This window comes from Miniopterus natalensis, chromosome 4 (genome assembly GCF_054644295.1).
Source record: "Miniopterus natalensis isolate mMinNat1 chromosome 4, mMinNat1.hap1, whole genome shotgun sequence".
NCBI lineage: Eukaryota > Metazoa > Chordata > Mammalia > Chiroptera > Miniopteridae > Miniopterus > Miniopterus natalensis.
In genome coordinates, this window is record NC_142084.1 from 62,402,403 (window position 1) to 62,460,046 (window position 57,644).

Here is a 57,644-nt window from a genome sequence, read left to right on the forward strand (position 1 = left end):
AAAGGATATCTCCCATGAAGCCTTGATCCCTTCAGTTGCTCAGCCACCTGACAATGCTGAGGGAACCGTTTGCCTCCAGAGCACCCTCAGCCCATGACCTTGAGCAACCACCACCAGCTAGGTGCTGAATTGGGGGCAACATGCCTGCAGGTACAGCATTACCTCACCCCCCTCTGCCCGTCTCTCACCTGGCAGGTGGCTATAGTGCCCCAGCCTGAGCCTAGTTGTTTTGGTCCATCCATCTCTGTGCCCTGGGTCCCTGCAGTGTTACAAGATGTGTAAATACATACAGCCCTGTTTCCCCTACTCCCACCCCAATCAACCTAAAGCCATTGGTCTGGTGGAAGGAAGGCAGAGAACCAGGCGTCTTATGTGCACCTTTAATAAATGGAGCTGTTGAATCTTGTTCTACACGGCTGTTTCCAAATGGGAGAGTACAGGATGGGGCTGGAGTACTTTGTGGGTTTTCCATCCAGACTGCCTGCCGTGGGCCCATGTGCTAGAGGCAGATTGGGCTGTGGGATTTGTACACAGAGAGCACTCAGGACAGGCGGATGTGCAGGGGGATGTAGCTGGAGTGTTTTACACTGATCTTGGGGTGGAGGGGCTCTGGAACCCCTAGACTCAGGTGGCCCCACCTGGAGGCCAGGGATGTGCAGGGAGGGGTGACCTCCCAGTCCAGGGCAGCAGGGCACCTTTGAGACATTAGCAGGTAGGCCAGGGGGCTCTGGACAGTGTAGCCTCAGTGTCCACTGCCCTAACTGGAACCAAGCGGGCATTTTCTAAATGCCTGTGACCCCATAGGTTTCAGGGGCCTCTCAGGTTTAAGCAGGCACCCCTTCTTCAGAGGAAAGAGAAACACCTTCTGGGATGCTGGGTCACCGGTGTCAAGGACTTGCTTTGTGTGTCCAGGTGCTTCCCAAAGCTCCTAGGGAAACCTGGAAAAGAGCAGCTCACAGAGGCACCATCCAGATGGCTGGTGGCAGTGGGGATTTCATCTGAGGGACTTGGTGGGGACACCCATGACGGCCTGGCCTGCCAGGACAGAGGTGGCTGGATAAGGGCTCCAAGCAAGTAACTGATCAGCTTGTCCTATCTTGGGATCCCGAGCCAGCACTCCCATCTGATGGATCTCACAGCCAATAGGTCAGTCCTGCACCCTGATAGTAAAGCAGACGGACAAGGCCCTGAAGGAGAGCCCACGCCTTAGATCAAGGTGCTCAGGGCCACTGGAGGCCCCATTTGAGATCTGGGCTCTGCTGGGCAATCACTCCTCACATGGCCACAGCCATCAGGGTGGAGAAGACAGAACCCCCATCCTCTTCTGGAACCTCTGGGGCCCCCACAGTTCACACAGAGATGGGCTCAGATTAATGGGTGATCAGTGAAACAGGGTCACCAAAGGAAGGGAGGGGAGGATGGGTTCTGAGACCCCACACCAAGTCCAAACTGACGGCAATCAGGCCCCAGAAGAGAAGCCTGGGGGTGAAAGGCATGCACAAAACCTGTCCTGACCCTCAGTAAGGGGTCTGTGCCTGGCTGAGGCAGGTGTGCCCCCTCACTCTGCACTGTCCCTGCTGCAACCATACACAGGGCAGGCTCTGTCCCCTGATGTCTACAGGTACCAAGGCGGGGCTTAGCCATGAAACACAAAGCCCAGAATCTGCTTCTGGGACCCAAGGGCCCATGCCTAAGGTGTGCCAGGCCAGGACCAAAAGTTCCAGGAGCCCATGGGGTGCACTGTCCGGGGACTGCATGCTTAAGCGAGCCCAAGGGTCAAGTCAGGCTGAGAAGGCGGTTGAGGCCCCTGACAGCGCCACCTGCTTCACCTGGATGACGTCCTGTTCCAGCTCCTGGCCAGCTTGCCAAAGGTCCTCACACTTTTGTCTTAGCTCATTGCCCACTCGCCTCAGCTGCTGGTTGGTGGCCACATAGGCCCGGCTCTGCTGGTACAGCTGCTCCCATTGGGCCTCAGGGTTCTCAGCCCTCCAGGAGGGGCCTGGGGAGTCTGGGGATAGAACACAGACCGCTGGTCAGGAAGGGGACTGAGAGAAGGCTCAATTTACACCCACAGCAAAGCATGTGACCAGAGGGGATGGGTCACGGAAGAGGCCCTGCCTGGGGGTGGGCACCACTGCTGTAAAAGGCACTGACCCCACAATGGAACCAGAGAGCAGGCTGGCCCTCATTCCTGTTCTTAAAGCCTAAGATGCAACCTCCCACTCCCTGAAAAACTATCCCATGGCCCTGTAACCTTGCAAAATCTGGGGGCCCCACAGTTCACAGAGATGAGCTCAGTCTAATGGGCTCATAGTCAGGAGGCACTAACGCAGGAGAGTGTGAGCACATGTCTCCAGGTGACCCTACTTCCTAACAACAGTGTGCCCAGCCAAGGTTGATGGGGTGGAATTGGGTAGGAGGAGCAGGGCAGAAAAAGCACAGCTTCAGAGTCACCCAGACATATCCAGGTCTTCTCTGCTCTGCCTGGTCCCCTGTGAATGGGAACAATGCTGTCACACACTTGCAGGCTAAATGTCTGACATAGGCCCTGGAAACTTTGGTATTTATTAATCAGTTTTCCCCCACCTGCTTTAGTAATAAGGTGGGAAACACCAGACAGCACACATGAAGACTAAGTGTGGTCCTAGACAAAAACATAGCCCAACAGGAGAAGCATCTCTCCCTTGAGTGGCCCCAGCTCTGCCTGTGCCTCAGTTTCCCCACCCTCCAAATGCTGCCCATGATTCTTAAACTGGGGCTCAAGAAACCTCAGATGACCCAGGCTGGAAATAAATATGGTTTATGTTCCTAGGGCTGCCCATTCAACAGAATATTTCTGGTGATGGAAAAGTCCACCATCTGAGCTGTCCAATATAGCAGCAGCCACAAGTGTCTTTTGGGCACTTGAAATGTGGCTACATGGAGCAAAGAACTACATTTGTCTACTATTACTTAATTTTTAAAAATATATATATCTTTATTGATTTCAGAGAGAGGGAAGGAGAGGGAGAGAGAGAAATAGAAACATCAATGATGAGAGAGTCATTGATCGGCTGCCTCCTGCATGTCCCCAACTGGGGACCGAGCCCACAACCCGGCCATGTGCCCCGACCGGGAATCAAACCCCTATCGCCTGGATCCTAGGTCTCCTAGGTCGACGCTCAACCGCTGAGCCACGCCCAGCCGGGCTACTATTACTTAATTTTAAAAAATGTTTCCCATAGCATTTCTCACCTCATATTGCCCACAAGACTTGTTTACTATCTCGGTCCCAATGACCCCAGTGCTTAGAACAGAACCCAGCACATAAGAGGTTCTTAATGAAGGTTTGTTGAATGAATAAGCAAACATCACCAACCAGAACACAAAATTCACCCAACAACTGTAGGCCAAAACCATTAGTCACTGACCAGCTACCATCTTCTCCACCAAACTTTTTCCACAAAAGGCCAGACAATACATAGTTTTGGCTTTGCAGAGCCAGTCTGTCTGTCCCAACTACTCAACTTTGCCATTATATCCTGAAAGCAGCCACGTCCACAAACAGGCATGGCTGTGCACCAACACAACTTTACCGACACAAATCTGAATTTCATACCATTCTTAGCTTCCTGGCTTTACAAGAACAGGCAGTGGGCAGATCCTGGTTCCAGACGCCCCTCTGAAGATGTGCCCCACTTTACGTGAGAAGAGGGGGCTCAAAGAGGGTAAGGATCGTGCTCTAAATTCAACAGACCTGCTACTGCGGGTTGGAGCTGGGGTGAGCTTCCCGGTACCACCAGTCCCCGGCGCACCTCGCTGTTGGGGTCTTTGCGCGACTTCTCCCCTGTCAGCCTGACAGTCCTGGGCTCCCCCTACCTTCCGGGGCCAGGGCGGTGAACACTGGGTCCTCAGTGGGCGCCCCCCGCACGTCCTCCAGGATATGCTTCATCGTGGGGGGCGCCGGACGAGTGGGCAGCACCACGCGCTTCTTGGCCTTCGAGCCCATCCCTGGAGGCTAGAGAGCTGCGTCACAAGGGCGTCCACCTCTCGGCCTTTGCCTAGGTGGTTCCTACACACTCGCCTGCCCCGCTCCTCCTGGATCGCCCCCGCCCCTTTAGCGTTCTCTCCACCCCTGCCTCAGTTTCCCAACTGAAACGCAGCTACCTCGCCTCACCTAGGCGCGCACCCCGAGCTGCGGATGCCTCAGAGCAGCTATTTCTGCTTTTGGTCTGAGCGCCACCCGCGCACCAGACCTTGAGGCGAACTTCCGGCCTCCTAGTTCTCCAGCTCGCAGCACTTCCTGAGGTCACGCCCCCTTTTAAAGAGGCCGCGCCGGCGCTGAACCCGGCGTTATCCGAAGTGAGCTGTGGCTGGACAAGCATCCGGGAGGAGGGGACCTCAAATGCTTCGGCCTGGAAACTCAAGGGGTGGGCTTGGAGTCCAATCCCTGCTTCCCTCCTTGCATAACAAAGCATCCGAGGACTTTTTTTGTTTGTTTGTTTTTTGCAAAAGGGGAACACAACCCCCAACCCACGTGGCTGTCCAGGGAACAAAGTTCCTGTTCACGCTAGGTGGCCTGGCGCACAGTGAATGCTAGCTTTACCAATTACCAGTGAGGTGGCCAGGGACCTAGGATACACACCACCATCTCGCCTGCTGGATCTGGGTTAAGGTCTCCCCTCTGATCTCTAAATCCCCTTCCTCACCCCGTGGGTGGTACTGGACTGTCATCTTGGCTAGAATAGACAGGCTCAAAGCTTAGGGCCATTTCTGTGTGTGTTTTTAAACAGCTTTATTGAATGTAAATTGTATACCATAAAGTCCACCTGTTTATACAATTCTGTGGTTTGGGGGGAAAAAAAAATATATATATATATATATATATATATATATATATATATATATATATATATACGTATGTATATATATATTTGTGCAACCACAAATGTAATCACAGTCTAATTCTAGAACATTTACATCACCCCAAAAAGAAGCCTATTAGCATTAATCCCCCCCAACCCAATTCCTTTCTCTGTAGATTTGCATATTCCGGACGTTTCACATAAATGGAATCACACACTATGTGGTCTTGGGTGTCTGGCTTCTCTTACTGAGCATCATGGTTTCAAAGTCCATCCATGTTGTAGTGAGCTTCAGTGCTTTGCTCCTTTTTGTGACTGAGTAATATTCCAGTGTGTGAAGGGACGTGGTTTTTTGTTCATCTGCTGATGGACACTTGTGTTGTTTCTGTCTTTTGGCCGTTGTGAATCCTGCTGCTGTGAACACGCTTGTACAGGTTTTTACGTGGACTTCTGTTCTCAGTTTTTCTGGCTACATACCTGTAAGCGGAATTGCTGGGTCACTTGGTAACTATGTTTAATGCCTGTGGAACTGCCAGTTTTTCCCAGGGGGCTGCTCCAAATTGGTGCATTTTGGGTGCTTACTGTGTGCCAGGCAGGAAAACTGCCTCTTGTGATCCTTACAAGCATTTGATGAAACAGGTGCTATTGGTGTTGTGGCACAGGTGAAGCCACAGAGGCTCCAAGAGGGAGGCCGGGTGCCCCAGGACACACAGCTTAATCCTGCCAGGACTGGGTTCACCTTCAGGCCTAAATCCAGAGCTAGGGACTGAGTGGGTGAGACTCTGGGTGTGTGGGGGCAGGACTGGGAGGGCAGCTGGGGAGGACTAGAGAGGGAGATGAGGCTCTCCTTCCCTTGCTGGCCACCCACTTCTGGTGGGCCCATCTGGGCACCCATGTCTTTTCCTCCCGACAAATCTAGGTCAGGGGTCTATGACAGTGTCTGGTTCTAAGTGCTGAGGCATCAGTCTGTCGCTGTTCAGCTGCAAAGCCCTCAACAGAGCCTTCCTTCTTTCAAGGCTTGAAGTTGGGCAACCTGAGCCCAGTGGCAGAGCAAATTCCCAGGTTCCCAGGGCCACAAAAGTGGGTGGTTTCTGGGGCCCCTGGGCTCCTACAACAGGCAAGGCCTATCCCTTCGAGCCTGAGTGAAGCCCCATAGTCAAGGGCACAGGCCAGCCTTCACTTCTTCGTGGAAGTTCCCTCCCTGCTCTGAAAATTGGAACAAACGTGTCCCCACCCCATTGGTGTGTGTGAGGACAGAGGGAAATTTAATAGCTCACTCTGTACCCCCTTACCCACCCCCACACCTCGGGATCCTCTTTCTGTTCCAGAGAGGTGGGAGACCCACTTTACAAATGGGGAAGTCTAGGCCATGGGGGGATGAGAACAACATACCTCCAGCCCATAATTCCCTCAGCTTCCCGATGACCTTCAGGAAATGGAGTATAATTATCGGAAGCTTGTAGACCCTCTTCTGCTAGTTATCGGTGTCAATGGGATGGAAAAGGGAATGTGAGCTGGGTCCAAGAAACTCAGCACTCAAAGCATATGGGTATCACTAGGAACCTCCACCCATTCCCACCCCCACAGCTGGGATCTCTGGGCTCCAGAATGACCCCCTTTCCTTTATGTGTTGCTGAGTCCCCCAGGGGCTGATGCCCAGGGAAGGCAAATTTCAAGCAGGGCATAGGGGAAACCCAACCATGGTTGGGGGTGGGGGGCCTGCCTGTGCCCCAAAGGAGACCACAGACTTGGCACCTCCTATTCAAACTTTATTGCAAACTCTGAGGTCAGACATGGTGTCTGAGACTCTGGATAGTATCACTGGCTCTCCCTCCACCTCCTCCCAGATTCTGGGGCAGAAAAGGGGTGGTGGACATGGTTGCGGCCTAGCCTCTGCCCCATCCCACCCCACCCGCATCCCAACCATGTAACTAGATGTGTGTATGTGTCTCTCTCTTTCACCTGGACCTGCCAAGTCTGGGTTGCAGGATTCCACAAGGGCCACCCCATGCCTGCAGGTCTGGTGGCCAGCCAGGGCCTTCTAGGGGAAGGTTCTCACCCTGGGTGTTGATCTAGAATGAGGGAACAGGGCATCAATGCCCACAAGAGGCCTAAGCCAAGGCATACGTTGGCTCTCCTAGCTGATGTCTCTGGGGTCCAGTCAGCAGTTGGGACTGGGTGCTGATGGAAGTGGCCTACAGTGCTGGTGGGGGGGCCTACATAGGGGAGCAGGCAGCTCATAGAAAAGATGCTACAGAGGAGGGGGCTCCCAAAGGCCACAGACAACAGGGCCAGCACCATGGCCTGGACTGGGCTGCAGCCTTGGTGGCAGGGATGGGTAATCCCAGTGGGCTGGGGATAGCCTTTGTAGGGGGCAAGGCCCTGAGCAGGAGCCCCCCATGCTCATCCAGTATGTATGGTGGGCAGCAGGTGGTGCAGTTGAGCAAGGAGCTGCCACAGCAGGTGTAGCAGAGTGGCAGCTGGAGCACACATGCAGGGTGGGTGTGACTGGGCACTCAGATCAAATGGTCACTGCCTGCTGGGTGTGACTGAAGTACTTCGATGAACAGTGGGAGAGGCAGAGGTGGCCCAGGATGTAGGCAGGGCTGTAGCATTCTGCAAAGGGCACAAGGACACCGAGGTGAGGCTGAGGCCTATAGCCCCGGCCCACCTACCAGCCCTGGGCCGCACACGCACACTGCCAGCAAGTGGGCCATGCCACACTGGGCACTCACCCGGGCACAGCCCCTGTGTCCCGCTGCACACACGCGCTGCTGGTCACCTGGGGGCCTAGGGGCCGCGTTGTCATATCCTCGGCTGTCCCATAAAGCAGCAGCGTGTAGCGGTACAGCATCCCTGGGCAGGGGTCACGGTGAGCACGGGGATGAGGGGGAGAGGTGTTAGCAGCCTGATCCTGCCAATTCTGGACCCCAGTTCCCTGCCATCCCCACACAAGCCTGAAGCTCCAGACTCAGTACCCTGGACCCTCAGCAGCCATTGTGGGATGATAACTGGACGCCTATTTCTCCTGGTTACAGGACACCTACTATGCAAGGAAATCACTGGGAGCCCCTCTGCAGTGGGTAACTGAGGCTGCCCTCAGAGTCCCCAGCTCGTGCCCCGCCTCTCACCCGTGTTGAAATAGTAGCCCTTGTTTTCCAGGCCCAGGGTCCACAAGCCCTGTGGGTCCTCATCCCAGAAGTGGGTAGACATAAAGATCCAGTTGTTGTAGCCTTGGCCACTGATGTCGAAGGGTCTGGGACAGATAGGTGGGGGTGGGGCAAAAGGGTGGATTCAGAACCACAGTCATGAAGGGGCTGCTGAGCCACAGCAAGTATCTGACTGCAATGACAAATGCTGGCTGCAGGACTGGCCGCCATGGGACTGGTCCCCCCTGCGTAGGCCACACCCGACCCCAGAGTGCACTTGCCCCTCCGTGTGAACCCATAGGGCCAGGTCCCCCGACTCTGTACCTGATGGCCACGAGTGTGGAGCGGGTGCCCATGGGGCTGGTGAGTGAGATCTCCAGGTCTCCCCGTCGGCTGTAGGACAGTGACAGCTGCACCTGCACATGCTCCAGTGAGCGGATGTAGTTGGCATGGCCAGCACAGGCCGACACTTTCTTTCTCATGTGCATCAGCGGCAGGATGGGGCTAAGGGTGGCACAGGGCATCAGGGCCCCTCCTGCTGGCCTGCTGGCCTGCTGGCCTGCTGGGGGTGGGGATGGGTGGCCAGCAGGCAACGTCTGGGCTCAGATTATGGGGCCCACATCCAGGATTTACTGAGGCCTCAGGGCCTGCCTCCCAAGTGTCTGCCCCCTGGGTATTAATGACAGGTGTGGGAAAGGGCTGGAGAGGTGACAGGTGTGAGGGGAGAAATGAGGAGGTGGCAGGTGTGCACAGTAGCTGGGACCAAAGAGCGTGCTCACGTGGGGTTGTGAAGGACTCGAATGGCGCATTTCTTCTGGGGCTGTGTGGGCAGCCACATGCGAGCCAAGTCTACCAGCAGCCCAGCATCCAGCAACCCATAGCCATAGTGGTGGCTCACTGTGTGGAGGGGGGCTGTCACTCACTGTGGGAATGGTGCCCCCACCCCAATCTGGCTATGCAGTACCTTGGCGCCCCACACCATTGGTCTTCCAGTCCTCGGCCTGAAGATGTGCCTGCCTGGATGCACGAACCACCAAGTGCTGCATGTCCCTCCATGTCAAGAACGGGCTGGGGGCAGGTGAGGGGGTAAGCTGGGTCCACAACTGGGGGGCCAGGGTGGAAAGTAGAGTCCCCACTGTCACCTACTTGGCTTCCAGAGCCAGAGCGATTATGCCTGCAGCCAGTGGGGCAGAGGCCGAGGTACCCGTGTGCTTGTCAGTGCATTGGTGGTGCAGGTCCGTGGTGACCTGGGGGCACAGACGGAGGACTCAGGGGCCGAGTGCACATGAAAACCCAGACCTTGTTCTCATGGAACCAGGGACACAAGAAGGCACCACAGAGCATTACACAAGACAAGGGGCCTGAGTGCTGCCCAGATACACACCCCAGAAACACAGTCCGAGGTGTGTGAAGGAGCAGCAGTGGGATGGGGCCTGGAACCCATATCTGTGTTCCAGCACTGCAGGAGCAACCCCTGAGGGAAGATATGGGAACAGAGGGAAAGCAGGGACACAGGAGGGAAGTGAGGACACAGGAAGGAAGGTTGGGGCACAGGAGAGAAGGTGGGGGGAATGGAGGGAAGGCAGGGAGATAGGAGAGATGGGGGGAGGAGGTGGGGGAACTGGAAGGAAGTTGGGGAGACAGGAAGGAAGGTGGGGAGACAAGAGGGAAGGTGGGGGGCCAGGTGGGGCCAAGCAGAGTAACCATGGTGGTGGGGTTCACTCACAATTTGGGGGTCGGTGAAAACACCACTGCTGTAAGTGGTGGTGAGGGTGGAGGCGCAGGCCTCACTGTACCAAGGCACATGACCCTGCTGGGTGGTACTGCCCACAGAGAGTGTATGGATGCTATTGGTGTAGCCGTCACAGTTGCAGTTGTCATAGTGCAGGCCACCATTGCCAGATGCCCAGATGAAGAGCGTGCCTAGCCCACCTCGGCCCTGCAGATGGGGACAGGACAGGGGATGGGGGTGTCAGCCTTTCATGCAGGCACAGGCCCTCTGAAACCCTAGGCCCTGCTTACCATGGTTACGCCACGCCTGAAAGCCTCTTGGGTGAGGATGCCTGGACCGTCCACTGTTCGGCCATTGTCCTCAGGGCCCCAGCTGGCACTGTAGATGTGGATGTGCTGCGGCTGCAGGCTCAGTGACTGGGCCTCAATGACATCAGTGATGGTGCCATCCAACATGCGCACGCCTGTATAGGCAGCTGTCAGTCCTCTGCAGATAGTCCTGCTGGCACCCCCACCCATCCAGACCAGCTCCAAACACCCTAGCCAGCCTCCCTCTCTGCTCCTGGGGAGTAAAGGCATCTGTGCAGGGCTCAGCTCTCCACACCCTGAGTCTTCGCATTGCTGAGCAACAGGGTGTGGACGCCAAGAAGCTTCCTCCCCTGGTTTATCAGCCAACTCTCCCTGGTGTTACCAGACACCCAGTGCCACCTCATCCAGACTCTGTTCCTGGCGCAGCAGAGTACCTCCTATTCTGGCGTTGTAGGCGACGCCTGTACCACAGAAGCTGTTGTTAGCTATGGCTGCCACTTCCCCAGCACAGCGGGTCCCGTGCCTGGTGTCAGGGCAGAGAGGAGTGCCTGTCACAGCTCAGCTGGCCCCCACAGGGCACAAGGGCTACCCCCAGGCCCCATGGCTTGCCAGGCTCACCGGTTCTCGTCACTGGGAGTGTATCGTGGTTGGGGATCTGGGTCATAGTCATTGAAGTCATAGCTGGCCAGGGGATCCTGGGGGTGAGGTGGGGATGTGAGGTGGTTGGAATAGGTCATGGAACCGGGGGAGGGGGCAGCCCCTGCCCCAGTCCAACATAGGCTCACATAGTTGGCCCAGAGGTCTGGGTGGTCCTTCTCAATGCCATCATCCAGGACAGAGACCACGATACCCTGGCCTGACAGCCCCTGGTTCCAGACTTGCAGGATGTTTAGGTCTGGCTGCACCTCATTGTTCTGTGCCAGGGGTGGGTGGGTAGGCTAGAGTCAGTGGGACTCTGGCGTGGCCTGGCCCGACCACCTGGCCCAGCCCGCTCACCATGTACCACTGCTTGGAGAACCAGGGGTCCGTGGGCACCACTAAGGAGCGCTTCACACGCCACTGCAGAGTCTGCTGCTCAAACCACTGCACCTGAGGGGAACATGCGCCAAGGGAGGGGGCTGGACCAATGGGGCTAGCACTCCCTCCTCTGAGCTATCCTGCACTTTAGAGGGCCCTGTTCCACGGATCAAGAAGACTTCCTCCTCTGAGCCCTTCCCACCAACTCTTGGTCAAAGGGCCCAAGCCTGTGTCTAGGGTCTGTCCAGGCCTCTTCCCAGGGTCCACCAAGGGACAACTGTCAATGAGGCTGTGTTTGGAATGGAATGTGTGTCTGGGTTGTCTACTGTTTGTCCCGGGGCCCTTGTGGTGTGGGATGAGGCCCAGGGCCCTGTGTTTTCTGGAGATGCTCTTCAGGATCCCCATGTGTCTGGGGTTCTGCATTCAGAGGGGGCCGAGGCACTTGGAGCGCCAATCCCCAGGGCCCACAGATAATGGGCCACTGCCTGAGGTGGATGGGGGTCCTAACTTTGCCTCTTCCCCCATCCCTGTTCTAGATCCCTCTGCCCAAGACCTGCCCATCTCCCCCCTGCAGTGACCATTGCTCTCTACCACCCCCTGGTCCTCTGATTGACCCCCCAATCCGCTCCCTACAACCCATTCTCAGCACAGAGCAGCAATACTCTTTTTTGAAACCCTCCCATGGCTCCACACTGCCCTCTCCAGGGCCCACAAGGCCCTGCCTGTCTGGCCCTCATAAGCCTTCCTCTGCAGTTGCCACATGCTGCCTCACTCAGGGCCTTTGCACATGTTGTTCTGCCTGTCCAGGCTGCTCTTTCGCAGACCTTTGCTCTTCCTCCTTCCTTGCTGATCTCCCCACCCCACTACCCCCAAACTAGCTCATGTCCCTCTACCCCCATCTCAGCAATCAGGGCCATCACCTTCCCACTTGCTCTGCTGCAGTTTTGGAAACCAGCTCTGATTTCTCTCCCTCTGTCCCATGCATCTGATCCACCAGCAAGCCTGTCTTCTCTCTTGCAAACCACATCTCTAACAGGCCAGTTCTCTCTATTGCTAATACTCCAGGCAGGTTTCGGTCAGGCTTCTTGCCTCCTTGTCGATCAGCCCCCCAGCCCAGTTCAAACCCCTTTGTGGCTCTCAAGGGCTTGCCAGACAGCCTCAGATCCTCAGTTTGGCATTTAAGGCCTTTTCCCTGTCATCTCTCTGAGCACTGGGAGATGGGATTCTGGTCCCAATTCAACCAGTCTCATTGGGTGACTTCACGTAGTATTCCTTCATCACAAAATGGGCCAATTCCCCTCCCTCCATCCCATGAGCTAGAATGTTAACTGACTCTCTTTATGGGGTAGATTTTTCAGGTTGAGACAGAGGAGGGAAGGGGGGGTTGACAAGAAATGCTGATAGTGTGCCAGGGACTGGAACGTGCACTGTGCACACGCGTGATATGTTGCTCTCCACAGATCTTCCCTATCTCAGTCCCCACTCTATAGACTGGAGGGCCAGGTGGAAACCAAGACTCAGAGAGCGCAGGTAAGTTGCCAAAGGTGACAGCCATTCATAACAATCACAAGAATAACAGGGTGGCTAAGACCCTGAGGGGGTAGCCTCAAGGCCAGGCTCACCTTGGGGTCTTTCTTTAGACGCAGGCGGTGGCCCCAGTGCGGGGTCAGGGACTGCTGGACCATGCCCCTGTGCCGCAGGTGGAAGTACTGCCCATCAGGGAAGATCTGGGAATATGGGGGTGCAGCAGCCTGGCTGGGACCCGGCTTCCCTGATGGAGCCCCCGCAGGACGGGGGCCAGCCCCTTTGCTTGCATCCTCCCCCAACCAAGTGCCCTGGTGTGAGCTTCAGATGCCCTCTGGGAGTCCCAGAATCTGAAGTTGGTCGAGGCAGGGGTTGGTTGGGAGTTCTTGATACCTAGGGGACCTGAGAGACACCCTCCGGTCTGTCGGGGCCTAGGGTCTTGGGTTATCCAGTCCCCGCCCCCTCCCGTCCATCGGGTCCCACCCACCTGCCCCAGGTTGACGAAGCCGAATTTGCGCGCCAGGCGCTCGGCCTCCCGGTAACCCTCTGACACCCGCACGGCCCAGCTGCTAACATAGATGGGGGCCCGGGCCGAAGCCAACCCCACAGACATGGGGCAAACGAGGGCCAGGCCCAGGGGCAAAGTCAGGCGCAGCCAGAGCACAGTCTGGGTGGGCCGCATGGCGGCGGGGGCGGGGCCGGGGCCGGGCCTCCCAAAGCCCCTCCCCCTCGCCAAACCGCCGAGTCGGCCCAAGCGCCCGCCCCGCCCCCGGCTCCATAGCAACCCCTGAGACGCTTCAACTCCCATGGGTCCTTGCGGCTCCCCCTTTGAGTGCACGAAGTCTCGACGGAAGTGGGAGGGTGTACACACGCAAACCCAAACCCTCTGGAACCTCAGCCTCCCTATTTGTACAATGGCCCAATTCTTGTGACAGAGAGGAGTGAGTTCACTGTTATGACTGACCCTTCCCTTTTATTAGCCCCACCCCTTCCTACACCCTCCTCCCTAGAATCAGCCCTGCCTCCTATCCCGTCCAACCAGAATTGTTCTTTAGAGTGAGCTCCACCTCCTCAATTTAGCTCCGCCCCATACCCGTCCTTTAGATTCCGTCCAGCATTCTTTACAATATGCCCCGCCCCTCCTCCGTTCTTGCCAATAAATCCCTTCCTGTTTCTCCAATCAACTCTGGCCTTTCTCCGGCTTCTCCCCTCTCCCAGCTCCACTTACACAACTGCTCAGCCAATAATCCCCTACCAAGACCCCGCCCCTCCAATCAGCTACGTCTAGCTCCTGCTCGGCCAATCGGCGCCCTCGGCCACCTGGCCCCGCCCCCTTTCTTCCAGTCGCGGCTGCGGCGGCCACCGCCCGCCAGAGGGCAATGCGGCGGGGGAGAAGGGGCAGGCCCCACCTCCTTTGCCCGCCCTGCCCTCCCATTGGCCGGTGCGGGGGGCAGGGGGCGGGGACCAGCCTGAAGGCAGATACTAGCCCGGGAGCCAAGCAGTGCGACTCGCTCCAGGGGAAGGCGGTGAGCGTGCAGCCGGGCCGGTGCGCGGCGCCGAGGTCGAGCTCGGGCTGCCAGCCCCGGGCCCGCCGTAGCCATGGACGGCCTGCGCCAGCGCTTCGAGCGCCTTCTGGAACAGAGAAACTTGGCCACCGAAGTACTAGGGGCACTCGAAGCCAAGACCGGTGTCGACAAGCGGTACTTGGCTGCGGGTGAGCCGTCTGGGGGCGTTCGCCCCATTTCACCGACCTGCACACTGAGGCCCTGGGGTACCTGGGCCTCGGTCCTGCCCTCTTCCGGCCTACCCCAGCTGCGAGGTCCGAATCTTATGGAGGGGCGCGCCCCACTGCCCAGTGGGGAGGCCAAGATCCTGACTGGGGAGGGGTTGTGGACTGCGACCTCGGATGAGCCCTCAGCTCCTCCCCTGCCCTCGCCGCGCCACCTCGGGCGAGGCCACCCTCTTTCTCGGCCCCTGCAGCACGCCCACTCTGGCCCGCGCGTCTGGAGGCCGTCCTCTGCCCTCTCTCCCTTGGGGCGCTGGGTGCCCGCCAGGCCAAAGTCCGGTTCTTCCAGTTGCCCTGCCGGCCCCAGGGGTAGGATAGGGCAGGAGGGGGCAGATAGGCGCCAGTGCTCCGAGTGCCTCTTCACCCCTTTCCCAGATGAACCTCAGCCTGAAAGCAAGTGTAGAGATTTTGCTTTTTCAGGGGGGATACTCCCTGCCAGGAAGGAGGATCATTCCCCACCTCATCTCTTATTGTTTTCCTGCGAGTACCCCCTCTTCGCCAGCCCTCTCCTCTCACCGGTCAATGGCTTGGGCCAACTGTGCGTGAATAGTTGAGTTGGAGTTGGGTTGTTTGATAGCTGTAGTGGGGTTGGAGAAAGGTTGGATAGGAGTCAGAGAGAAGGGCCTCCAGCCACTCCTGACTGTAACTTCCATTCTAGTCTTTTCACTTTCTTTCCTCAATGACCTGGGGTGGCCCCTGTCACTTTCAGAAACTGTCTAGTAAGTAGTTAAATGCCTTCCTTCCCTCTTTTGCAGTGTTTCAGGCCCAACCACTCTGCCACCTCTTCTAGGAAGACCCCCTGGAATGAATCACAAGGACACTGGTGGGGGGGTGTGAATTCTGGGTGAGGACAGTGCCAGGTGTTTTGAGCACCTTCTACGTGCAGATGCTGGGAGTCCACTTTCCTCCCATTTCCCTACCAGTTGGAGGTCCCCATGCCAGGCAGTCCAAGGAGGATCTGAAATCTTCCCCCCAAGTTTCCAGTGCCCAACTCATGTCTGGCTCAGCCAGGGACCTGCCCTGGGAGCAAGCCATTGACCTCCTGCCTGGCTTTCCACATCCTAGTACCAGTGGTTGGGGAATTTAGGTCATAGAGTACGGGGGAGGGGCCCACCAAGAAGAGCCTGCTAGGAGGCTGGTAGTTACAGGAAGGAAACTAAGGCCCAGAGAGGCAGGGACTGTGTGGGAGGATGCCCCTGCCACCTGTCCTGTCTGGAGTAATTACCCCTCCCCACCCTCAGGCCCCGCCTGTTGTTAATCTTAGGCCATTTCCCCCCCCCCCCCCCCTTGTCTAAGGTCATCCTCCTATTGCTGAGGCTGCAGGAATAGGGATTGAGGGGAGGGGTGCCCTGTGAGAGCCACTGCTCCCTGACTAGTGATTTCTGGGGAAGAGGTGACATTCCCCCACCCCCTTTGCCCAGATGTAGGAACCCTTGGGCTCCACTTGCCCCAGATGGCCAAATCCCTTACCCCAGGTAACAGGAGGAAACCCAGAGGAGCCAGCTGGAGAGGCCCTCCTCCACTCCTGATCTCAAACTCTGGGATAAAAACTAATACAGGTAGAGGGAAGGGTGTGGGTGACTCCGCCCTTTGGTCCACGAGTGACCTCTATCTTTCTCTGCAGATAATAGCCTTGGGGAAGGGGTGGGAGGCTGTAAATGCTCTTTTTTTTTTTTTTTTAAATATATCTTTATTGATTTCAGAGAGAGGAAAGGAGAGAAGGAGAGAGAGAGGTAGAAACATCAATGATGAGAGAGTCATTGATCGAGCCCACAACCCGGGCATGTGCCCCAACCGGGAATTGAACCCCGGTCGCCTGGGTCCCAGGTCAACGCTCAACTGCTGAGCCACACCTGGCTGGGCTGTAAATGCTCTTGAATGACCTTGGGCAAACCCCTCTCCCCTACAGCTTTCGTTTAGTTCTTGTCGTTGCTTGAGACAGAACAGAGAAGCACACAAGAAGCACTTAAATGTGACAGTTACCATAATTGTTTTCAGAGTAGCTAACCCTCTTGGCTCCCCACATCCCCACATTATTCTCCTCAGAGCCTCTTTGCTGGGAGTGTGTTTGTGTACAAAAGTCCCTCAGTAATGTATGGAAAGGATGAGTCCTCTCTGTTGAGTGTATTTAGCTAACTCCACAATAACCCTAGGAGGCAGGGCCACTATCACCCCATTGACAGATGGTGAAACTGAGTTTCCAAGCAGAGAGAGACACTCAGCGTCACGCGGTGAGTGAGTGGAAGAGCAGGGGGCTCTCCAAGGTCTGAGAGACTCTATACTGCTCTTTGCAGCCTCCCACTAAGACAAGGGGTCTCAAATGGGGCCATGCTGCCCCTGTTAGGACACTAAGCAGTGTCTGGGGACATCTGTGGTGTCATGACTTGGGGTGCTTCTGGCATTGAGTGGGTGGGTACCAGGGAGGCTGTTCAACCCCCACAATGCCCAGGGCAGTCCCCCAAAGAGGATGACCTGGCCCGGATGTCAGCTGAGACTAAGATCCCATACTAAGATGAAATTTTAAAAAAACACATATATATATTTTAAATATATCTTTATTGATTTCAGAGAGAGGAAGGGAGAGGGAGAGACAGAGAGAGAAACATCAGTGATGAGAGATTCATTGATCGGCTGCCTTCTGCACGCCCCCGACTGAGGATTGAGCCCGTAACCCGGGGCATGTGTCCTGACCAGGAATCGAATCGCGATCTCCTGGATCCTAGGCTGACCCTCAAACGCTGAGCCACGCCTGGCCAGGCAAAAATATTTATTTTTAATGATTTTAAAGAGAAGAAGGGAAAGGAGAGAAACATAGAAACATTGATCGGCTGCCTCCTGTACGCCCCTCACTGGGGATCGAGTCTGCAACCTGGGCATCCAACTAGTGACCTATTGGTGCATGGGTCGATGCTCAATCACTGGGCCACACCAGCTGGGCCCAAGAAGAAATTTTAAACCGTCATTGCCTTTGTCCACTCACCAGCAATCACATTTTAACAATAGAATGGCCCCAATTTTAGTTTTTTCTCCCATTACTTATATTCAAATGCTGGCCTCATGTGCCCAGGCCCTCTTATAGAGCCCAGAGTGAGGTGGTTATGATTGCAGATGCTTACTTATTCAGCATATGTTTATTGGGCAGCTACTCTGTACCCATCAGGGCCAAGGACCCTGCCTGTCTTTGGGGAGCTCACAGTACTGGAGGAGAGATGGACATGTTAACTAATTACAGACAAATGACTCAGGGTTCAGAGCCACGGTGGGGTTGCCCAGGTGCTACGTGGAGACTAGCACACCCTGGAGGAGTCACTGTGGCTTGTGGGAGGAGTGATAACTCTGTGGAGTGCATCCACCTGGCCAAGAGGAGGCTGAGGGCCTATGGGCTGGGCATGGAGTGAGCCAGACCCCCACCTACCCCTCTTTTCTGCAGGAGCCACAACTCTGCTAAGCCTGTATCTTCTGTTCGGTTACGGGGCATCTCTACTGTGCAATCTCATCGGCTTTGTGTACCCCGCATATGCTTCGTGAGTGCCCACGGGCTATCTAGGTGGGGAGTACCCAGGGGCTCTGGGCAGCCCCTGATCCTGCCACACCTTCCCCCAGAATCAAAGCTATCGAGAGCCCAAGCAAGGACGACGACACTGTGTGGCTCACCTACTGGGTGGTGTACAGCCTATTCGGGCTTGCCGAGTTCTTCAGCGATCTACTCCTGTCCTGGTTCCCTTTCTACTACGCGGGCAAGGTGGGTGCCACTGGAACACACACAGGACCGGGGGCTCCGTGAAGCAGGCAGGCAAACAGAGACTGCGAGTTTGAGGGGCCTGCCCTGCTGCCTCCTGGGTGTCAGAGGAAGACTCAGCTCCTTCCCTGAGGAAACAGACCCAGCCAAGGGGATATCTGATGGGGACAGCCAGACCATTCCTAAGGGGTGTCTGTTGGGGGTGGGCTAGGTCTGTGTAGCCCAGTGTCTGACGAGAGAGGCCCAACCCTTCCTCCTTGGACACAAATCCAGGGCTGAGTGTAACTGCTGCCCATGCCCACAGTGCGCCTTCCTGTTGTTCTGCATGATTCCCGGACCGTGGAACGGGGCTCACATGTTGTATCACCGCATCATACGCCCACTGTTTCTAAAGCATCACGAGGCCGTGGACAGCGTAGTGAGAGACTTCAGCGGGCGAGCCCTGGACGTAGCAGCAGGAATAACCCGGGATGGTGTGTGCTCGTAGGGCATGGGGCTGTCCATTTGTCCCAGTCTGGGCCTGTGTGTCCATCTTTCAGCCTATCTGCCCCCGCTCACCTTCACTCCTGCCTCCCTTCCTCCTGACTCTGACTGGCCTTCCATCTGGCATCTTGGCTGTTGGCATCAGGTGTTCCACCTTCCCCTCTCATTGTCCGCCTCTCTTTCCTATGCTTTCGGGAACCAGTCCTGCAGACCCTGGCCCGCAGCCGGGCTCTCGTCACCCCAGCGGCTGTGGTGGTGGGCTCCCCACTGCTCTCGGAGCCAACTGTAGGTAACCCCCACCCCTAGGAAGTAGGGTCTATGTGTATATGCATGTGTGCATGCATATGTGCACATGTGTGTGTGCATTTATGTGTGTGTGCATGTATATATGAGTGGGTTTGTTTGTGCATTGTGAAAGTTCATTTATGTATGTGATTGTGTGCCTGTGTGCCTGCATGTGTGTATGTACAGATGACTCTGTCCTTGCCAAGGATGGCCACTGATCCTACCCTGGCCCCCAGCAGCCTCTATCCCACTCTCTAGCAGCTGAGCTCAGCCCCAGGACCCAAGAGCTCGGTCAGACCTACCTCACCCCTATGGCCCTCTCTCTGCAGGCAAAGTAAGCGTGACCCAGCTCCAGAAGGACAAGTGAAGTCCCCACCCAGCCCCTCTGCAGACCTGCGGGCCGGCCAGCTAAAAGACACATTGTATCCCAAGTCCTCCAGGGATTCCTCGACTGACTTCCCAGGACAGAACCCCACTGTTCCCTCAGCCCCAAGCAAGCCAGCCCCTGGGAACTCCTCACGTACCACCTTGGGCCAGTCCCAGCCTCAGTCCCAAGCCACAGGCTCTGCCACTGGCTCCAAGCTGCCTGGCAAGTCCCAGGCCCAGTCTTGGTCAAGAGTTCCTTGGTCGAAATCCAATTCCTCTGGCCAGCTCCAGGCCTCTGGCCAGCAGGGCCCCCAGCCATCCATCACTTCCTTGGGCCCCTCTGAGCCAGGCCACCAGTCCTCAGCATCGGGCTCGGGCTTGGTGCAACGTCCCAGCACCTCCTCCAGCCAGGGACCCCCCACTGTGCCTTCTCCCAGTGGTACCACCATCCCCGTGCAGCCCCCCAACAATACCCCCAATGGACTAGAGGAGTTGGCCCCCAAGGCCTCCAAGTCCAGCAAACATCAGCAGAAGAAGTCCTCCACGCAGCCCCCAATCAGCACCTCGGTGCCTGAGCTGCATGTCTCCTGTCTTTCTGAGTCCCCTCTGGAGTACACCTCAGAGTCTACCACTGAAGTCACCTGCAGCTGGCCCAACCACCACCCCTGGCTCCGATACCTACAGCACTGCTGGCGGCTGAAACACCTGGCCTGCTAGGAAAGGGCACAATAAAGCACATCTGGCTGAACCTCCTCTTGCCATCTGTCCTGGGTGGGTGGGGAACCAGGTGGTCTTTGCAGGAACTACCACCTAATCAGGAGAGGATGCTGTGCAGCCCCACTTTAGAGATAAGAAACTGAGGCCCAGAATTGTGGTCTCTCCAAGTGGCCCAGATGAATCAGAGATGAAGATTCGAGTACAAGTCCTTTTTCTGGAAGGGGATCCCAGGAAGCTCCAGCAGGAAGCAGGTAGGGGAAGGAGCCAAAGAAGTGGGTGTGGCCAAACCTGTGTCCAGGTGCTGAGGGAGCCAGGGACTATCCACTGGGGGTGCAGAGGCCATTCATTCCAGCCAGCATCCCTCTGGAGGCAGCAAAGAGGCCTAGGGGAGGGCAGTTAACATCAGACTGGCATTCATGGAAATTGGGAGAGGGGAATTGGGTGAACACTGATGGGGCCTCCTATAACCTGCACTTGGGTTTCCTTTGTGAGGACAGCATGGCCCTGATCATAAAACCAGGCATGGATATAAATGCAAAAAAGCCCAAAGAATGAATAGCAAATCTGATACCGGATACAAGGGGTCCAAGGCTGCCTGTCACTACTCGAGCCAAATTAAGCAGAGGCAGGGTTGAATCAAATATGAGCATTTATTCCAATAATGCCAGCAACATAGAACAGTCAGTCACCCTGGAAATTCTGCTCTGATCCCCCTTGCCAGTTGGTTGATTATGTATCAATGAGGGCGAAGGTAACTACATGCAGCTGTGAGCTACATGTGTAACAGAGAAAGGGGAGAGGAGGGTCTGCAGTCTGGCCTTTAGGAGCTCAAAGTCCGATAAGCAGGTGGCTAATCTATGATGTTACAAACAGCTCAGCCCATTCCAGGGACCAGAGAATGGTCAGTGTTCCTGAGGCAAACTCCTGGAGGGGGTCAGGGTGCAGGCACAGCAACCAAATCAAAGCATGTCCTGTCCTTGGTCTGTTCTCAAAATATATTTCTTTTCTGAGTAATGGACCCACTGAAGCATCTTATCTTTTTACAGCCTTGTCTCATCCTCCAGTTTCCCAGGGTCTGTAAGAAAACCTCTTATCTGTAGTTAGTAAGGTGAAAAATTACTAAATAACTGTGGCTCTATTTTTTTGTTTTTATTGATTTCAGAGAGAGGAAGGGGGGAGAGAGAAACATCAATAATAAGAGTCATTGATCGGTTTCCTCCTGCACCCCCCCTGTTGGGATGGACCCCGAAACCTGGGCATGTGCCCTGACTGGGAGTCGAACCTTGATCTCCTGGATCATAGGTTGATGCTCAACCACTGAGTCACGCAGGCAAGGCTACTCTATTCTTATGTGTCCTCCCCCACTATCATTTCCCTCGTTAGTATTATCTCACATCTATGAGATTAGTTTTATATGGAAGGTGTCTTGTTGAACTGTATTATTCCAGTCTATTATATTTTCCCCTTAGGGATTTTGGCTCCGAACCCTTTCAGGGAAAAGGGGCATTGGGTCTCTTCTATGACTGCTTCCTGCTGATGGGGGACAGAGTCCTGAAGTCCTCCCTATCTCACAGGTGAAGGAGGGAGCCAAAAAGGAGAAAGCAGTTTTTAGTGAAGCCGATATACTGTCCATGTTTCATTGACTCAATCATAAGTTCAAATCATCAAGTCTTATTTTCAGGACACAGTACTGTAGATGGTTTCTACAGTGAGGCCCATACTATGTGAGTAAGCAATTAGGTAAACAGGGACATAGGCATACATTCTATGAAACAGAAGAACACAAAACATAAAGGTTAATATATATAGTAAATCATAAACCAGTTGAGAAGATTTCCAGTTGTAAGGCTTCTGCTGGAATGAAATCACACAGTAGCAGCCTGATAGATTGTGTGCAGTTAGAATATTTCTGGTGATGATATCAGGTGCTGAGGTCTGTATGGCATACACAGACAACCTTAAAACTTTGAAGACAGTTAACTACATTGGAGTTCCTTATTTACAATTGGGTATTGTGGTTTCCATTGAAACACACTTTTTCTCCCTAAGATTACCCTCATTTTCATTAAAGAGCCAAATCAAGACTAATTTATTTATTGTATTGAGTTCCAGTTTGGTCTGATTATTTGCATAAACACAACAGAAATAGCAATTGATCATATAGGCTTTTAAAATCTGCTTTGCTGGAATCGAATAAGAAAGTTTCCTCTCAGGGCAAAGAAGCCAAGCCACAAAGTTGCCATCAGGCTCTGCCTGCAATACCTTTAGGTTTAGGTGAATTCTTCAAGTTTTTGAGGTCCCCAAAGGTGTCTTGAGGTCCCTTGCTATCTTTCAGGAAAGCAACCTTCATTCCTTACCTGGAAAGACTGCCATGAACCATGTGACCAAATAAGGTACCAATCTGTTTCTCCAAAGGGCTTATACGCTTCAAAGTCAATCTTCATTCCTTAAAGCTTTCTCATGACATGCAGAGTTCTGGCATGTCTCTCTCAGATATGACATTTCAGTCAAAGTCTTGGTTAATAAAACCACACTTGGAAAATGGCCTTATGTCCTGTTATGAAGCAATCAGATTCTTATTGGATTTATGAAAACATATTGCTCTGAGAATAATAATACTTATTAAGAGTTTCCAAATTCCAATGGGACCAGGTAGGGAGAAAAATATAAATGCCTCAATATTGCTTATGAAAGTATAATTTATCAAACTGCTTTAAGAAAAGAAATAAGTTTCCTTATGTCTGGAAAACAAAAAGAATAGAAATCAGCAATACTTTCAACAACAAAAAATTACAAAAACTATAATTATTTTCAGTTCATTCAGTCCTATAATTAAATTCTGTTTCTCCTAATTTTTCTTGCCAGTACTTCTATAAATTCAGATGTTTCCCAGAGTTCTAGTAATCCTCATCCAGTTATGATATGAAAATGTATTCTCAGAGATATATAATTTAAAAGAGGTCAGAGTCCTTCCAAAGATTTTTCAGAAGATGTAACATTTTTGCAAATGCAAATGCAAATGCATTATAACAAAACAATGACTCTCTCTATAGGACAAAAAGAAACTTAAAGTGACAGTTACAGATTTAGCTACAATACAATTTACATGGAGTCCTGTCCCTTTTGTAAAACACAACATTCTAGAATAACAGAGTTATAAATGAAAGTATATTAGAATTTATAGACTCCTGGAGATTTTTATATAATCTCTAGAACATTCATTTTAATAACATGTATATATAAGTAGAATATAGTTATTATTTCTTTATTTCACAGAGCTTCCCATGTATCCTAAGTATAAAATTTTTCTTCATAAGGGCAGAAAGAAAATCCTTGAGGCATTCCAGGGCCTATTGGAATGACCTAAGGCCAATTCTAGGTCAAGAAAAAGTTTCTTAAAATTCAAATCCTGGGAAAGCTGTCAAACACATTAAACTAAAAGATCATATGTTATTACTATTATGAAACAGTATCAAATTGTTTATTCATTCAAAGTGACAACCAAAGTTATTAAACACAAACATAGGCTAGTAGAACTTCAGTTCTTACAATTAAGAAGATGGACTTTTAAGTAATCAAATAATTGATTATTATAACATAACCATTTTCTGTATTAATTCTGTATTGATTTACAGATTCTGTATTAATTTACTTTAGATTCATTTATCTAATTAAATTTATTATTCAGTTTACCTATATGTTTCTTGTTGCTTCTTCCCTCTATATAATCTTTTCCAACTTGCACAGACCCTCTGCAATTTTACTAGTCCCTATCAGTTTTTTTTTCTTCTTAACTCATTCACAAATGACCAACTTTAGAACTATCTATTTGCAAACTATCTATATTGACAAAACCATACAATTTCTTTCCAACTTAATTAGAATTCTTAACTCTTAGAAACCTTGATTTTCATAGTGAAAAGTAAGTAATTAACATTCCTCAGATTGGCAAATACATTTTATGCTTCAGAAACAGGCTCTTTTATTGGCAAACACACATTTTCAAGAGACATTTCTCAAATAAAATATAAGCTATGTTCATTAACAGATTTAAATCTATTCTCCAGCTTCTCTGCAGTAAGAAGCCCAAAGCAGGCAAACTCAGATCAATTAATATTTTAGTATCCTCTTACTTCAAAATACCTAAATATTTAATAACTTTTATTATTTAACTCAGCAAGACTCCAAAGTTTTAAGTTATCTAAGTTATGGAAGACTTTGGAACACTATGTTTATATATGTATAATTATATTGTAAAACTTTATCTAATCCCTTAAGTTATATCTATTCATTACGTCTTAACAACTCTATTAGATTTTAAAGTCAATTATTACCCAAGGCATTTTCTTGGCAAATTTTGTAACAAGGATAACATGACCTTGACAAGTTTTAGGAGGCTGGAGAAAAGGTGGGGGTGGGGGGTGGGGGAAAGGGGGATAACAGGCCCTGCAGTTAGTTCCCAGGACTGCAGCAATTCCCGGGTCTCCAGCTACTTTAGTGTAAAGTACCATTTTTTTCCTTCGAAGTCTGCAGCCTGTTCAAGACCACTTCTGCAGTTTCAGCCCTCTAGAAAAAAGACTGGGGGAGGTGGGGTAGTTAAAAGATTTATTTCCCCTATTTTTCTTTTCTGAGTAGAATCGTTATGATGTAATAACATGAAACCTTGCACAAAAGAAGAGATCTTATTCCATTTCAAAAGAGAAACAAAAACAACCTCTAAAGTAAAATAAATGAGTACTCTTAAAAGGAGGGACTGGGACATTAGCCTTAGAATCTTATCTCACACCAACCTGCATAGCAAATGACGTTCACAAGGTTTGAGTGGTACACAGCCCAAACAGTAGGGACAGAAGAGGATTCCCAGTGTTCATAAAACAATGGTGAGCAAACCAAGTCCACAGAAGGTAAGAAAGCAAGCAAAGAACATCTGTAACCAAAATTATATTACAGACAGACAAGAACTCTCACTAGCTAAGCATTTTTGGCAGCTGATGCCTTGAGAGGGAGAGCATGAAGGGTCCCTGAGATTTTTAAAAAAACCAACTTGGCATTTGTTGGGAAGTTCCTGTGATCCCAGCCACGGGTCCAGTCCATCACAAGAAGCTGGGGCTCCCAGCCAAGTGGGATATGCCCCCATCTATGGCTCTATTCTTATTATGTGCCCTTCCCCACTATCCAATCCAATCCAGCAGGACATAAAATTTAGAATGCCCCCGGTGCAAGCATAGATCCCTGATGGCAGATCCTGAACTGGAAGCTAGGGGTTGAGGTGGGGGTGGGGTGAAGCTGAACCAGGAAGGGGTCTCAGTGGGGGCAGAGGTGCCTGAAGCCTAAACTGCACCTGCAATGAGCTCTACCTTGAGCCTGAGGGCCAGGTTTTGTATCCTGGGAGTGGGTTGTAACCCCAAGGCATCTGCTGTCAGAGCTGTGGAGGACCTGGGGCCCACAGAATCCATCAGTCCGCCCATCTCACCACTCAGCTCCTAGCACCCAAGCTCTGCTTCACCGTGATTCCAGTGGGCCACAACCTCTGGTGCAAACACAAGAGAAAGGCTAACAGGATGAACCACAAACCCTGACACTGCAGGTGCTCCCGAGGCTGTAATTCTGTGGTTCTCAGCTGGGGGCAATTTTGTCTCAGAGGTGCTAGGCAGTGTCTGGAGACACTTTCAGTTTTTTGCCCAAACACATCAGACAAGTCTTGCAATCCTCTGACATGCCATGCCACATACTCCTTAGCTGGCCTTGCTTGTTCCCAGCTGCTGGTGGCTCTGTCTAAGACAGTTTTCCCAAAAAAGGAGGCGCCCTGTGCAGCCACCACCGCTGCCCCGCGTCCTCATCGTTGAGAACTCTAACAAGGGAAGAGGGAGTGCCGAGTGTCACTGCTGAGCAGTGGGTTCAGATCATTCACTCCATCACAACAGATATCGAGCGCTTACTGTATTCCAGGCCCTGCTCTAGGAGCCAAGGTTACAGTATTGACTCAGAGAGATAACAAATTCCCACTCCTGGGAGCCTGGGGAGGTAACAGTTGGCATGATAAATGTATAACATGTCAGAGGAAGCCCTGGCCGGTGTGGCTCAGTTGGTTGGAGCATCATCCCATACATCTAAGGGTCATGGGTTCAATACCCAGCCAGGGCACATATGGGAGGCAACCGATCGATGCTTTATTCTCACAGTGGGGTTTCCCTCTTTCTCTCTCCTTCTCCCTTCCTCTCTCTCTAAAATCTAAAATAAAAAAAGATTTAATTAAAAAAAAAAACCCAAACAAAAAACATGTCAGAGGGAGGTGAATGACATGGAGGGAAAAATGCAGCCGGGAGTTGAGGCGGCCAGGGCTGCAATGTCAGGGTCAGAGAAAGGCCTGTCTACGAAAGTGACGTTTGAGTAGGGACATGAAGGAGGCAAGGGCATGAATCTTGTGAGAATCAGGGCAGGTGTGGTCCAGGCAGAGAGAAGAGCCTATATAAAGGCCCCAAGGCAGGCCTGGGCCTGGAAGGATATAGGAAGAGCAGGGGGGCCTGTGTGGCTGGAGCTGAGTGACAGGGGAGAGGAGGTGAGTCAAGGGGGTGGACCATGCATGTACCTGGAAGGCATGGTGAGGACTTTGGCTTTTCCTCGGGGATGTCAGGTTTGTTAAGAGGGAGGAAGAAACGGATAAAAGGTAATCATTAATGAACCCCCATCCTGTTAAGAGGTCTACATGGGTAGTGGGGACAGGGATCTAGGAATCTGATTATCGCTGGTCCAGACCTTTGAAAAATGTGGTGTGGCTATGGTCTGGGGGAGGAGATGGCAGTGCTGGGCTCGCTCTGCACCTGGCATCCCCCACACCCGGCCGTCCCAGGGGGCAGTGAAACAGGTGCTCAGAGGCTGTCCCTGGCTCCCACCGTGGTCAGCTCACCAGGGAGTACAGGTGGGGAGGACACACACCTGTCTCCCCAGGTGGGAACAGTGACCTTTAGCCCCTCAGATTTGTTTTGTTTTTAAACATACATAAAAGTGCAACCAGCGACTCAGACCTAGTAAGGCAACAGGGCCAGCCCCTCGAAGTCGCTCCCCACCCTCAATGGTATCTTCTGTTCTTTCCTGTCTGACTCAGCTGTGTCTGTCAAACTCACCACTATTGTGGGAATTATCAGTATTTTGCTCTTTTTCATTAGTGAATAGCATTTCATTCTGTGGGAGGCCAGGGTTTATTTGCCCCATTCCATTGTTGACAGGCATTTGAGTAGTTTCCCATTTTGAATTATTGTGACTAAAGCTGCTAGGAACATTCCAGAACTGGTCTTTGGTGAGTGCAGTTCTCATTTCTCTGGGGGCATATACCTATCAGAGATTGGAGAGTGTAGGGTGAGCCTGTGAGTGTCCTGGGGTGACCATAACAAATTACCCTACAGTGGGGGCTTAAAACAACAGAGATTTAGTCTCTCACATTCTGGAGACCAGAAGTCAGTATTACAGGGCCATGCTTCCCCCTGAGACTCCAGGTGAGGGTCCTTCCTATCAGTTCCAGCGTCTGGGGACTCCAGCCTCCTTTGGTTTGTGGCCTCATCACCCCAGTCTCTGCCTCCATTGTCACATGGCTGCCTTTTTTCTTTTTCTTTTTTAATGTCTTTATTGATTTCAGAGAGAGGAAGGGAGAGGGAGAGATATAAACATCAATAATGAGAGTCATTGACCTGCTCCCTCTTGCACGCCTCCTACTGGAGATCGAGCCTGCAGTCCCGGGCATGTGCCCTGACTAGGAATTGAACCGAGATCTCCTGGATCATAGGTTGATGCTCAATCACTGAGCCACTCCAGCTGGGCACATGACTGTCTTCTCTGTCTCTCCTCTGTATGTCTCTTATGAGGGCACTTGTCATTGGGTTTAGTGCCCACCCAGATAATCCAGAATTATCTTGAGACCCTTAATTATACCTGCAAAGACTCGTTTTCCAAATAAGATCCCATTCACAGATTCTAGGGGTTGGGATGCGGATAAATCTAACTTACTACCGTGATTTGCATTCATCTATAGAAGACATGCTTAAACTGTTTTCCAAAGTGGTTCTACCAACCTCACCTGTATGCCCACATCTAACCCTGTGGGCTATCAGACAGTCCAGGGCTTTCTGCAGCTCTTTGAGTGCACATGTGCCAGCCGTCTGGTACAGGGGTCAGCCGTCTGGTACAGGGCCAGTGAGAGAAGAGCAGACAACAGACAGAGTGGTGCCCTCTGCAGAGAATTAGAAAGGAAAAACATGACTGACCCCCAGAGTTGGCGTTCAGAAATATTGTTGAAAACAATTTTTTCTTTTTTTTAAATCCTCACCTGAGGATATTTTTTCCATTGGTTTTTAGAGAGTGGGAGGGAGGAGGGGGTGAGAGAGAAACATCAATGTGAAAGAGACACTTCAATAGGTTGCCTCCCACATGTGCCCTTACTGGGGCTGGGAATTTAACCTGCAACCAAGTTATGTGCCTTGAACGGGAATTGGACCTGAAACCCTTCAGTCCGAGGGTTGATGTTCTAACCAGTGAGCCAAAATGGCCAGGGTGAAAACAATCTTTTTTTTAAAATATGTTTTTATTGATTTCAGAGAGAGGAAGGGAGAGGGAGAGAGAGGTAGAAACATCAATGATGAGAGTCATTGATCGTCTGCCTCCTGCACGCCCCCTCACTGGGGATCGAGCCCGCAACCCTGGCATGTGCTCTGACTGGGAATCGAACTGTGATCTCCTGGTTCATAGGTCGATGTTCAACCACTGAACCACGCTGGCTGGGCCGAAAACAATCTTTTGTGGGGCTAATGAAATAATTACAATTACTGTTGTTTTATTAATATGTGTGCAAGTTTCAAACATGCCTGTTTTAATTAATCTTTTAATAAACATTGACATCTATGGGAAGTCAACTTGGAGAGTTTCCAGTTCTGGACAAGCAAGGATGCCCCTCATGTGCTTCCTTCAAGAGGAAGTCCGTGCCTGTACCCATTTGTAGTCACTTCGGGCAATGTGTGCGTCTTTAACCCAGATGGGCACTGAGTATCCCTTAAGGAACACAGTAACTAATAAAAAAGGGCTGGGAACTTTAAAGAGGAAAAAACGACGATTCACTTTGTTTCTGTCATTCTATGTAACCCCCCGGAATATTAGTGTTTCAATGTGAAACAACAAAACAATGATGGTTTTGCTTGGCAAGTGCAAATGGTAGTTCTGCCCTGAACCACCACTTTGCTGAATTCGAGTATCTTTAGAATGGCAATGTTTTCTTCTCTCTTTAAATGATTAGATTGTTTTAAAGCTAAAGAGCAAATTAAAACAATGTGATGTTTACTAGGAGTGTTACAAGATCTTTACAGGAGCTGTGAAGGGGCTAGGGAAGTCATTGATCACAAGGCCACAGGCCATCCCACCTGCCAGGGGACTCTGTGCTGGCCCCTCCTAGGAACGAACACCTCTCCTCAGCCCGTACAGATGATTCAGGATTAGGAGCTCTGTGGCTGAGAAGGCCGGAGACCCGCATTCCCAGATATAGCCCCACACCAGAGGGGGGCAGAGGGGACAACCTCGGGCTAATGGTGGGAGGAATGGAGCCGTAGGTGGGTGCAGGGGTAAGGTCGGTGGGTGGGGAGAGGCGTTCCTGAGGAAGGCAAGCGCAGATGAGAGAAGTGGGTACATAAGCATAGGATCCTTTGGGACTGCAGGTACCGAGTGCTTTGACTACCTTTCCCCTATCCTGCCACCAGGGGGCGCCCAGGCCCCACACCTCCCTCCAGAATTGCACCCCACTTTTCCCAGGGGAGTTGGAACTCCGAGGATCCTCCAGCTTCAGCACTTGTTGCAGACGACAGAGCCAGGCTTGGGACGGCCCAGGCACTGCTGGGCCCCTGGCATACAGTAGGCACTCAATAAATACCCGTTGGAGGAATGCATGAGTGAACTGAGAGGCTAGGGAAGGAATCCAGAAGAGTGTGATTCCCATGGTCAGAGCCAAGGAGGGCTGAAAGGGTACTCACAGATGGGAAAACTAAGGCCCAGAGAGGGGATGGGTCTGGTCTAAGGTCACCAGCAAAGTCAGGGGTTGAGCCCATCCAGCTCTGAGACCTACATACTGTGTGCCCCTTGCCCACTGCCAGCATCCATGCTCCAGGGAAAAACGATTATGATGGTACAGAAGAGCAGATTGTCCCAAAATGACAGTGTGAGATACCCCATCCAGAGTGGAGAGGCAAAAGGCTGCACCCCCATCCAGAGTGGGGGTTTGCTGGGCCACCCCACAGACACCCTCAATTTTCATACAGCTGGGGCCTGCCCTCTTGCGCCAGAAGAATAAATGAAGAGAATCTATCAGGACAACGCAGGAGGATGAAGATAGCCTGAGGGCAGGGGCTCTAACTGCCTCCTTTTTGAGGAGGCCAGAGGTGAATGTGTGGCCCCCAAGCAGGCATGGAGAAGGGACTTGTGGCCTATAAAAGCCATGTTTATCCCTACTCACCCCATCCTCATATATTTCCTGCCCTTACCTCCCACAAAGGGTCAGACATGCTGAGGGGAGGTAGGGGATGGACCAGGAAGAGGGGATGAGGTTTGAGAGATCACATCCCCTGTGTATACCCTGTGAGAGCAGAGTTGACTACCAGTGCATCCTCACATCTCTACGGCTAAGTGTGTGTAAGTGGGCTGCCCTTGTTTTTTAAAAAAATGCTTATAAAAATTAAATAAGAATATAAAAGGGGTGAACAGTGTGAACTGGAAGAAACCCAGCCAGAATTGCTGAGGTTGTCAAGATTATCTTCAATAGTCATGGGGATGTAAAGTAAAACACAGGGAATATAGTCAATAATATTGTGATAACTATGTATGATAACTACGTAGTTGGGTACTGAAAATATCAAAGGGAACACTATGTAAAGTATATGATTGTCTAACTACTAAGCTGTACACCTGAAATCAATACAAAATTGAAACAAAAAAAATATCTCTGAACTTCCTGGTAGTCAGCAGAAAAGGTGAAATGAATACATTACAGTGCCTGGTTAGGCATGCCTTCTAGGGGGTATTCTTGTTTGTGACAATGTCTCTGAATACATTAGGGTGTATGGATAGGTGGCAGTGAGAAGAGAGAGCATGGAGTGTCAGCGAGTTAAATAGTGATGAACTTCCTGATAGCCAGGGCAAGAGGGGAAACTGATACATCATAATGTCTCCTTAGGCATGTCTTCCTATGGGCCCTGCTTGCTTGTGAGAGTGTCCCTAAGCAAGTGAGTGTGAAACAAGGGGAATAAAAGCAGACACAAAGTTTTTGAGTATAAGGCAGCTATGAGTTTCCTGGCAGCCAGGGTGAGAAAGGAAATGAGTTAAAGAAACAATTCAGCGTTTTCTCATCAGTGCCTGGCTACTCGTGATAGTGGATCTGACCAACTGCATGCAAAAGTGTATAAGTGTGTGTGAGGGAGAGTCACATAGTTGTGGTGGGAGATATTTCTGAGCTCCCTGGAAGCCAGGCAAGAGAGGAAATAGGTTGAGTTTGAGCCTGGTCAGGCACATCTTTCTTGCTGTGTGTGGTGGGGCTTTGTCTGGGGGCTCAGACAGGGCAATGTCTGGCAGCCAGGCGTGCACGGCTGTCCTCAGCAGGGCTCCAGGGCCGGGCATATCCAGCATGGGGCAGCAGCAGCCGGTCCTGAGTGCCATCGGGGCTGACAAGGCGCTGGGCAGCCAGCAGGTACTCTCCATGGAGGGCCATTGGTGGGCAGGGGCAGCGGCCAGGCGCCCACACATACTCGAAGGCCTGCAGTGGCGAGCGGTTCTTGTAGACAAGCTGCACATGCACCTCATAGCGGGTCTCCTGGGCCTGGCGGAGGTGGCCCAGCACTCGAGCCCGGAACACTGTGGGCAGGGTGGTACTGAGGCCAATTGGATGGTCCAGCCTGGACACCTATTCATGCACCCCATTGCCATATGAGGAAACTTGAGGTCAGGTAGGACATGGGGGGGGGGGGCTGGGGACTGTGGAGAGGGTACTAGGCTCAGAATCAGGTTAGGATCAATGAGGACTTTGAGGTCAAATTAGAGCAAAGGGTCAGACCAAAAATACAAATCAAGGCCAGAAGGGGTCAAGTTGGAGTCAGATCAAGGAGTCAAAGGTAAAGTCAAAACAGGGTCAGATGTCAGCAGGAAAGGAGCCAAGTTCAGGTCAATCAGGGGCCAGGTGAGGGTTAGGGAAAAGGGTCTCTCACCAAAGTCACTGCCGCAATAGTGGAGCAGTCGGTGGGCACGACCACGGGTGTCAGGACAGGGTGGGCAGGGATCTGTGAGGTGGTGCAGTTAGGGCACAGGCCTCACCTCCCTGCTTGCCCCCACCCTGGCTGTTCCCTGCTCACCTCGGGTGGGGTTTGGGGTCTGTGTGGGGAAAGCAACTGAAGCTTCGTGGGGCCCAGGGGACTGAGTTTCCACCTCCAGAGGCTGTGGCTGCCTCAGGGACCAGCCCAGGGCCTGTGCCTGCTTCTGGAAAGGGTCATAGCGCTCCCGGGGGAGCCAAAACTCGAACTCAATGCCGGGATTGGGCTCCTGCAGGAGGACCTGGGAGGAAGGTCACACACTAGGGAGTCGAAATAGAAACTGATGGCCCAGCTTCCACCCTCTGACTCTACTCCAGCCTTGCCTCTCCGATTGTCTACCCTAGCCTCCCTCCTCTGACCCTCTAACCCAGCCTGGCCCCTCTGACCCTCTAACCCAGCCTGGCCCCTCTGACCCTCTCTAACCCAGCCTGGCCCCTCTGACCCTCTAACCCAGCCTGGCCCCTCTGACCCTCTAACCCAGCCTGGCCCCTCTGACCCTCTCTAACCCAGCCTGGCCCCTCTGACCCTCTAACCCAGCCTGGCCCCTCTGACCCTCTAACCCAGCCTGGCCCCTCTGACCCTCTAACCCAGCCAGGCCCCTCTGACCCTCTAACCCAGCCTGGCCCCTCTGACCCTCTAACCCAGCCTGGCCCCTCTGACCCTCTCTAACCCAGCCTGGCCCCTCTGACCCTCTAACCCAGCCTGGCCCCTCTGACCCTCTCTAACCCAGCCTGGCCCCTCTGACCCTCTAACCCAGCCTGGCCCCTCTGACCCTCTCTAACCCAGCCTGGCCCCTCTGACCCTCTAACCCAGCCTGGCCCCTCTGACCCTCTAACCCAGCCTGGCCCCTCTGACCCTCTAACCCAGCCTGGCCCCTCTGACCCTCTAACCCAGCCTGGCCCCTCTGACCCTCTCTAACCCAGCCTGGCCCCTCTGACCCTCTAACCCAGCCTGGCCCCTCTGACCCTCTAACCCAGCCAGGCCCCTCTGACCCTCTAACCCAGCCTGGCCCCTCTGACCCTCTAACCCAGCCTGGCCCCTCTGACCCTCTCTAACCCAGCCTGGCCCCTCTGACCCTCTAACCCAGCCTGGCCCCTCTGACCCTCTAACCCAGCCTGGCCCCTCTGACCCTCTAACCCAGCCTGGCCCCTCTGACCCTCTCTAACCCAGCCTGGCCCCTCTGACCCTCTAACCCAGCCTGGCCCCTCTGACCCCTCGGTTCCTAGCCTTCCCACTCTCACTCTTTATCTTGCCTCTCCCGCTCTGCTCCCAGCCTCCCTAGATCCTTTAATCCCTGTCACCACCAGGTGCCCAGCTGTCCCCCCGCCCACCCCGGGGGGCCGGCACGCACCTGCAGGAGCAGGTCCTGGGACGTGGGTCCAGCCGCCCGCAGCGTCTCCTCCGGCCCCGCGGCGCGGGTGTAGACCACGCGGGTGCCCGCCGCCTCGTAGGTCCCGGGCGCGCTGACCTCCCAGTTGCCGTTGAGCACGTAGCGCCCGTCGCCCCCGATCAGCGCTGCAGGGAAGGGTCGGCCTAGGCTCCGGAACCCTCCCGCCACCTCCCGACCCTGCCGTTCCCCTCCTCTGGCCTCCAGTCTCCGGGCTTCCGCCGGGCGGCCAGCAGGGCCCTCCCCCCTCGGAGTCCGCGATACCCAGGTGGTTTCGGCTCCGATGGGCGGCGTAGATATGTCTGGCGCCCTCGGGGATCAGGGTCACGTTCCAGTATCCGGCGAAGGCTCCTGGGTGGGAGGGAAGAAGGGTGTTGGGGTACGTGTGGCGGTTTATTTGAGGGGTGCTTTGGGGATTAAATGAGATACTGAGGCTAAGATGATTAGCCTTGGTACTGGTAGCCTCAAAACGCTCCGTAAACGTTTGGAGTTACGATCGTTATCGTTCAAGTGGGGCAGGGAAAGAGTTAGAGCCCGATTAGTTCTGGGAAGGGCGGGACAATCTAGCGGTGACCAATCAGAATGATGAACGACAGGGGCTGTGCCGCAGATTGTCCAATCATCGTGGGACTTCACTTCCGCGCCAGGGGCTTCTTAAAGGGCGGGCCGGGGAGCGAGGAAGGGGCGAGCGGTCACCGGTGTCGCGGAACACGCGCTGCACGAAGAGGCACGAGTCGTTGGAGCCGCCGCAGCGGCCGCAGTGGTCCTCGCGGGCGTCCGAGCCCATCAAACCGTCACAGCCGGCTCTCTAAAGGGGTGGGGAGGACACTTATCCTAGAGAGGCCCCTGCCCCACCCCGGGCCTCGGCCTGACACAGGGGCCGGGCTCTCGGAGCTAGGAGGCGGGGCCTAGAGACGGCGTTGGGGCCCTGAGGTAAACGAGATGGGACCTGGGCGTAAGAGGGTGGGTCCAAAAGGAGGAGCCTGCTGTGGGGCCTAAGGAGGGGTGCGGCCAGTGGAAGAGGGAGGGACTAGGAACAAAAGGAACGGGGACCTGGTTGGGACCTGGGAGTAAAAGGGTGGGCCCTGGAGAGAAGCTTGGGGTGGGACCTGTGGAGGGGCGTGGCCCAGTGGGAGGGACGAGGCCAGGAGAGGGAGGGACCTAGACCTAAATGAACGTCGTCTGGGGGCGGGTCCTGAATGGTAAGTGGGCGGGGCGGGTCCTGGCGAGTCCTTACCAGGCAGCGGCCAGCCACGCAGAGTCCCTGGCTGCCCCAGCTGCAGGGAGTGCCGTCCAGGACACGGCCAAAGCTGTGGTAAAAGGCATGGCCCACAGCCAAGCAGTTGAGGTCGCACTGGTTAGGCGCTGGGGGCAGAAGGACAGAGTGGACCAGGAGTCGTCTATCCCAGTTACAGCCCCATTCCCTCCAGGCTCTCCCAGAAAGCCATCCTCTTGGGCAGATGAGGCCCAGAGACTCAGCCAAAACCGCACATGGAGGTTGAAGCAGAGCCATCACTGGGCTTAGGTGTTCTGCCTCCAGCTACCTGGGACTCTCCCAGGCAAGTATCCTTGGCCTGCATGCGTGCATGCATTCATTCCATACAAATACTCATTGAACAGCTACTATTTTCCAGACATAGTTCTAGGCTCAGCGTTGAGCAGAACTGCACCCAGCAGGTGCCCAATAAGTGTTTGTTCAGTGCTGACTGGGTCCCATGTAGCCTGGGTGTGTCTTTGGCCCTCTCCAGGACTCAGTTTCCACCTCTGCTTGGCAGTGGGGCACAATGGGCAGTCCACTCATGCTCTCCGGCCCATAGCCCTGATTCCTTCTCCTCCCACTCAAGCTCCCACTTCCCCGAGCTTGGCTGGCTGGCCCTGCCTGGAACGGAGCCCAAGCTGGTCCTGGTGGGCCAATTCTTAGGGCTTAGAGGGGAAAAAACCATGAGGTTTACGAATGGAACTTTCTTCATTCTAGACTTTTCTTATCTGTGTGTGCCCTCTCTGTGATATCTGAAGCTGTCTGTCTCCCTTAAACCTGGAGGCATGTTGCCCCAGGCACAGTTATATAACTCGCTATTTTCAGCTCATACAGGCAACATTTCCTGCTACCAGGATAAGTTTGAGAACTGATGGCCTCTGGATACAGCCCTGAGTAAATCCTCAGCCTGGTGTTCAATCCTGTGCAGAATAGACCCTGCCTCCCTCTGCCTCATACCTCACACGTGATTTTTTTCCTTCCCTTCGCCAACTCCTACATATCCTTCAAAGCCCAAGTGTTATGCCTACTTCTCCTTACAACTCTCCAAGTTGCTCTTCCTTCTTAGCAGCCACTTCTCCCTGACAGCTGAGTTGTTTCCTCTGGACCAACAGTAGGGGAGGCTACTCACCACCATAGAAGGGCACCCATTGGTAAGTCTTCTGGGGGCCTAGGACAGGGTGGCCATTGTAGAGGGCACACTGGAGGTCTCGGAAGGGCATGGCCCCTGGAGGACAGTCCTGGGACAGAGATGGGTGGGTCAGGGGCTGGGACAGCCTGAGAGTGGGCAGAAAAACTGCCAGGGTGGCAAACATATTTGGGGGCATGAGTAGGGAAGTAGAAGAACTTCAGGACAGACTCGAGAGTCTTGGAGGTGGACAGAACCTACCGGCAACTGGCAAAGGCGGTACTCATGGGAGTCCCCCCAGCACAGCTCTTCCCTGGGAAACCTATGAGGAGCAGGGCATCCAGAGTATGGTCAGGTACCCCAGTAACCCCCACCCCAGAGTACGCCTGCACCCTCCCACCAACCCCCACCATCAACCCTGCGCACATTCCAGGTAAATCAGTGGGATTAAAAGGCACAGCACGTGTGGTCAGACCAAAGGTGTGGTCAGGGGCTGGTCCTGTCTGGCAGGAGAGGAGGGCCAGGATCTCCCTTGCACCTGCTTAGCCAAGCCCCAGCATTGTGCTCCCTGCTCACCGGATGCAGTGCCGACTTCGTACGGAGAGCCCCTGCCCACAGGAGCTGGAACAGCGGCTCCAGGAACCCCATGGTGTCCACTCTCCTGGACCCTATGTGGAGAGAGAAAAGTACTGTCAACCTGGAGGGGAGGTTGGCAACCCCCACATGGCTACTGGGTCCCCATGCCCAATGACCCCTGAGCTCATTTCCCCCCTTACCTGAGCACTGCCCCCCAAACCACAGTTCAGGAGGGTCCACAGAAGGAGCAGAAGGTTCCAGAGGGGGTGGGGTCTGGGGAAGCAGAGGGGGTCATTGTAGTGGAGGCGTCAGCAGGCCAGGGGTTGAACCCCAGCTCTGCCCTGACTGTGATTTGGGGCAGTAACTTAACCTCTCTGAGCCTCCCCTTCTCATCTCTGAAAAATGTGGTGCTATATTATCACCACAGTAAAGTTTTGAGGGGTCCTTCAGGTAAGAAAAACGGGAGGCACAGAGCCTGGAATGGAGATGAAGAGCTCAAATTATTATTATTACTATTACTATTATTATTATTATTGTTATTGGTTGTTTACTGTCTTATCATGCACATAGTAGGTGTCTAATGATAGCATAAATCATTCCAGGGCAGTGCACAAGTGTCTCTAGGGTCAGGGCTCCTCACTGCTCTCTCCACCATCATTACTTCTACTTTGCTGTGTGGCCAGGGGCCAGCCACTCTCCTTCCCTAGGTCTCAGTTTCCCCATCTGTGCACTGGAGACCAGTTGGGGTCAGTCCAGGACTCTGAGACCTTGCAGAGGATGCAGCCAGTGGGGGCTGGGTCAGGGACCAGGTCCCTCCAGGGTTGCCTCTGATCCCAAACCCTCTGCAGCAGGTGTCCCCATATTGGGGAGGGGCAGGGAGGAGTGACCTGACCCTGGACCAGCCAGTGCCTTGTGGCCTCATAAGCAGAGGGTGTGGGATGGAGCGCCAGGATGTTATGTGAAGGGAAAGGTGCCCCTGATGAGGATGATGCAGAAAATAGGGAGACAGCTGGGCTGGGGTGACTGGGCTGACAATTTTGCCTACCCAGGCCTCAGTTTTCCCATCTGTCAGGAGAAAAATAAAGCCACTTGCCATTCACACCCTCTGCATGACTGACATTGGCAGAGAAAGCAGGAGGGAATGGCCACCTTGTGAGTCCTTATTTGGGCCAGAGCCAGGGAGCCCAGCAGTCAGCAGTACCCAAAGAACACCCAGGACAAACAAGTCCTCCACCTCCTGAGCTCCTGGGCACTGGGTGGGGGGAGGCTGGACCTCGCTAGATCCATGGCCCCTCTTGAGCCTGTTTCCCTGTATCTCAGGCCCTCCTGGGGCACCAACAGTCTGGTGCTGAGGTGGCTCCAGGCACTGAACACCTGGAACACCACCAGGTGGGGCCCCCCCTCTCTGACCAGGGTTGTGCTGCCAGTTGCATCTTAGCCCCTCTCTGAACACAGGGCCCTGGCTAGCCCAGGAAGCAGGAAATTCGGAGGGAAGAGTAAAGATAAGGGAGGGAGTTTGGTCTTCCGACACCCACTCCTGACTCAGCACTGAGGTGGGAATCTAGGTAATGGAAAATAAGGAGCTAAAAGGACCACCCTCCCACTCCCCAGAGCCCCCTCCGCAAAGATCAGGACACTTATACCTGGTTTTGGCTGAACTGACTGTGGACGTGATCTCAGGGGAAACCACGCCTCTGGGCCTCAGTTTCCCCAGGAAGAAGTGGGGATGAACTTTCTCTCACCCTGGAGATTGCTGCCTCACCGCCACTCTTTCCCCCCCACCGTTCCTACCGGACCCAGGAGATGCGGCCCGGGATGGGGGGCGGGCATAGGAAGAGGGGCTTACCGGCGACATAGAGCTCTGGCGGTGCGTCCTGGCTCTCCGGACCGCTCCAGGACGAGCGGAAGCGGCGGGGCCCGCGGGGAGGAGCGGGGGGATCCCAGGGCCGCCGCTTCCACCCTGCCTCCCAGGGCGCGCCCGAGCCGGGGTCCAGAGGGGTGGCGGCCCCGTGCGCCCTCACGCGGCTGTGCAGCGCTTCCGCGCAGACCCGAGACAGCGGACTGCCCGGCACCGGCCCGAACACCCCAGCACTGCCGTCTGGTGTCTGAGAGTCCATGTCCCGGTGACCTTGGGAAGCCCAGGGCGGGAGAGCCGCGAGGGTACTGGCCGTCCTTACCCTCACCCTGGGGCTGCTATTCCGGGCGCCGCGCTCAGGGCCAGGGAATGCGCTCGAACCGAGCTCGCCCTACCCCGGTTCCGGGCGTCCCGGACCCTGCCCCCTCTCCACAGACGCAGATCGCGTCCCCACGACGGTCCCCTTTCCCGCTCACTACCCCCTTCTCCGGTCCTTCCCTCAAGGCCAGCCTACTCAGGAACTCGCGCGCCTGAGTTCCGATCTTGGGGTTCCCGAACCAGGTCCTGACCACCCCAAGTGCAGGGCCCCAGCGTACTGGGAGAAGCTCAGCCCCAGGGATTGGGCGTGAGGGGCGGGCGGAGAGCCCACTCCCGGCCGGCGCATTTCCGGGCGCTGCTGTCACCAGAAGACGCACCCCACCCCGCCTCTCGCCCTCCCTGCCAGCCCCGGGACTGCGAGTGGCGGCTTTGACGCCAGACTCGAGTCCAGAGGTCCCAATTCTGCGTGGCCGTGTCCCCACCCTTTCCGACCTCAATTTCCCCATTCGGACGAGGGGGCCACCTCGACCCTTTCAGCTAGACTTCAGCTCTTTGCTCGGACTGGCGAGATCGGGGTTACTCTAGGGCTCCCACCACCGCACCCTTTCCAGGGTGCCGCCTTCCCCCGCCCACACAAGGACGCCGCGAGCGTCCTCTGCTCGCCCCTCCCCCAGCTCCTCACTGTCACCCGCGGTGCTCCCTGGTAGGTGGGTTGAGGAGATGGGGCATCAAGGGCGCAATGGGTCGACTGCTCCTCTGCCCCCAGGCTAGGTAGGCCAGGCTCAGCTTGACTGCCTCCGCCTCCCGGAAGCGCACCCTGGGTCTCCCAGCCCTGACCACAGGGAGAGGGGTTGCCAGTCTGCACTCCAGCAGCCTGGAGCAGCTGAGAACAGAGCCACGCAGTGTCATTTATTTCTTCAACGTTTATTGAGGACCTACTATGTGCCAATACATTGGTGAACCACCCAATGTATTTTACCTACACCCTGGGTAGGTAAAATCTCACCTTGTGATCAGGTGCTCAGAGGAGACAGCCCAGGCCCACTGCAGATGTGGGGAATATCAGGAAGGCCCTCACCGAGGAAATGACTGCTATAGGAGGTGAGGGGAAGGGCAGCCCAGGCACAGGGCACAGCCAGTGCAAAGGCCTTGAGGCTGGACTAAGAATACAATTAGGAGGTGGAGTGTGTGGAGCAAGTGGCTTGAGTGGGGGAGGGGATGAGGTCAGAGGCAGGAACGGAGCCTTGGGAGGTGGAAGAAGGTGTTCTAGTTTTGGAAAAACCATCCCTGGGGGAAAGAGTAGGGGCCAGGAACATGGTGACAGGCAGCAGCGGGTGTTCTGGGCAGGGACTGAGCCAGGGTGTGGGTGGAGGTGAGAGCAGTGGGTGGCTTCCAGCTGTTTGGGAGCCCAGTGTGCAGGAGTTGCTGATGGATCCCATGAGGGAAGTGTTGGGAAGGTGTGAGGCAGAATCTTGGCCTGAGTGGCTGGTGAAAGAAGGTGCCCCATATACTTCAAGGGGCAGGCTGAGGGGAGAGGATGAGTCCAGTGGTCACTTCTGAATGGCTCTGTGGTGAGATGTCTGTGGGTTACCAAGAAGAGGCTGGGAGTCCAGGGGTCATGTTTGGGTGTAGGTGGACACATGGGTATCCTAGGCACATGGGAGTGTTTAATGTCATGGATGAGGTCACAGAGTGTGAGTGTGGATAGAAAGGGGCAGGGGGTGGAGAACAGGTGGGTGTGGGGTCCCAGAGGCCACACAGGGCTTCTGGGAGAAGAAAGGTACAGCCTGTGTGGGCAAGAAGAGGATGTGGACCAGTGGACCAATGAATTGGCATCGGTGGAGGCAGTTGTGACCTTAATGAGGTTAAGGATGGTTGGACAGGTTGGAGAGAGGGTGGCGGGAGAGGGAGGGGGGACGATGAAAGCAGGCACACTCGTCTGAGCATTGATTATGTATCAAGCTATGGACTAGGACCTGGGAGTTGTCAGAAATAAATCAGGTTTGACCCAGGGACTCCACAGAGTGGACAATTGCATCCCCCTCAGAGGTGCCTCATTCTCCGAGCCCCAGCCACAGTGCTGTGCTGGGTGTGTGTATAGCAGGCATTGTGCTCAGCGAAAAGTGCATACAGCAAGCGCTATGTCCTGCATGGAGCCTATACAGCAGGCATGATGCTCTGTAGTGAACGTATGCAGCAGGTACTGTATCATACAGCAGACACTGCTGTGCAGGGAGTGCATATAGTAGACATTGAACCTTCCAAGGAGTGCCTACAAGAGTCACTGTATCCTGAAGAGAGTGCATGCAGAAATCACTTTACCATGCAAGGAGGGTTTACAGAAGGTACTTTCTACAGGGAACATCTATAGCAGGCATTGTACTCTATCTACAGCAAGTGTATGCAACAGGCGCTGAATCCTGCAGAAAGTGCATACAGCAGGCACTGCACTCTGCATGAGAAACTTAGCACTTGTGGAATCAACAGGTGGGGATGGGACGAAGGTGTGGAGTCCTGGGTCCTTCCTCCAGTCTTTGTCTTCCCTGTGTCTCTGGCCTCCACCTCTGTCCTCTGAACATAAGTCAGCTGGATTCTGTAGATTCCCAGAGGAAGAGGCCCAGAGCTTGGCTCGAAATATCTGGTGCAGGTGGAGGGGGTGGTTGTGAGGTTCAGAGGCCCCGCGTCCAGTGCCGTCTCAGTCCCCCAACCTGTGACCAGGCCTAGACCCTAGCCCAGGTTTTGCTTGAATTTCTTGTAATTATCTCCTAATTCTTTTTTTTTTTTTTTTAATAAAATTTAAATTTTGGAATAATTTTAGATTTACAGAAAATTGCAAAGACAGAAGTTTCTGACTACCCTCTGTCATCAGTAGTATAATGCCCCTTCCCCAAAAAGTACTGATCACAGGATCACAGTTTTGCAAAGGGTGCTGCCTGGCCTCCCATGCTGACCCCTGCCCAGGGTTCACAAAGCTGGGTGTGTGGTCACAGACTGGAGCCCAGGCCCTGTCATCCACCCCCCTAAATCCCTGCACCCCAGGCCACAGCTTCACTTCCCCTCCATTCTGTTTTCTCACTGACCTGAGATAACTCCCCAGACTCAGCAGATTTCCCTGGAGAAGTGCAGGAAGCTTCGCTCAAAATACCTGCTGCAGGTGAGGGGGCAGCTGCTGAGACAGCATTGGGCAGCCAGACCCCCAGAGGTCTCCCTTGGAGGCTTGAGGGGCTAGACTTGAGGGGCTGGGCATGGGGTCAGCCTGGGCACAATCTTCTCACAGAAGGTGCCAAGGTGACAGAGGGGACTTCACAGATGGATTAAGTTAAGGACCCTGAGACGGGGATGACCCAGAGAGGGTGGTGCTTCTGGAAGGAGCCAACAACAATGGATGCTTGGAGGCTGGGAGAGGCAAGGACAAGGTCTAATCCTGGACCAGTAGAAGCCAAGTTCCCCCACCCACAATGCTGGGCCAGTGTCAAGGCAGTGCCCTGCCGCAGTCATGGGGTTTCTGAAGCACAGAGGCAGGGTTCCCTCCTGCTGGCTTTGCTCATGAGGCCCTGTCCCCAGAGGCTAAGCTCACGAGGACAGGCATGAGGAAGTCCACTGCAGTTCGAAGGACAGGAGACCAGAGAAGTACCTGGAGCCAGGGTGAGTCATGTCTGCCCTCATGTCCCACCCTGGTATCTTCTGTGAGAAGAAGACTGTGCCCAGGCTGACCCCATGCCCAGCCCCTCAAGTCTAGCCCCTCAAGCCTCCAAGGGAGACCTCTGGGGGTCTGGCTGCCCAATGCTGTCTCAGCAGCTGCCCCCTCACCTGCAGCAGGTATTTTGAGCGAAGCTTCCTGCACTTCTCCAGGGAAATCTGCTGAGTCTGGGGAGTTATCTCAGGTCAGTGAGAAAACAGAATGGAGGTAAAGTGAAGATGTGGCCTGGGGTGCAGGGATTCAGGGGGTGGATGACCAGGCCTGGGCTCCAGTCTGTGACATCCACCCAGCTTTGTGGACCCTGGGCAGGGGTCAGCATGGGAGGCCAGGCAGCACCCTTTGCAAAACTGATCCTGTGATCAGTACCTAAACTGCACCTCAGTTTGCTCATCTCTAAAATGGGGGTTTTAGTAAGTCCCCTAAGGTTGTGTTTTTTGGGCAGTAGAGTGGGAAATCTAATGTTTTTCCTCTTCTTATTGTGGCAAAATTCACATAACATAAGCTTTACCATCTTAACCATTTTTAAGTACACAGCTCAGAGACATTAAGTTGTGCAACCATGACCACCATCCATCTCCAGAACTTTCTTATTTCCCCAAACTGACACTCTGTCCCATTAAGCACTAACTTTCTCACCTCCCCCTCCCCTAGCCTATCACTGACCATCTACCTTCTGTCTCTGTGAATTTGACTTCTCCAGGGACCTCATATGAGTGGAATCATAGTATTTATCCTGTGTCTGGCTTATTTCACTGAGCATAATGTCCTCAAATTTCATCCATATTGTAGCAAGTGTCAGTTTCCTTCCTTTTTAAGGCTGAATATTATTCCAGTGTGTGGATGAACCACAATTTATCCATTTATCCATCACTGGACATTCGAGTTGATTTTTCCTTTTGGCTGTTGTGAATCATGCTGCTGTGAACAGCTATGTTTTTTCATTTTACTCTAGGTTTTTTTATTCTAGAGTTCTAGGGGAGGGAGGTACCTGCTCAGGGAGGTGCAGACTGAGAAGGGGAGATCTCGCCAGCCCCGTGCTGGAGGCTCAACTAGGAAAATCTAGTGAGCAGCCAAGAGGTGGGGGAGACTGGTGTCTGTGCCGAGGGGCCAGCTGACAGGCAGGCTTTGTGGCACCTGGCCAGGAAATCCAGATTCTTTTCTCCACCAGGGAGCTTCTGGGGGTTCAGTGGCCTTAGCCATCTGCTCCAGCATGTGGGCTCTGCCTTCCCTCCCAGGAGGCCCGGGGGGATGGTTTAGAGGGGCAGAGGCTCTGGACCCACTGACCTACACTTTTGGCAGAGCTTGGCCACAGCCCAGTGCCTCTGGTCTTTCATGTGCCTTCCTGAGCCTCAGTTTCCTCCTATGTAACATAAGTCTAAGAATAGCATCTACCTCCAGGACAAGCCACTACCAGGAAGGGGTCCTGGCTTACTCACATTCAACTCTGGAACCCCTCCCCTAGGTTATGTCTGGATGATCTCCTGGCAATTTCTTCAGGAGGGCTGGGTGGGCCTGTCTTGAGCATAGGTTCCCTACACTAAGGGTTTAGTAAATACCTGAATTAGCATGTGGATGGAAGTGTGCTATTGAAAAGGACCCAGCTGTCTGCCCTCATAGATTCCAGGGTGACAGTGACATGACTGCTCAGACCCATAGACACCCCTCCCCCTGCCCCGCTGTCCATCTTCTGTCGCACTGCACCTGGTTCCCGTTATCAGAGGACTCAGCTCCCAGGTCACAGCCAGCTGACCCCCTTCACTGTCCTGAAACCCGTTGGACCTGGTGCTGAAGCCACTCCCCAAAAAGGTCCCTGAATCTTGCTCCCTCAAATGCTTGGGGAGCAAGTGCCACAAGACCATGTGACAACTCAGAAGGTGTTTCCTGTCCCTGGTGGCATGGCTGGGCCAGATTCCGAAATCTGGTCTCTGGAAAATTCCTATGTCTGATTTCAGCTACATGGAGCCCTGCTAACCCCTCCCCATTCATTTTGTTATGTAACATTTGGGGATTAATACTGAGGTGGCCAGAGACAGCAGCCCAAATTCAAACCCAGCACTGTCCCTTTTTGGCAGGGTAAGCAACCTAACTTCCCTGGGCCTCAGTGTCCTTACCTGTAAAATGGGAAGAGGCCAGTTCCCATGTCCCAGGATTGGTTTAACAGTGAAAAGAGAGAAGGCAAGGAAAGTGCCTAGAACTGAAGTTGGGCCACAGCTCAGAGATGCTCCCACAGTGTTCAGGGGGGTCGAGCCTACCCACTTGTCCTCCCATCTGACTGCCTCTCCTTGGCAGCCCCTGCTGGGAATCATAAACCCCTGTTTCCACCTATCGATTTCTAAATCCTGTCAAGTGTCCTTCCTATGACACCTCCCAACTAGGAGCCACTCCCCATTCTGGGTCTCTGCCCCAGGCATCACTTCCCTCCCCACCAGCCTCAGCCCCAGAGATCCTGGGCTTCTTTCTCAGCCTCTGAATCCTGCTGCGTCCCCCAGGGCCCGTGTAATCAAGCCCCTCAGCGTCACCTGCAGAAAAGACCTAGTCACAGGCATTCAGAACGACTAGGCTCACTTCTCAAGCGCACTCTGGGGAGAGCCCACCAAGCCCCAGCCCCACGCACCTTTCCCTGGGAGGCCTCCGAGAGAATGACACAATCCCTCTGGGACTTAGTTTCAGGTTCAGCAAAACTGCGTTTTGACAGTTCGCAGCTTGGCGGGAGGCGCAGGATTGAAGGAGCCAGGCTGAGCGAACTGGGTTGGCACGCGGGCGTGAGCGCTGCTCCCGGCGCTGGAACTCTCGCCGGCGGGGCACCCCGCACGCCCACGGGCCCCCCACGCCCCCGCCCCCTCCGGGGCCAGACCAGCCCCAAACACCGGGACTCTGCCCTCTCGCTCCCCCTTCAGCCAATTAGACGCGCCCCCCGCGGCGCCCCCCGCAGCGCGGCCCGGAGCAGCGGCGGGGCGCGGCACCGCGCGGGGGTCGGCTGGGAGGCCGCTCCGGTGCCCACGCCCCGCCCCGGGCAGGCCCCGGGATGGAGCCCGGGCCGCGGCGGCGGAGGCGCAGCTGCCGCCAGCTGGTCCCTGCTTTCCTGCGCGACCCGGGCTCGGGGCGCGTCTACAAGCGCGGGAAGCTGATCGGCAAGGTGGGGACCCCTCACCCCGACTTCGCGGCGAAGGGTCTTGAGCAGGCCCGGGCGGGGGTCCGTGCGGGGCGGGGCGGGCTGTGCACGCGCGACCCTGAGCGTAGCGGAGCCGGCGTTAGTCCAGCTTTCCCCCTGCGCCCTGGGCTTTGTCTCTGGGAGTGCTGTGTGTCCGCTTGAGTTTGGGGTCTGGCGTTGGTCTGGGCGCCTGGTGCGTGGCAGGAACCGGTATTTGGCGGGCCGTGCTGTGTGGGTGAGTGGTGTGTCCATGGGCGTGGGTGTGCTGCCACCGAGTGTGTGATGGGTCCCTGTGCCTGTCTCGAAACCCTGTCCTGTTGTTTCCAGGTGTGTGTGTGTGCGCGTGTGTGTGAAATGCCTTACACATATCTGCTTCCTGTGCCTGGTATGGATGTGTCTGCCTGAGTGCATGTGTCTCTGTGTTTGTTTGTTCCCACGTGTTGTTTTGAGTGTCCAGGTAAGAGGGTGTGAGCTGTGTGTTTATGTGTCTCAGGGGTGTGTGTGTGTGTGTGTGTGTGTGTGTGTGTGTGTGAGAGAAGCAGCCTGGCCACCTGGCCACTGAGCTTGTGAATCCCTACCTGAAGGGTGCTTTCAGCCGCTGCTATAAGCTGACCGACATGTCCACCAGCACTGTGTTTGCTCTCAAGGTGGTGCCGCGAGGTGGGGCCCAGGGTCTGCGCCCCTTTGGGAAGGTATGGCCCCTCCAACAGTGCCCAGGGTCCCCATGCCCACAGTGGGTTCCCAGAGAGGTCCCTGCCCTTGAGGTCGGGGCGGATGTCTGTTGGTATGAATATGTGTGCCGGGTGTGTACACTTGGGACTGTGCCTGCAGGTGGAGCAAGAGATCGCCCTGCACAGCCGCCTGAGACACCGCAATATTGTGGCCTTCCACGGACACTTTGCTGACCGTGACCACGTATACATGGTGCTGGAGTACTGCAGCCGAAAGGTGTCCTGGGGGTGGGGCAGAGAGGGAGCCTGCACACCTCCATGTCTGCTGTGCTTACCTGCATCCACCCCTGTATTCCATCTGCACTTACCCGTCTCTACCTGTGCCCACACAGGCCCAACTGTGCTCATCCTAGGCTCACTTAACTCACTTAGGCTCACCTGTGTTCATTTGTGTCCAGTTTAATCTGTGGTCACCATGCTCATTTCATACTCACCTGTGGTACCTGGGCCCACCTGAGCATGCCTGTGCTCACCCGTGTCCCTCCTGCACGTAGCCATGCCCCATGCCCCCAGCTGAACTTAGCGGTACCTTCGTAGACTCCTTGAACTCACTTTGCCCATTTAAGTATACCTGAGCTCATCTGTGTCTCTTTGGTGCTGGTGCTGTGGCCTGCGGGTCACCTGCAGTCGCTGGCCCATGTGCTGGAGGTGCGGCAGACGCTGACAGAGCCTGAGGTACGCTACTACCTGAGGGGCCTGGTCAGTGGCCTGCACTACCTGCACCAGCAGCGTATTGTACACCGAGACCTAAAGCTCAGTGAGTGTGGGGAGGGGAGCTGTGGAAACTGTGGGGGCCATGGGAGCTGGGACTTGGCTCCCCTTGTTATGCCCATGCCTCTTCTTCCCACCGGCAGGTAACTTTTTCCTGAATAAGAATATGGAGGTGAAGATCGGGGACCTGGGGCTGGCTGCCAGGGTGGGACCAGGGGGCCGGTGCCACAGGTGAGGGTGGAGGCTTGGAGCAGTCTCTCAGGGTGGGCACAGGAGAACCTGGTCTGGCATGGGGGCCCCAGCCTTCCTGAGCTCCTCACTCTCCCTTCCCAGAGTGCTCTGTGGGACCCCAAACTTCCTGGCCCCAGAGGTTGTCTCCAGGAATGGGCACTCCTGCCAGTCAGACATCTGGGCTCTGGGCTGCATCATGTGAGTGGGGTCCTGGGAGCTTGGGCCTGGGGAAGTGGGGCAGGAGTATCCAGATGGTGCCAGGTATGGGCGGGTGGGAGCATGCAAGGAGGTAAGGACGGGTATGAGTAAGTACACAGGAGGTTGAGTGGGGGGCAGGCAGGTGTGAGCATATACATGACAGATGTGAACAGGTAAGTGCAGATATGGGGCAAGTGGGAGGAGCACACCCCGGCCATCATTTGAGCATGCAGGTGTGAACAGAGATATGGGGGGAAGTATGTGCCAGGGACGTCAGATTTGAATGTTCAAAGATGTGTGGACAGGTGTGTGCAGGTGCTAGGTGCACAGGCAAAGCAGGGCATATGTACAGGTATGAAGTACATTCAGGACTGGAGCAGGTGTGAACATGCATAAAAGAAAGTCGGACAGGTGCATTCAGGTATGTACAGGTATAAGCTGGTGTCTACAGCTGCTTGTATCTACCAACACGACAGGAATAGCCAAGTGGGAGGGGGTGTAGGGCAGGTGTGGGAACGTGGGTGAGCGGGAAGCATGTGCAGTGTGGGTAGGTATGGCCAGGTGTGCACAGGTAGGTGTGAGCCAACGCTGGACCAGCCCAGGACAGATGCAAGCAGGCACCCAGGTTCCTGCTTCCCTCCCTTGCCCAGGTACATGGTGCTGACTGGTGACCCTCCCTTCACGGTGGCTCCCCTGTCAGAGATGTATCAAAATATCCGAGATGGCCGTTATCCTGAGCCTGCCCACTTGTCGCCCAATGCCTGTCGCCTCATTGCCCGCCTGCTGGCACCCAACCCAGCCGAGCGGCCCAGCCTGGACCACCTACTGCAGGACAGCTTCTTCACACAGGTGTGTGATGTTCAGCAGGTGATGCCACCCTGGGGGCTGGATGCCTGAGTCCCTCTCTGGGGCATCTTAGCCAAGGTCCAGGAGGGTGAGGACCGCCAGGTGGCCCGGGTACTCAGGGACCAGGCAACCTGTGTGGGGTGCCAACTCCTATCACCTCACTCTGAAGGGTTTCACTCCGGACCGGCTGCCACCCCACTCCTGCCACAGCCCACCCATTTTTGCCATTCCTCAGCCTCTGGGCAAGCTTTTCCGGAAGGTGGGCCAGCTGCTAATGAGCCAGTGCCAGCTACCCTGTGAGTACCATGCCCACCCATCCCCTCATCTGCTCCTACCTGCCCAATAGCTGTTCTGCACCTCACACACCTGCCCTGCTTTCAACCTGCTCTGCAACTCACACCCAGTGCAGAGGAGGATATGGACGGCGGGTCCCCGCCCCTCCGCCCCTCCGTGGGGCCAGGCTCTGCCGCCCTCAGAACTCTGTGCCTCCCTCAGGCCCCGTCGCTCCCGGCGAGGCCTCATGTCCAGGAGAAGATGATCCTGACCCTGACTCCATGGAGTGGGGCAGTGAGGTGAGGGCTCAGGATAAGGGACACAGAGGGAGAGGGAGAAGTAGGGTATCTTTAGATTGCAGAGGCTGGAGCCCTTCGTTCACCTCAGGCCTCTCCCCAGGGGCTGGGGCACCCCTCACCCCCTCTGCTCCCTCCCCAGGCCTCCCTGTTGGAGAAAGGGGCTCCCCGACCTGAGGTCCCTGTCCACCTGCTCACCCAAGGGACCCTCCAGAGTGATCAGGCTGGTGAGCAGACTCTCTATCCTAGGTGGGGGCCATGGGTGGGGAGTGATGGTCTAGAGGCAGGGGACAAAGACAGTGCCTTGTCAGGTCATGGCCCCTCTCCTGGCTTCAACTTTCCCACCTATAAAATGGGAACAGAGTCTGGAATCCTTCTGGGTTTAAAGATTTTCCCAGGTGCGAGAGTTTGGGGCCAGGCTAGGTGGAGGGGCCCCTCATGGTGGGGACCCAGGCCTGCCTTCCCCTCTCTCCTCTCCCTGACCCCACATAGATCTGTCTCCCCAGGGCTCGAGGGGACCCCAAGGCAGGAGGTGGAGGAGGCCATTAGAAACCTACAGCTCTGCCTGAACCCTGGACCTCCAGGTAGGAGCACAGCCTAGGCCACAGGGGTCACCCTGTCTCTTAATCTCTGAGGAAAAGCACCCTGTCCGCATCCAGGTCCCCCTTGGGGTGTTTCTGGGGCTCTACAGTGGGACAGCTTTAAGGGAGGTTTCGGGACACAGTGACTTCAGGCAAGTCACTTAACTTTCTGTGCCTCAGCTTCCTTACCTGTATAAGGAGGCTAATGATAGCATGATACAGGCTATCCTTGTGTGAGAAGTCTAGAACTTTCTGAGACCTCTTTATATGTACTTTATGGTGGATGTTTATTTTGAGTGACGTGTTGGGAAGGGCCCTGGGGGGCATCCTTGTCTTTTCAGGGTCTGAGTCTCTATAATTTGTAATCTACTCCTGTTTGAGAACGAGAGAGGAGACTGAGAGAAACGGAGGGAAGAAATGAAACATCAGACTTTCACCAACCCCGAACCTAAGTCCCAGCCACCCCCTGAGATGGGACCCTGTCCCATATCCCAGAGTCCCAGATTCCCAAACCCTCTTTCTCCACCAACCCACTCCTCCTGCCCCGCCTGGAGAGGGAGCCCCAAGACTTTTCTTTTTCATGGGATCCATTTCGCTTTGTTCAGCCTTCCCTGATTGTGTAGTACAAAAAGAACCCAGACTTTAAGCTTGTGTTTTATCAACTGGAGCCAACTTCTATTTCAATGTTTTAAATAAACAGTAAAAGAGAATTTGAGATAACTTTTCAGAGATGCTACCAAGACAGCACAGTTTTGTCTGCCCTTGGCGATTGGATGCCCCTTTTTTCCACTAATGCCTTTTTTTCCTCTCCCAGGGTCCAGTACAGGGTCCCACATGGCACTGAGCAATTTTTATTTTTAATACAAATATTTTTAATCAAACAAAGCAAAGCCTTATGGTATTTTGGGCATTGCAGGCATTTCAGAATTACTCATTTCCAGAGGCAGTGAGTGATTCCTCACATCCCAGTCTTCCCCTCCCCGCCGCAAGGCAAGAGTTGTTTTTTTATTTTTTAGACTTTTCTCAACATTTCCAGTGTGTTTGCCTTCCCTCCACCCAGCTCCCACCAGAACCTCTCACTCAGTTCACCTCGTCTTTGTGCCCAGCCATGCAGGACCCTCCAAGAGAGCAGTGCTCCATCCTCTGGGCCCCCAAGTGGGTGGATTATTCCAGCAAGTACGGCTTCGGCTACCAGCTGTCGGATGGGGGCAGCGGTGTCTTGTTTCGGGATGGCACCCACATGGCCCTGCGCCCCCCAGGGGGGTAAGTCATGGGGTCCCTGTCCCCTTGGGAGCCAGGCTCTCTCCCGCCTTTCTTCACCCATTCCTCAAGTATTTAAGTACCTCCGTGCACACCTACAGGCAGTCACTCCCCACGGGAAGAACAATGATAAATGAGTAAGTTGGTTTCAGGTAGCACTTTTCTGAAGGCAATGACTGGGTGAGGTGACAGATTGGGGGGCAGAGGTGGCTCACGACAGCCTGGCTGTGGAGGGGCTTTCTGAAGAAGTGACACTCAGGTAAGACATGAATGGTGAAATGGAGCCTGTCAGGACCAGTATTTGAGGCACAGAGAACAGCATGTGCAAAGGCCCCCAAGATGGGACGGAGCATGGTGGGCTTGAGGAACAGTGGGACCTCCAGAGTGAGTGACTCGGAGACAGGGGCGATGTGAAGTCAGTGGCCTTGAAAGTCACTGTTGGGGTCGGGGCAGGAAGGAGGGATCTGACTCACACTTTTAACAAGATCTCTCTGGCAGGAGTGATGCAGGGGACAGCGGGGAGGTGGCTGGACTAGTCCCTGGCTAATGGCAGGGACTTGGGCTGAGGTGGTGGCAGAGTAGAGATGCAAGGGAGCTGAAATCTTGACTGAGTTTGCAGGTGGGAAGGATGGAGCAACCACTGGGCAAGATAGGACGATGGCAGGAGGGTGGCTGTGGGGGCTGATCAGGATCTCATTGGACAGGCCGAGTCCATGGTTCCAGAGGTCTGGAGTTTAGGAGAGGGGCCAGGGCTGGAAGCACAGAGAGGGGTGGTCAGTGTAGAACTGGTCTTCAAAGCTACCGACCAAGGGGGTGTGGCTGGATGGGAAGGTGCCCCAGGACAGAGGCTGTGACAGCCAGCACTGCCCTGTGCCCCCACCTTCAGCCAAGTCAGCTACATGCCTGACAGAGGGAAGCTGGAAATGTTTGCCCTGAGGGATGTGCCCAGCCCACTGGGTGCCAAGCTGGCTGTCCTGCGACTCTTTGCTGCCTACATGCAGCAGCGACTGCGACAGGTAAGGGCTTCCAGGGCCAGTGCGGCTGGTGGGGCCAATGGGACTGGCAGGTAGAGAGGCCCTGGCCCTAAGAGCCTCATGGCTGGGTCTGTCCACAGGAGGGGGGCCTGCCTGTGCCCACCCAATCTGCCAGCCCCAGCCTCTGCCTGCTGCGCTTCCTTGCATCCCAGCAGGCCCTGCTGCTGTTCTTCAGTGATGGGACAGTGCAGGTGAGCATGGGCCCTCATCCTCAGGAGCCCCTGGGGGATCAGCAGGTTGGGGGCAGCCCTGTCCCCTGGACCATGCTGGCTGTTCCAGTCCACACTGTTGGGCAGAGGGGCTCCAAGAAACAGCTGGCTCCTGGCAGGGGGGCAAAGTATTGACTCCTAAGTACAAAAACTGCAAAATTGAAAAGAAAATGTTTAAGTAATGGCAAAATGTAATTTGCGGTCATCTTCATGGGTGGTTACATTTAGCGGTTGTCAAAATGTCATTTCTTCCCTGGCTGGGTGGCTCAGTTGCCTAGAGTGTCGTCCCATGCACCAAAAGGTTGAGGTTTTAATTCCCCATATACATGGGTTGCAGGTTCCATCCCGTCAGAGTGCTACAAGAGACAACCAATCGATGTTTCTCTCTCACATCGATGTTTCTCTCATTCTCCCTCCCTTTCCCCCTCTCTATAAATAAATAAATAAATAAATAAATAAATAAATAAATAAATAAATAAATAAATAAATGGAAATATGCCCTTGGGTAAGGATTTTAAAAAATGTCATTTCCTTGGAAAATCATTTTTAAGTTGAAGTTTTCCTAAGCAGTCCTGGCAATTTGCTGTTCCACTTATTCATGCATTCATTGGTTGATTCTTGTATGTGCCCTGACCAAGGATCAAGCCTGCAACCACGGTGCATCGGGACAATGAGCTAACCAACTGAGCTACTTGGCCAGGGCCCATGATTATTATTATTTTTAAATTTGTAATTATTTAAAAATTTTTCCAGTAGGAAAAACAACTCTAGCTGTTCACACTAGTGTGTGAGTAATGCCCTGAGCTGGGCCAGGTCTCAGGTAGAGCATTGCCTTCATGGCTTTTCAGAACACTTGGGGAAACTGGTACTTGGTGAGGGGATGGAATTCCCCAGGTCACAGAATTAAGAATGGCAATCTCACTGGGTCACCGTGGGCAGGGAAGTCATGTCTGAACTTCGGTTTCCCCTTCTGTACAGTAAAACTCTGGGCTCCCAACTCTGAGTTCCTAGGAGTGGGGCAGTTGCTGAGACTCAGGTTGGGGAGCTCTGTTTCCTGTCCACTTGTTCTTCTCTCTGATGGGCCAAAGCTGGGGGCAGCCCCAGGGGAACCCTTCTCTCCTTGACCTTGGCCCCTTTCCTTTGGCAGGTCAGCTGTACTGGAGACCAGGTTCAACTGGTGCTGAGTGGGGGGGGTGAAGAGTTGCTGCTCACGGTCTGGGAACGGGGCCAGACTGGTGCCTCCTACACGCTGGGGATCCTGCAGAGCCAAGGCTGTCCCCCAGCTGCTCGCCAGCACCTGCATCATGCTCTCTGCATGCTGCAGAGCATCTAGCGCCCCCAAGGGTCAGAGTGGACCTCTGCATGTTAATGCTAGGGACCCAGGATCCATTTTTGCTTCTGTTCCTCCAGAGGGGATGCCCTTGGGGCCAGCTGGGGGAGCTTGCAGGTGCATGGGAGGCGGGGGTCTTTGCCTCATGAAATGACTCTTCAACCCAGACTTTTGTTCAGCTTTGTTCTTTTTTCATTAAAGAAAACTTGACACTGAGGCCTGATGTCTGACTCTCTTTGAGACAGTTTGAGGAATCTCAGCAAGGCAGCACTCAAACCCACCGTGATCTGAGCCCATTGCTCTCTGTGACAGAGACAGGCAGACTAGATTGTTCTGAAATGTCCAAAAATCTAAAATATGGGACACTTCCTTAGTGGACAGTGAGGAAAAGGATGTTGGGAACTGGAAAGATGGTGACCCATGTTATGCAGGGGTAAAATGCCTGGTACAGCTGTCACCGCAATAACTTAGGGTTGGGTGGGAATGTGCTTCCTGGAGAGGGTCCTATTTTTTTTCTATCCATTGACATACACTTATGTTCCTGTAGAAAAGAATTAAACAGCCTTTTCCAGTTTGGCTCAGTGGTTAGAGGACTGAAGGGTCCTGGGTTTGATTCCAGCCAAGGGCATGTAACTCAGTTGCAGGCTCAACCTTGGCCTTGGTTGGGGTGTGTGTGGGAGGCAACCAATCGATGTGTCTCTCTCACATCAGTGTCTCTCTCTCTCCCTCTCTCTCTCTCCCTTCCACTCCCTCTGAAAGCAATGGAAAAAATATCCTCAGGTGAGGATTAGAAAAAAAATTTTTTTAAAGAAAAGAATTAAACCATCAGTGCATCTGGCTTTCCCCCTCAACCATGTGCCTGGGTGTATTTCTGTATTTGTGTGTAAAGATTCACCTATTTCTTTTAATGGAAGGCAGGTATGAAGAAAATCTGGCATTTAGGACTGGGGAGGAAATGGAGTAGGTGGGATCGGTCAGGGGAGGTCAAATACCTTGGTGTGGCCAGATGTAGGTGGAGAAATTGTTTTGCTTAAAAGATGGGGTAGAAACTGGAGGATTCCCTGGAGAACCTGGGATGACCCAGGTGTGGGTGGGAGAGGAGCCTTCAGAAGGGAGAGGCCAGGCCCGGTGGGGCATCATGGTCTTCTTCTTTTTTTATATTAATGTGAAAATCACATAACATGCAATTAATTATTTTAAAGTGTACAACTCGGTGACAATGGGTGCATTCACAATGTTGTGGAACCACCACCTCTATCTAATTCCAAAGCATTTTTATCACCTCAGAACACCCCTCCCCCTCCCCGACAACCACTAATCCACTTCCTGTCTCTGTGGATTTGCCTGTTCTGGATATTTCACATAAATGGACTTATACTTCGGTGGCCTTTTGTATCTGACTTCTCTCACTGGGCATCATGTGTTCAAGGCCCATCCATGTTGTATCGAGTGTAGGCGCTTCCCTCCTTTCCATGGCTGAGTAAATCCAGTGTGTGAGTGTGTGTGTTTTTTTCATTGTTCATCTGTTGATAGCATCATGTTACGAATGACAGAAACCACCCTCCTAATTGTTACGAGCAACATAAAGGGTTGGTTTCTGAAGCTGAAATGTTCAGAAGAAGAGATGGCTGTAGGCAAGGCCAGATCACGGGTCAGATGAATAGAGCTTTCCCCTTGCCTCTCTCTTCCCTTCCCTCACTCTTCATCTCTTGCTCTGCCATCCTTTGTTTTGGCTCTTGCTGCATAGTGACAAAGATGACCCCTGGCATAGGCTGACATGCCCCCCAGCAAACCCCGGGGAAAAGCAGCAGCCATACTTTCCCCATTAGTGCGAGCAAAAGTCCCAGGTTGAAGCTATTGGCCAGGCCTTGCTCACATGACCCCCCCCCCCCCCAAGTCTCCTGGATCCAGGGTAGAGCCTGGCAGGTCCAGAAGCAGAGGGAGTGGATGCTGACATTCCATCATCATCTTGCTTTGCTGTGGTGTGTTTCTGACCAACAGGTGGTCTTTGGTGTGAAAATGCCATGGTGGGTAGCCTCCAAGATGGCCCCGTCCCCTGGTATCCACTCCCTTGCGTAGTCACCTCCACACCGACTAGGGCTGGCCTGTGGAACCAACAGGACATCAGCAGTAACAGTCTCTCACTGCTGACACCAGGTCATACAAGATACGAGGCTTCGGCCCCACTCTCTTGGACCACTTGCTCTGTGGGAAGCCGGGTGCCTTGCTGTGAGGACACTCCAGGAGCTCTGTGGAGGAGCCCACATGGAGAGGAGCTGAGCCTGCCACCAACAGCAAACCGAGGGAGCCATCCTGGAAGTGGCTCCTCCAGCCCCAGTCCCGCCATCAGAGGAGGCAGCCCTGGCTGGCATCTCGACCAGAGCTTCATAAGAGACCCTCAGCCAGAACCACCCAACCAAATTACTTCCGACTTCCAGACCCACGGAAGCTATGGAAAAATGTGTTCCTTGCTGTTTCAAGTGACTGTTTCAGGGTGACTTGCTACCCAGCAATAGTGCACTAATACTTGCCCAAACACGCAGAGGACCCAGCCCCCTTTCTGCCCAGAACATTGGTTTCAGGGAAGAAAACGACAAAACACTGTCAGCAGTTTAACTGCCTATCTTGCAAAATGACCTACCTAGAGTGTTTGTTCCCATCTGTTCGTGGGCGTAGGAACAGCAACAATCTGTGAGAATCGCCCACAACAGTGGTTTATAAACCAACCACAGAATATATTAATTTTGAAACCTCCCAGGCCCATTCTTATTTCTAGGTATAAGAACATCAAGAGATGGCAAAGTGCCCACGCCGCCCTCTTCAGAGCGGGGAACTGTGCGCCTCCAAATAAAGCTGTTAGTTTTTGGGTGCTTACAAAGGTTGGAGCCTCAAGAAATGGCAATGAATCCACTTTGGGTGTGGCCAGCACCTTTTTTTGGGGGGGGGTTATGGAAACCACGGAGGGCGTTTTTAACTCTGAAGAGTGAGAAGAAACCTGCGTTAATCTAACGCTGCCTTTAGCCACGCCCCCCTCTGAGGCTCGCGCGGAGCCCGCCTCTGGGCCAGCTCTTCATTGGTCCGCGGGAGCTTGTGACACAAACGGCTCCTCTAATCACCAGCAAGCAAGGCGGGGCCGAGGCGGGGGCGGCCCGGGCGGCGTTTGGCTGCTGCCATAGCAACCTGGTTGACGTCATAAAGCCTCGCGGGGTCCAGGTCCTGCCTGCGGGCATCTGCTTCCCCATCTGCTCTGAGCCGCGGAGCTCGCCTGGGAGCTGCGGGCTTTCCTACCCGGGTTTAACAGATGGGGAGCCTGAGGCGCGTGGGTTGCCTCAATATATAAACTGCTGCGAGAAAACGCAGGTGGATGTAGGTATGTCAGCCTGGCCACTCCAGCCCCTGGAGGGCTTTTAAAAATCCTGATGACTCCAGGGAATTATGCCAAGTGAAAAAAAGTCCAAAGGTCACATAATGTAAGATTCCGTTTATGTAACATTTTTGAAATGACAACACATAAGTGATTACCAGAGGATTAGAGATGGGAGGGGCTGAGGTTATAACAGGGCAGCCCTAGGAGTCCTTGCTGTGGTGGATACAGGAACCTATTCAGTTGATACAATTGTAGACAACACACACGCACACACACGCGCGCACACGCACAGGAGAGCAAGTAAAACTGGGAAATCTGAAATCTGGATAAGGTAGGTAATGGGATCCATGTCAACGTCCAGGTCGAGATATTGATTTAAGTTTGCAAAATGCAGCCTTATTGGGGGAGACTGAGCGAATTGTACATGGTGGTATCTCTGTTTGTTACAACGGCAAGGGAATCCACAATGATCTCAATAAAAAAATAAATTAAAAAATTCTGTTTAGCTTGGCCAGTGTGGCTCAGTTGGTTGAACATAGTCCCATGCACCAAGAGGTCACTGGTTGGGCTCTCCTGGTCAGGGCACATGCTAGAGTTGTGGGCTCGATTCTCAGTGGGGGACATGCAGAATGCAGCCAATCTGTTTCTCATCTATGTTTCTCTCTCTCTCTCTCTCTTCCTTCCTCTCTCTGAAGTCAATAAAAACATATTTTTGAAAAATACTGTTTGCTGGTTGCTCAATAAAGCTAAACACAAATTACCATATGACCTAGTAATTCCACTCATACGTATATATCCAAGAGAATTTAAATAAGTGTTTATCATTTAAAATTGAAGGTGAAATAAAGAGCTTCACAGACAAAAAAGGCTAAAGGAATTCAATACCATCAAACCAGCATTACAAGAAATGCTAAAAGGACTGCTCTA

The 57,644-nt window shown here is 53.7% G+C and overlaps 5 protein-coding genes across 6 annotated transcripts; 2 read left to right on the plus strand and 3 right to left on the minus strand.

The window, feature by feature from the left end:
* Nucleotides 1–290: 290 nt before the first annotated feature.
* C4H19orf25 (chromosome 4 C19orf25 homolog) lies at nt 291–4,257 on the minus strand. The gene is made up of 4 exons (XM_016209719.2): nt 4,157–4,257; nt 3,859–3,997; nt 1,830–2,008; nt 291–938 (listed from the first exon to the last, which is right to left on the minus strand). The coding sequence occupies exons 2-4, from the start codon at nt 3,986–3,988 to the stop codon at nt 888–890; spliced, it is 360 nt and encodes a 119-aa protein (XP_016065205.2). The 5' UTR covers nt 3,989–3,997; nt 4,157–4,257; the 3' UTR covers nt 291–887.
* Nucleotides 4,258–6,955: 2,698 nt separating this feature from the next.
* On the minus strand, nt 6,956–13,256 carry PCSK4 (proprotein convertase subtilisin/kexin type 4). Its single transcript, XM_087816150.1, is given in 18 exon segments — nt 6,956–7,025; nt 7,143–7,317; nt 7,320–7,460; nt 7,580–7,593; nt 7,595–7,700; nt 7,976–8,100; nt 8,318–8,497; nt 8,773–8,890; nt 8,958–9,061; nt 9,140–9,240; nt 9,720–9,932; nt 10,016–10,188; nt 10,468–10,556; nt 10,652–10,728; nt 10,819–10,947; nt 11,030–11,122; nt 12,673–12,777; nt 13,062–13,256. Coding segments are annotated over 18 exon segments (2,208 nt in total).
* A 914-nt stretch (nt 13,257–14,170) lies between these two features.
* Nucleotides 14,171–19,234, plus strand: REEP6 (receptor accessory protein 6). Its single transcript, XM_087815989.1, has 6 exons — nt 14,171–14,288; nt 17,791–17,884; nt 17,964–18,102; nt 18,404–18,572; nt 18,785–18,871; nt 19,197–19,234. The coding sequence occupies exons 1-6, from the start codon at nt 14,174–14,176 to the stop codon at nt 19,232–19,234; spliced, it is 642 nt and encodes a 213-aa protein (XP_087672115.1). The 5' UTR covers nt 14,171–14,173.
* A 10,402-nt stretch (nt 19,235–29,636) lies between these two features.
* Nucleotides 29,637–38,743, minus strand: ADAMTSL5 (ADAMTS like 5). The gene is made up of 13 exons (XM_016209675.2): nt 38,703–38,743; nt 38,473–38,586; nt 36,827–36,899; nt 36,627–36,718; nt 36,312–36,372; nt 36,054–36,162; nt 34,904–35,031; nt 34,363–34,474; nt 33,931–34,017; nt 33,631–33,794; nt 32,322–32,520; nt 32,178–32,249; nt 29,637–31,827 (listed from the first exon to the last, which is right to left on the minus strand). The coding sequence occupies exons 1-13, from the start codon at nt 38,741–38,743 to the stop codon at nt 31,526–31,528; spliced, it is 1,554 nt and encodes a 517-aa protein (XP_016065161.1). The 3' UTR covers nt 29,637–31,525.
* A 6,781-nt stretch (nt 38,744–45,524) lies between these two features.
* Nucleotides 45,525–53,560, plus strand: PLK5 (polo like kinase 5 (inactive)). Of its 2 annotated transcripts, none has more exons than XM_087815990.1 (15): nt 45,525–45,635; nt 46,235–46,342; nt 46,482–46,598; nt 47,009–47,138; nt 47,236–47,323; nt 47,426–47,521; nt 48,172–48,370; nt 48,537–48,663; nt 48,863–48,939; nt 49,079–49,163; nt 49,443–49,520; nt 50,624–50,780; nt 51,664–51,793; nt 51,868–52,002; nt 53,168–53,560. In XM_087815990.1, exons 1-15 carry the CDS (start codon nt 45,525–45,527, stop codon nt 53,351–53,353), a joined length of 1,824 nt encoding a protein of 607 aa, XP_087672116.1. In that variant the 3' UTR covers nt 53,354–53,560. The 2 variants fall into 2 exon arrangements, with proteins under 2 accessions (XP_087672116.1, XP_087672117.1); XM_087815991.1 differs by having other exon boundaries at nt 51,892–52,002.
* The last annotated feature ends 4,084 nt before the right edge of the window (nt 53,561–57,644 follow it).

Bases quoted from the DNA above. Each gene is read 5' to 3' on its own strand.
- C4H19orf25 (XM_016209719.2), bottom strand. From the start codon at position 3,988: ATGGGCTCGAAGGCCAAGAAGCGCGTGGTGCTGCCCACTCGTCCGGCG. The intron at 2,009-3,858 runs GTAGGGGGAGCC...TTCTATCCCCAG, and splicing joins CACCGCCCTGGCCCCGGAAG to ACTCCCCAGGCCCCTCCTGG. The intron at 939-1,829 runs GTGAAGCAGGTG...GCTCTTTTCCAG, and splicing joins TGGAACAGGACGTCATCCAG to GTTTCCCTAGGAGCTTTGGG.
- REEP6 (XM_087815989.1), top strand. From the start codon at position 14,174: ATGGACGGCCTGCGCCAGCGCTTCGAGCGCCTTCTGGAACAGAGAAAC. The intron at 18,573-18,784 runs GTGTGTGCTCGT...TTCGGGAACCAG, and splicing joins AGCAGGAATAACCCGGGATG to TCCTGCAGACCCTGGCCCGC. The intron at 18,872-19,196 runs GTAACCCCCACC...CTCTCTCTGCAG, and splicing joins GCTCTCGGAGCCAACTGTAG to GCAAAGTAAGCGTGACCCAG.
- ADAMTSL5 (XM_016209675.2), bottom strand. From the start codon at position 38,743: ATGGACTCTCAGACACCAGACGGCAGTGCTGGGGTGTTCGG. The intron at 34,018-34,362 runs GTGACCGCTCGC...CCTCCCACCCAG, and splicing joins GCGCGTGTTCCGCGACACCG to GAGCCTTCGCCGGATACTGG. The intron at 31,828-32,177 runs GTGAGAGACCCT...CCCTGCCCACAG, and splicing joins CTATTGCGGCAGTGACTTTG to TGTTCCGGGCTCGAGTGCTG.
- PLK5 (XM_087815990.1), top strand. From the start codon at position 45,525: ATGGAGCCCGGGCCGCGGCGGCGGAGGCGCAGCTGCCGCCAGCTGGTC. The intron at 46,343-46,481 runs GTATGGCCCCTC...CTGTGCCTGCAG, and splicing joins GTCTGCGCCCCTTTGGGAAG to GTGGAGCAAGAGATCGCCCT. The intron at 47,139-47,235 runs GTGAGTGTGGGG...TCCCACCGGCAG, and splicing joins ACACCGAGACCTAAAGCTCA to GTAACTTTTTCCTGAATAAG.